The following is a 72,089-nucleotide window of genomic DNA, read 5'->3' as shown; positions in this document are numbered from 1 at the left end:
AATAATCCTGGCCACACTAATATCTGCCTTTGTGGCGTTACATCAAGGATCAAGGCACTAATTATTTGCTAAGCTTTACTTACACTCATAACAAATGTATTTTTATTCAAAGAGGCACATTCAATAGTGAGGAACCATGTATTTGAGGCATTGATCTTTAGCCACTTCATGGCCTGGAGACAAGTTCAGAGAAGCCCTGGATCCCACAGTGAGACCGCTGATATGGAAAATGCAGCCTTTGGAAGATCAAAGTTATCTTGTCTCGAAAATTGCCCATAGAGTTTCCTATTATGGTTGTGAGCCTTTTAAAACCTATTGTGAATGTTGAAATCGTGTTCTCCTTTCAGTCCTAATATGTTTTCTTTAAACTGTGGAAAGGAAATTTGACTGTCTTCCTACTACTTTCTATGTGGAAAGAATATTAAACTGAGAGAGAATAGACACACGCACACACACAAAATAATGAAAGGCAGTAAGAAGAAAGGGAAAAAAAAAACACAACATATTTTCATGTTTTCAGTCTAACCAAAGCTAACCCACCTGCATGAGTTGTCACTGATGAGCCTGTTGCATATCTAATCATTTCTCAGCTTTACAAATCCCTGGCAGTCCTTCCACTGCCTCTACAGAAGACATATTAAGCTTCTTAGTAGATAACTATATTTTGATTGCTGCTTCTCTTTTATGACAGTTTGCCATAGATCTACCTTTACCCAGGACAGTTTTCAAAGCATGGAAATAAAATCTCCAATTGCTCAGAGGAAAGCAAGACATTTGTTGGTGTTTCTCTGCCATAAGAGCTCTTCCCCACCACTCTTACAGATCTTTTTCTGGCATTCCTGGAAAGTCTGATGTGACCACAGATTATCAGATTGACCGCAGATAATCAGACTCAGCTCAGCCTGCTTGCTCTGCTCCTCCCATATGAAAAATGACACATGAGCACACCAGGGCGTATGGCAAAACAGGAAGCATCTGAGTAGCTGTCACATTGATATTAAATGTTTTCTCCATCATCAGCTGCTGGGGCCCCAGAATAAAGGCCACTGATGGGGTAAACTACACATCTGTTTGTTTATTTATTCAACGTGTTGGACTTATGTCAGCCGCTCAGAAAGCTTTCTCAAACCACTTAAGCAATGGTCAGCCTGCTTCCCGAAACTAGTCCCTGGCCAGCACCGATGCAGGCATGTATCAGAAATTTGCCTTAAAGCAGCAAGCCAAGTAAGTAATTACTGATTGGTAATAATTACAGAGAAACTCACCTTCTAAGACTTTATCATTCCTCATCTGCCTTTTTCTGGCTTTATCTGGGAAGAAACGGCATGGGAAGAAGGACAAGGAAAGCGGCTTCTATTTTGAGGGCCATGAATCAACCAGTTTTGGGCCCTCTAATAAGTGCATTTCAGGTAAAAACAGTTTCAGTGTCTTCTTTGCAGTTGGTCACTCTGCATTCCTGACAGGCACGTGGCCACTTGACATGGAAAATGGGAGACTAAAAACTAAAGATGCCAAAACACACCACAAGAAGAAATGCGATCGGAAGAAATACGTTAATATGAGTGTTTCGCTGAGGGCTCAAACCTGTTGCCCACGCTTAGATATTTAGAGGCATTTGAGGTCCCCTCCAGTCTCCTGCCTGGACGCCATCAGCTGGGCCATGCCTCCCTGCAGGCTTTGTGTTCTCAGCCCACCTGGACATCTCAGACACCACAGGGCATCTATGTTTAGGCAGCTGAATCCCGAAGCCACAAGTGTTTGATATTCAGGTCCAGACTGTAGACACCTAAATATACTTTCTAAATGTGAGTGTCTTCATGTGATCCAGGTGTCTGAGCTCCCTTTATAGCTGGTGGAGACTAGTCAATAGGGTTAGAGGAGTCTGGATGCTATTCTGATCTCCATAAAGCAGACCCCATGTCTGGCCAACTGAACAGCCCCCCTGACCGCATGGATGGAGCAGACCAGCTTGTTTGTAACGTGACAACAGCTTGGTTGACTGGTCAGTGCTTAGGCTGGAGGTCTAATTGTCTACAAGAACTGAATCCAATCCTGAAAATCCAATTGGTTACTGTAAGCAACTGTTAACTGCAAGAAACCATGTAGTCTTGGTCTTTACTGAAGTTCAGAGACATTGACTGTGAAGATTTGGGCCTTTCATTAAGTCTATGTAGCTACTGTCTGAGTGTTATATACCTGAATGGCTTTCTTACATGCCACAAAAGGAAAGACTGCCAAGATGTTCTTCTGTATGGAGGAACAAAGCGGCTGTGTTCATTTTCTACTGAAAGATCCTTAGGTCAAACCAGGCTGACAGGAAGCAAGCACCTTGAACAATGGCTGGTATAACCCCAAGGGTCTTCACTTGCCACTAACAAAAGGTGATAGACGTGGGACTGCCAATTAAAATTATTTTCTTCACAGAAATTTTAAATATCTCTGAGATGCTTTAAAAGAAATTAAACGTTATAGAGAACTCTGTCCAAGTTTTCCATTTAATGACTCCATTTTCCTCCAGTTCCTCAAAGGCACTGCTGTCTTCTGAGCTGCTGTGAAAAGCTGTGTTGAGATTCTACTAACATCACAGCTAAAGGCCTTTGGAAACATTTAATGGGTTATGAAAGCAAACTATTACTGGGTATTTTCATACAGTGCCTGTTTACACCAGGACCAGATAAGCTCCCTCTTCACTTTCCTCCCACTGCTCTGCTGTGGCTGAAAGACTTGCTTTTAAAAGTTTGAAATACATTTAAAAACCAGAAGTTGAATTATTCACCCAAAACCCAAAGTGGAAAATATCACAAACTGAAAGAAATTCAGACCATCTTCTCCTGTGCTCCCAGCTGTGGGACAAGTTCTCCATGTTAAACAAGAATAACAAGTGGCATTAACAGCACCAGAAGAGAAAAAAAATGAGGAAATAAATAAAGAGAAAATGCCCTTCCACTGCCACATAGTGTGGAGACTTGATCTTGGATCTCCCAAGATGTTCAGAGCCTGCCATTGAATGTGCACAGACAAGAAACAGAGTAAGTAGCTTGTGAAAATGTTGTTGTTTTTTTTTCATTATCCTTATTAGTTTATGTGATTCGCATATTGGTGTAGTTACTTAAAACTATTGTGAATGTTAACATTCAACACCTGCATATGGACAATAAAAATAACTCAAACAATTTTTTAAGTGAGGTACCCTAAATGGGAAGTTTGCAATTATTGTTTTCTAATAGGGAAAGGAATTTATTATTTTATTGTTCTACTTCATTTGAAAGTACCTTAATCTTTTGAAAATACAGCACTCACAGATGACAAAAGTCTTAAGAATCCCATAGAAAATATTGTGCAGACTGGACTATGGCCAATATGTTGGCCCAATAGACTCTAATAATTCTACTATTCAATGTTTGCTAACTTATGCTATGTATATATATAGAGAGAGAGAGAGAGAGAGAGAAGTGAGATGAAAAAAAGTCCCTACACCAGCTTGACAATATGATTTGCCCAGATTTTCCAGAGAACATTTGTTTAATGTGCATACACATTTCTTCAAAACTAGAGTGCCATGACCACTAGATAATTGCTTCGTCTTTTATTTCTCGTAAGAGATAATCTAGTCAATTAGAAGGGATTATTTTAAATGGTTCCTGTTTGAAGAGGACCTTTTTGCTCAAGTGGGGTGTTCCTGACAGAGATGAGTTGGGCACAGAAGAAGAACTGGCCCATACGATGCCAGTGCAGTGCTGGAGCATCTTGGTACTTGACAGCACACACATACAGCACAGAAAAATTCTGCAGAAAGACTGCAGAATTTTTTTCTTCTTTTCTCTGTTTTCCAGCAGCACAAGTAAAAGCATCAGATTTTAGGAGTATCTGTTCTACGGCACTGCTTTGGTTTTCATTTGTCAGGTTGGGACTGCAGACAGGACATGAACTTCTACCACCATTCACTGGAGGATCTGCTCTGAAGCAGGCGTGAGTAACAATTGATTTATTTTTCAACCTTTTTTTTTTTTGCCTTTTGTCCAAAGTAAAGAAAATGCCAGCCTTCCTCGGAGTCCACGAGAACATCCTGTATTCTTCAAGCTCATCCAAATTACTTGTTTGGTCAGTACTGAAGCAGCTGATTGAATGAATGAAGACACCAATGGAAAAAGAAAAAAAAAAAAAAAAAAAAAAGCTATATGACAGCATATGGCATAGAATATTTAGGCAATTAATACTTATTGTGATACAGCATTCCATCTAGCATCTGGTTTCCAGAAATGTCCATTTCAGTGTTAGTTCTGAATACCGCATGCAGCATTCAGTAAGGCAAACACTGACGCATTGGTGTTAAGCTGAGAGATGAATGTACACCCTGCATAATATTTTTCTTCTGTTTTAACACCCTACAGATGCTTATTGACTGTATGCAGAGCGTTTATGGCTCTATTTTCAAAATACCAAGTCTCGCACAAGACGTTTGCGCTGAATTTCTGATGATGGACTACATAGGTATGCATTGCCACGATCACAATTAAATCATAGTATCAATGAATCATAGAATGGCCTGGGTTGAAAAGGACCACAGTGATCATCCAGTTTCAACCCCCTGATATGTGCAAGGTTGCCAACCACCAGACCAGGCTGCCCAGAGCCACATCCAGCCTGGCCTTGAATGCCTCCAGGGATGGGGCATCCACAGCCTCCTTGGGCAACCTGTTCCAGTTCGTCACCACCCTCTGTGTGAAAAACTTCCTCCTCATATCTAACCTAAACCTCCCGTCTCAGTTTAAAACCATTTCCCCTTGCTGTGGGATACTGCCCACTGTCCTATCAACAGAGAAGCCTTTCATACATCCTTGGAAGTACTAATAATTATCTCAGTTACATAGTTTTTTAGTCATACTTAAACCTATCAGAAGAACCAAAAAATGAGAAGGAAAGGAAACAGGATTTGAGTAGTCTCAGCAAAGTTTTACACATATAGGTTAAAAATGCATCATTTAAATCTTAAAAAAAAAAAAAAATTAAAAACAAATCATACAAAGCACCTCTGCTAATAGTTTGCTGTCTGGTTTGAGACAGTTAAACCTTAAGGTGTGGTATGCTCTGGAAACTTACAGTGACTCACTGAGTAATAACCAGCTACAACATACAACATCAGCCTACACGCAATTTTCCAACCTCATTCTGTAAATCTCTCACTTGAAAAGAAAAATAAAACTATTACCTCATTTAGTTCGTTTTTAATTTTTATTACTAAAAAGTAATGTACTTAAGCAATAATACTCTTTCTGAGAACCAGATTAAAATAGTCAAAAGCCAAATAATATGAAAAAATATATTATATTCATCCATCCAGGCAGGATAAGAGTTATATTAAATCCTCATGTGAATAACATTTGTTCACAGAAATACTCTTGGTGAGTCCAAATCAAGGACCCAAATGAAGGATATTGTGAGTACTCTATGCCCCTATCACACCTGAGTTTCCTTTTTCCAGATGAAAACCCACATGTACAAGGAATGAGAATGTAGAAGAGGAAAGCCAAGATCTCACCCCAAAATGGAGTCAGAAGCTGGTTGTGTGCAGACCTGGATTTGGGAACTGCAGGATGATCCTAGAGTTCAAGACTCATCTACATGTATAGATACACACATGGCTGAGTGAGTATGGAGCTCATCTGGCCGCAGCTGCAAGTGTTTTCTGCTTACCAGAATGCAATCACACAGGTGTGACTTCCAGGATATGAGCTTTACTTCTGCACCTGCTCCAGATGCTTTTGCTGTGATAACGTTGTTCGAAAGCAACCATCAGACTTACCATAAAGCTTAAATTTGTTTTTCTCTGCAACTGCTGCAAAATACACTTATTTTTAAAGCCTTCAGCCTATAACACAGTGTGAGATTCTTTAGTCCCTTTCCTGATGCCTGAGTGAAAGCAGCCATTTCTGGTTCTCTTCTTTGTATCTCTCCTCCTTCCATCGTGCAATTCAAGGATCTCCATGAACAGGTGTGGTAAAAGACCTTCCAGATAGGGGGCATCCACCTCTTGGCTTGGTGCTCTTGTCTGACAAGACTTTGATTGCTCTGTTGGATGATTTCTTCTGCCAGATTATACCAAATGGAAGGAATTCATTAGTGGCAGAAAAAAAAGAAGAAGGAAAAAAAAAAAAAAAAGAAAAAAAAAGAAAAAAAGCAGAGTTCTCCACAAAGTTTAAGATCTTTAAAAAAATAAATAAATAAATATGAGATTTTAAAGTCCAACACCAACTGCCTAATTTTGGTAGGAAGCATGAGGTTACTCCAAAGAGAAGAGGCAATGAACCATGTATTTGTGGCATTCAGATTGGTGATACAATCATGTAACTCCAAAACAGGAATAATTCGCACTGCCAAGAGCTACAGAATTACGTGCAATCAAAACTACAGAAGGAGGTGCGCAAGCAGAACAAAATTATGATCATTTCTGGTGATTGCATCATTGTACACCCAGTATCCAGGTAAGGTGCTGTGGGTTCCTACCACTTTTTAGGAAGGGGTGTAATAACAAAGTTTGTGTACAGAAGGGTATTACACACCCTACGTTGTTACACCGATCCTTTTAGAATAAACATTGTTAGATTGTTGGGTTTTTTTTTTCTTTCTCAGAAATCACCAGGGCTTTTCCAGCTGTGTTGTTAAAAGCACAAGTGAAACGACATGCCTAATTTAACCAAATAAGCACTACCCTTAAGTGTGATCTTGGTGACTGCGTGTGCAGAACCCCTAAAGTAGCTGAGAGGCCACAGAGGCAGCCAGCCTATCCCTGTAATTACTTCCACAACACAAACACATTCTGTGCAAACGGCGTTCTGTCCTTTGATACTTACTATGTGAGTGTTTAATGATAAAAGAAACGCAAAGAAAGAAAACACGGTAGTTTTACAACCCTGTGGGATCATTTGTATGAGGGTTTGAAGATTGGGCCCCAAATGCAAGTGTTCTGTTTTGTTTTTAAATTAAAAAATAAATGAATAATCAACTCTACATTTATAGCTGGCAGAGGCTTTTGCACTCTGCAGCATCTTACACAAATTTTGCTTGTGGCCATCTTGAACGCCCACAGGGCCAGAGACACTGTAATTATCCAGCCTGCGTGATGCAGCATGCGCCTTCCTCTGCCAAGGGGTAGATGTCTCCTCCATACAGCCCTTTCTTGGCTCTGTGTTCTGCATGCAGTAAAGCCCGTGCAGTAGGAATACAACTGGCCAATCCAATAGTAAAGCAATCAATTTGGATGACTTGAATGCTCTGAATTTCCCAGGCATGTTTAATAGAAAGCTTACCAAAACACTGTCAGAAACAAAACTAATCCACTCCCATATGTACCTATAAAATCTGTCATTTGTGTTTGCTAGAGGCAAGATCACCGCATAAACTGCACGATCAGTTATGACAGTACTAAAATGAAGCTATTGTACATTAAAAATAATTTAAAATTAACCACTCAAGACTGCGTAAGATAATTAAATACACAACCAAACCAAAAACTGCTTTGACAAAACATGGTGAGCTCCAAGGATTTTACAGCAATGATCACAAGGACGGGAAACAAGCCCCCAGCAGTCCCCCTTTCTTGAGCCAAAGAAAACACAGACAACAACAGATTGCAGCTACAATACAAAATCAAGAAATATAAAGAAGCCCATGTAAATATTTACTGCTGGGTTTGAAGAACAGCCCTTAGAGATGGCTATTAAGCGGGGAAAAGTCTGCCCAAAAGTCCCTCGAGTCTGAATTCTCTAACTCAGCAGGCAAGATTTCCAGTTCAAGAACATAAACATTTTTAAGCGTAGTTAAAATACCAGTGGTTATATATTTATTTTGATAAATGACATGCAGTTATTGCTTACAACATTAATAAATGCATCGCTAAAAAGGAATGGCCATAAATAAAACTGGGCAGCAAGCCACTTGGTATCGCCTGTCGTGTAGTATTTGGGATCAGCTATGCAATCTGCACGGGGCCTCATCATCTACATGGATACATTCTACTTAAGCATTTCAAACTATTCTTTGTCCAAATGTAATGAATTTAATTTAACAAAATACTATGAAGAGCTAAACAGTGAGTAATGTTAAAGGGATATGTTTATATCACATTCATTTGTGTGGACGCAGATATGTACCAACATGTGGATGTGGCACTAAGGAACATGATTAGCGGGCATGGTGGTGATGGCTGGACTGGATGATCTTAGAGGTCTTTTCCAACCTTAATAATTCTGTGATTCTATGATAGAAAATGCCCAGCTGAGGTACATGCGCTGTTACACCTCTGCCTATATCTGCAAATAGGAGTTTTCCAAATACAGAATTGCTTTACGAAGAGTTGTAAGAAACCTTAACTTTTTATTTTCCACAATTTTTGAGATGTTTGCATTTGAGTGGTAAGCAAAAACAATTAAAAAAATTAAAAAAAAATAAAAAGAGCAAGAACAAAAGTGTCACCATTTGCCCATTTGCCCAAACTTCCTTTAGATGCACATTTATTTGTGAAATACTTGTTTTGAAAAGCTTTCCCCAAATCCCATCCAAGTGGCATTGTGGCTCGAGGGCTCAAGGGTTCCTAGAAGTAAGAGATAAGAAAACACTCCTTAGATCATCTCAATGCTAATGTCAGACAAAATAACAACAAAATGACAACCCTATTGCCAGGAAGTTTCTCTTCCCAGCTAGCAAGGGCATTTGCTTCCACTGTTACACTCTATTTCATCTGCCTTGAGCTGTATCTTCAGTTATTCTTTTCTGATATTCCACCCTCCTGGTGACATAGTAGTCATGCTACTCTCACTGTACCATGCACCAGGCTTTCCTTGGTCAAACAACGCTCCCATTAATGCCAGGCATTCAAGAATCACAACGTAGGATCCCAAAATAACAACAGCCTTAAATATATATAAATCTCTTAAAAACATATATGCATTTGAGTTCTTCTCATTCAGCTTTCCAGGCTTTTGAGATTCACAGTCTAAAACATGTTTTCTACTGGGCTTTTCTGCATGTTTGTTTTTTGCCTTTATTTAATGAAGAAAACATACATTTGAAGATCTGCAAAACACTGGTCAGTTTGGGCAGTATCTTACCTTTTTGATGCACTGTCCCCCAGTATTTCTGGTTACAAAGAGAAATAATACCCTGGTGGACAAGAGGAATGAGTTCATGACTACTTCCATAGATTTGCTCCATTCATCTGCATTTACAAGACACACAACTGTTGCAAATCTGATTTCTCTATGAGTTTCCTCATCTGAGGAGCGACAGAGGAGGTGGCTGCCGACCTGCTGTGGGAGAAACAGACCTCCTCCTTCTCTGGAAAGTTCAGATTTCTCCAAACCAGAGGGGTCATCTGTGCCCGCATCTGCACCATCCTGAGCTCTGCAGTGGCCACCAGTCTCTATACCATAACCAACCACCTCTTGTTTTGAAGAAAGACTTCTATTTTTCTGTGAGTGTGGAATGGAAACAACAATTGAAACCTCAGAGGTTGCCACACAGTGAATTTCTCTGGCAGTTTTGTTCACATGGGAGCTTTCAAAGAGCCTTTAATAGTCTTGAATCCAAAAATATTCCCAAGAATTCTGACTTTTATTCACAATGGTCAATAGTTTCCATGAACTGCAGTGCAGCGGTGAGTCTGTCCATAGTAAGATCACCGCCTGCATTCCCAAACCTTTGGAGGAAGAACCGAAGGAGCCGCCTCTGAGGAGTGTTGCCATCTCTGCTAGTTTCCAACCAATAGAAATCCTATCCTGCTCTCTCAGTTACGATGACTATTTTCTGCTTTTCTGTGAGCATTTCCAATGCCGGGGGGAAGCGCCAAGAGGAAACCATGGCTGGGTGCTGTCTTGATCCAGGAGTAGGAGCTCGGTGACAGAAAAGAGGAACAGAGAGGAGACAGGGAAGAAGCTGAGTAAGAAATGAGGAGTGGTGGGGATGTGAGAAGCAAGAAAAGTGAGAGTGCAAGGGAAAGTGTGGAACTCTGACAAGAAGCAAGAGGAACAGATTGGTAGGGACAATACAGACACAGTGGCTGAGCGGAGGAAGAGTGATGTAGGAAGAAATGATAGATTTACAGTCATAATTACTAGCCGTGAACAAGATCATCTTTCCTAGAGAGCTGATGAGATGGCCAGACCGGTGTGGATGTGTTTCCCAAGTCGTCCGTAGGAAGGCAGAACAGCAACGGGACGTTTTTAGCCATTTACTTCTAATACCCTGCTTTTTTAGCTCATGATCTGAATATCTGCAGGAGGTAACAAGGTGATAACAAGACTGAGGATGCCTAAATAGCAGTTTTGTTCTGTTTAAAATACCTGTATGCTCACTGCTCTTCAGGAGAGCCCTCAAGTGTCGCTGCTGGAAATGTTTCTGAGCCAGGAAAGACAGAAGGAAAACACATTTCCCTTAGACGGGGTAAAAATATGTATCCCAGACTCTTACAACTACCACATAAATCCTTGGATGGGATGCTACGGGACCCTAGGGTCCAGAAAAGCTCTGTCATAAAATACAACGTTCTGCTATAAGAGGCTAATCTGGATACAATGAAGGATCATACTGCGCTGATTGAAGAAAACTTTCATCGTAACCAAAATGTGAGTATTGATCAGATACTACCGGGCACAGGAAAAGCCTGATGTGATTGGTTTTTCACCTGGGAATTTCTTTAAGTCAAGAGAGTGACCACCGAGGCTTGTGTAATGATTCTTTGCGATTCCCCACCTTCTGTTAGAAGGGATTAATTCAAGCTAGGAAATTGCACTTCCTTGCATCAGAAAACCTCACATACCGAGATGTCAGAGCGCAACAGAAAACCCTGAATTGCACAAATTGCACAAAGCCACAAGTGGCCCTACTGCGTTTTGTGTTTTTACTACAATGAATTAATACATATTTATTTCCTGTTCTGCGTTGTCTTAAGAAAAAGTACTAGCTTGCTCATCACTTATATTGCTGGAGGAAATGATCTTGATTCCACTCTTGACAAAATTTGAAGGGAAATAGTAGCATAGGGCATGAAGTCAAGCAGCAATATCTTTCTCACACATCTCCTTTTATTCACCTGTAGTTGAAGAAGTGCAAGAGCCTTAATTTTCCCTGTTTTTTTCTGTAACTTGCCCTTTGTGCATTCTCAGGATCTAATAACTCAAGGCAGTGCAGGGCGATCACTGGAATACTCTCAGCAAAGGTGACTAACTGTGTGTAACTGATGGTGTGCTCAAAGCTTTTAGAAACAATGCAGTGTGACTCATCGGTAGGAGATGTGAGACTTCTCCCCTCTTGGTATATTGGTTGTTATTCTGCAATTTGATTTATGTTCCTATGTTTCTAACACTAGGAATTGCTGAAGCAATGGAAGAAGATGCCATTCTGTTTTTTAAACATCATTTTTCAGAGAAGAATCACACTTTAAGTGTGATGAATTCCCTTGATTTTTTAATATATTTTTTTCCCCTGAATAATTGGGGAAAAAAAGAAAAAAACAGAAAAAAAAAGAAAAAAAATAGAAAAAAAAATAGAAAAAAAAAAAAAAAAAGAGATGGGAGGAGGAAAATTAATAAAAACCATCCTGAAGTTAAGATACCGAGTGGTGCGTGTTCATCTTTATGTGCCAAAAAACCTATTCTTAGCACTCTTAAGTAGACTGGGAACACATCTCAGCAACCAAGTTCAGATTTATCAGCCAACCCTATAAAATCATGGTCATGAGACGAGGCTGTTTCTGACAAATGTGGAAGAACTGTGATGAGTCCCAGCTGAGTGGTAGATAGCACACCTCAGTGTCACAAGTGTAGGTCTGGGCTTTTTAAAGCAGTGTTGAGTCCCACAGTTCCTGACTCAGATCCCACTGATCAACCAGGGTGCTTCTGGAAACCCCACCCAAAGCCTCCACCCTAAGTTCCTTTCAATAGGATGTTGTTGTTTTAAATCCTAAAAGTGCAGAGGTCACTTCAGACTACTCCTTCATGTATGTAGAACTCAGAAGTGCATCAGACAATGTTTTCAAGTGTGGTGACAGCCACGGCCAGTCGTTAGGATACAGTTACATCCTTCAGCTGTAAATCAGATCTGGTACTACCAGATCACTCGGCCATTGGAAAGTAGAAACGCAGCCAGCAAACTGTTCCACATACACACTCAGCATTCATAATCATGCTCTTCTTGCTATTATTCGTGTAACATCTAATCCACCCATGACCAATTGGCTCATCCACATAGCACATCTTACTGTTAGCAAAGTTTATAGGGCAAGGGCTGCTTCTGCTTCCCACATGTACTGCACACACAATAAAATGAGGTCCTGTTTTGATAGCTGCTGCTGAATGTTACAAATAATAGCAAAAAAATAACTGCTGCTACTATTTGACATGACCTATTTCCAGATAGGAAATGGTCTATCATAGTGTAATTGGGAAGATAACCCATTATTAACTCCTGTCTCCTAAACTTCCAAGAAGACTGATTATATGGTTCACCCTCGAAACACTGCAATTTCACTAACATATTTGTTGGAGGCAATTATAATCTATACAGTAATTCATAGATCCTGGACTACAATAGCTTTAAGTGGAGGAAATGGCTCGTATGCCCCGATTTCAAATGAAATGTGACACTATTATATCTTCAGAGGTTACCAACAAATCTCTTTCTCCTGGGTAAACAAAGAAAATCATGAGGAGGAGAGAAAAAGAAAATATTTTGAGAACTTGTGAGCCCAGATCCTCTCTGTCAACAGCTGTGCAGACACTGGGGCTGACTTGCTGCCAGAGTCAGCACTCTTGCTAAGAGTCTCACGTTCTGCAGGCAGCAGCTTCAAAATAAGAAAAGGAAAAAAAAATGCTTTTCTTCTATGCCTCCTTCAGCAGATGACCCCAGCCTGCAAGGCAGCCAACCCAAGTGTTTGCAACAGCAATCTGTAAAGCTTTCACTCATTAAGGACTTTGCCAGAGCTTTATTCCATGACCTGAGTGAACTGTCTGACTGACTGCCTCTTCCCGGACTGGGAAGGTTGAGATGGAGAGGTGACGCTCTTTCTGTTATACTGATGGCAAAATGAGTGTTGCTCACTTCTTAACCAGACAGGGATGCAATGAGAACTGCTACATGACACCCATCAGTGAGCCAGAGTTGACATCCCACTGACGCAGCAGGCAGTGCACCTCACCACAGTGAGCAGTGAACTCCCGCTACTGCATTCAAGACGCACTTCACTGAAGGTAATGCCCAAGGAAGCCAAGTGTATTGACTTTTAGCTTTAGACACAACAGCAGGCTAGGAATCTGAGAGCAGGAGTGGCAGTAGTGTCCTACCCATTCCTTACTCTGAACTGTGCACTCTGCTGCATGGGGGCAGCTTCTATACCCTGGGATGCTGCATGAGCTGTTTTGCATGAACTCTCACCAGGCCATATGGTTATATTTCTGTTCTCTCCCACCTCAGTATTTCTGTCCTTGGCTTTCATGGCCCTAGATGTTCAACAGCATTGATGAGGAGTGCTGGGAGGGCAGCAGTGCAACTCTAAGTGGCAGCAGGCCAAAAGAAAGAAGCCTGCCTAGCAGGAGAGGTGCTGACCCTCAGAAAAGGATTTAAGGCTCTGGACTCCAAGCAGGTGGAACAGACAGTGCAACCAGTTGATATGTGCTTGTTGAGATAACCAGGGCTTGAGTGTTATTACTCCATGTAGCTCATTGTCACCACTGATGGATGATCTGCTGGCTTAGCCATTCATTCATCCCACCCTCTTCTGTTCGTGTAATTGGAAAGAAGAGTTGTTTATAAATAAAACATAACTAGGAGTGGAACAGGTCTAAGATACTCTCAACCTTTCCTCCTAACTGGGTGGCAGTGGTTACCCAATTATTATGCTTTTTACCAGACCCCAGGTAGCCCCATAACACAGAATGTTCACAATGTCCATCTCAGGGCCTGGGCCAAAAGCTTACAGGCATCTAAATCCCTTACTGCTTCCAGCTTTTATAATGCATCCCCAGTGAGGAGGCCTCCTCCTTTCCAAGGTTTAATCTCCAGGTGATGGGAAACTAACAGTCTCTGCTAGTGAGCCACAGAGGCAGAGGAGGGAGCACATAAAGAGATGATGGCTGTTGCCTGGTGGAAAGAGATAGAAAATGCTCTTCTTTCTCCACAGGGTAGACAAATAAATAAAAGCCAAGCAAAGCCATTTGTCATGCCTCTTTCTGCCTGTACGCAGAAAGGCAAACCGTGTGAGCACTGTGGGGCAGAGCCTGCTTAGAGGAAGCAGGGGAGGATGTGATGCACCGCAGAGAGGCCAGCCGTTTGGGGTTGTTAAGATACACACCTCTGACATCAGTTCCTTGCAGAGAATGACAGCCAAAAGACCGAAGTGCCTATGAAGTAATTGAGAGAAAGTCCTCAAAATAACATAAGCTCTGCCTCTAATAATACTATACTGAGGAAATCCATTATCGTATTTGCAGTTTGTTTTTCAGGGTCAGAGGGGACATGGTACTATATATTGTGAAATACAGGTTTTAATGTAGTAACAGCGTGGGTCGCCACTGGGGATTTGTCAACTGTCCCTTCTGGATTATTTTAACTGGAGTGTACTCACCAAATATAAGAAATTGTTGGTAGTTCTATGAAAGCTTCAGCTTACAAGCAAATCAGCTCTGCCCGAGAGACAAGTAGGTGTTTATGGCACCACAAAAGTCACTATACCCTGCTTTCTCGCTTGCTTTCAGGGATGGAGAAATGGACACTGAGAGTGCCCTGCATCTCATCTAACTTTAGGTTACTGCCATGTAGCAGTCAGTACTGAGCTAGCCTCCTAACACAGCCACCCACCCTGCCTTTCTGACCTACTTTGCACATCACCAAGATGAATATCTCCATGCTTCTTCATTGACCATAAAAGGAATCAGTGGTGATGAAGGCGCCTAAGATCTGCTAATAGGAAATTTACCTTGAGAGACCAAGCCTTAACTGCTCAAAAGTTTGATGGTATCTGTTCCCAGTTACACAACTTGTAGATGATAAAGACTGAGATATTTCATTGGCGGTGCTATAAATTCACTCTGGCTACACACAGTGGTTGAAGAGGGAAGCTCACGGTGAAGGTAAACCATGCTGGTAGAAGGGAAACACACTTATAAGGGAGAGCCAGAATGACGCAGTATTGCTGCCTGGAAGAGGCAGAGAAAGCATGGCGGAGATGGATTTTCTCCATCATAGAGACATAGAATTATTCGAGTCAGAAGAGACCTTTAAAGTTCATCTAGTCCAACTCCCCTGCTGTGAACAGGGACACCTATAGCTTGATCAGGTGCTCAGGCACTGTACAGTGTAATCATCTTGAACATCTCCAGATAGATCTTTCACCTCTCTGGGCAACCTGTGCCAGTGCCTCATTATCTTTACTGCAAACAACTTTTTCCTTATATACAATATAAATTTCCCCTCTTTTCATTTGAAATCATTTTCCCTTGTCCTTTCAAAACAGATCCTGTTAAAGGATCTGTCCCCTTCCTTCTTATAGCCCCCCTTTAGGTACTGAAATGTCGCTTTCAGGTCTCCCAGAGCCTTCTCTTCACCAGGCTGAACAGCCCCAGCTCTTTCAGACCATCCCTGTAGGAGAGGTGTTTCATCCTTGGATCACTTTCATGGCTCTCCTCTGGATGCTCTCCAACAGCTTCATGTCTCTCCTGCACTGAGGACTCCACATCTGGACGCAGCTCTCCAGGTGAGGTCTCACCAGCTCAGAGCAGAGGGACACCTCTTTCTGTCCATCGGTTTTGGAAGGACTGAATCCAAGGAACTGCTTTTCAAGAAAAGTATCTCTCTGTCATCTTGGCTGTAAAAGATGCAGAGAAACTTTATCTTGTTTCCACATAGGTCTTCCCATCTCCCTGGGCAAATGTCTAAGTCGCTTGCCAGTAAGCAGTCAGCAAAAAATAAGGCAAGAGAGGGGAGCAGAAAGATGTAGATAAACTCTAGCTGTGGAATAACAAGGAAAGAAATTTGTGAGATGACTGATCAGTGATGCCCTTCAAAACTGTGAAGTGTTTTGACAGCTCAAGCTGTCTTCTGAACAGCGTACTGCTGAATAACAACAACAGCTGTATAGCTATTTACTTCTTAAAACACACGCAGCACACACTTCTGATTTTACTCTTGAGAAAACTGATGCAGAGTAAACTCAAACTCCATTATGTTTGCCTGGTAGAAATGTCCATGCTGGGTCTGCCACCTGCAGCCTGAATTAAAGGGGAGGCAGAGAGGTTTTAGAGGCACAGGTATGCAAAAATAAAATGAAGTAATACAAAGAAGAGCCCATATATTCAGTCCAAACACTGACTTAAGAAGTTACAGGCCCAGAGGCAAGCTCTAAAGAGAGCATCCTGCTGAGCATTAGGCCAAAGAGTCTCTGTCACTGCCCTCTGACAATTTGCAAACGATCTCCCAAATGATTGCTCTCCCAAATGGCTGCTGAAGTGCTGCCAGCATCTGTGGTTTGATGGTTGGATCTAAACATAGTTGGCTTGTTTTCTTCAAGTCCTTGTCCTTAGAATCAGGTTACTACCTGAGAATTTCACCTCCTTTCATTTGAAAGACCTTCCAACTGCAGTGAGGATAGGAACTGAGATACCTAGAAATTAAGTGTGATATTAGCTTCTGTCAAAGAAGCCTCACGCAGTCCAGCTTTGGGATGCAGCATTGCACTCCTCTGAACCCCCTGGTGCCTGCCTGTAGCTGTTTTGGAATGAAGGCAACTTGGCATGGGTGGGATATGTTGCAATGTGAGAAAACAGCAGCAGTGTGTTTAATGGTTACCTAAGCAACCTGTTCTTCCATCCATCTGGTTTACTGATAGCTGCCTCCAAGCTTATAAATCCCTTGTTTGCCATTCAAAGCCTCAAGGAAAATAATAACCCAGCACTCTCTCCCGCAGTCCTTGTCGCTTTATGCTCTGAATGGACATCAGTGTCTCAAATGGGCTATCTGTCTTCACAACTGTGTTTCAGTGGCAGCTCTACCTGATGCACAAGGACTAGGAGTTCATGCCTTGCCTTAAAAATCCCTACTTGAAAGTTTCTGAGTAACGTTAAAAACTCTTCCTGGCTGGTGGCTTGAATTCCTGCTCTTCTAACAGCAACTTTGCACTTTCCATGCTACTAGACGCTTACATTTGTTAGTCCAAAGGTGCTGTTTCTTGTTTGGAACGTCCCTATCCTCCCCATCTTCGACTGCCTATATGGAAGTAAACTGCAGCCCAGTTACATGAGGGCATTTGGCCAACACAAAATGCTGCCCATTTAATTTAAAACAGTCTGCAAGCATGCTTTGCTGAGGCAAATTGGGTTCTTTTCAATTATTTTTCCTAGATGAATTTCCCAGCTGCTAGTCAAAGCAGCCAAGGGTCTGCAAGAACTAGTGCCAGTGTAAGACAGTGTGCAGGGATGCCAAGGTGGGACTTGCAGAAAGGGCAGTGGGGTGCTGGGTGCCAATCCTGACCACGAGACACCAGCTTCTCAATTAAACAAGCACTCCCCATCCACATGCACCAGCTGTGCACATCAGCCATCCTTTTGCCCCAACTGCTGCCTGGGAATTCCTCTCAGGTGCTTTGCACAGGGGGATCTCAGTCCCCTCCTTCCATCCTACTCCTCACAGTCTCAGTCTTTCTCTGCGACCCACATCCCTTCCGGTCAGCCATCATGCCAAATGTGAATGGAATATTCCTTCAAATTCCAAATGCTTCACAAGGGCTGTGATAGGAAACATTTGCTGCCTGTGATACTGAAGAAATCTCTCCTCCTGACAATTTATCTGCACTACTGTACCCCCAGGTACACCTCTGATTGTAAATAGGGTGCGTCCGAGGTTGCTCTGTCAGCATGAAGACAAGAGGCACAGCACGGTTAGTGCATGAATCTCTCTTCCATCCCACAACAACACATATTTTTTTTGGCATCTGTTAGGAACAGACCGCTGGCCAGACCATCCTGCAAACAGTGCCAGGGCAGAATGAGTTACGTGGTACAGTAGTAGCAAGTAGGAAGAACCCAGGTGATATTGTACAGCTTTTTTTCTTTTAATTTCTACTTTGCCAATAGCTGTTGATGAAAATGAATGCCTAGAATGGTTAGATGGTTGGACTAGATGATCTTAGTGGTCTTCTCCAACCTTAATGATTCTATGGTTCTATGAAGTAGTAAAAAGCTCCAGACAAAAGCAGTAGATTTTTCCCAGTGGGTTTGTTAATTTCTGTAACTAAATGCATGTGGTAATCAGTGACAACAAACTTGTTAATGTCATTACTCTTTGGTTCAGTAAAGGTGTGAAACTCACTAATGTGTTTTCCGTTCACAGAATCACAGAAAGAGAGACCTCAAGGGAAGGGAACCTTCAAGGATCAGGGAACCTTCCCTGGAAGGGACCTCAAGGATCATGAAGTTCCAACGCGCCTGCCTGGCAGGGCCACCAAACTTCCAGATTCACTAGATCAGGTTGCCCAGGGCTCCATCCAACCTGGCCTTGAACACCTCCAAGGACGGGGCATCCACAACCTCCCTGGGCAGCCTGTTTCGGGACCTCACCACTCTCCTAGTAAAGAGCATGCACTGGGGAAGTAGGGCAAATGTATATCTAGGCTCACCTAAGAGCATGAACTCAGTCACAGGCTGAGCAGTTGAAAGCTGAAGCTGAGACTGAAGCAAGGTCTTCCACTCTTGGTCAAGGAGGCAGAAGTATAGCAAAGCTCTCTTGTGGTGTGTGGTAGCACATGTCATAGAATTGTGAAGGCTGGAAAAGACCAAAACTCCAACTGTGTGCATGCAGTGCAAGATGAGACAGGTCAATGTATGCTGTGATGATTGCTCATAGGAGGCAAAGGTTGGGATACAGCTGGTAGTCCTGGGCACCTGTTTGCCTGTTATCATCTTAATCTTGTGATAAAATGCATATTTATGAAGATTCCCTGGTTGTCTGAGTGAAAAGTATGTATCAAGGCTTCAATATGACATTCAACTACTGCTGCTAATGTTATTAACTAAGTTGGTGAAGAGCCCAGAGCTGAACTGGAGAAGATAGTAGGAACGTTGCTATTTGGCTACTGTAATTATTCCCAATAGCTGTAAATCTATGCAGTATTTTGTGGACCCCACCATATACTTGGTGACGTTCTATAAGATAAAACTTGAAAGGCAATGAATATTCCCATGAGTCACAAAATCTAGGAAGAAAATGGAAAAATGAAACAACAAGAAATAAAAGAGAATAGTTTGAAATCACAGAGGCTCTGCAGGGAATGGAAAGGAGAAAGGAGGGGAGGAGAAATGAGGGGATTCTTTCTTCAGACCTAGACAAAGCACTGGCCACCCCAAGTGTTAATTCTGTGCAAGAGCAAGATGTTGTGTTTCCTTTGTGGTGGAAAAAGAAAGAGAAACATCAGCTGTAGTTCTGTAGTCCCGTTTTAATTCTCACCTGGATGAGATCCATGTACTTATCTCTTCCTGTATAAAAAAAGCCCCAAAAACCCTCATATTGTTGAAAGCCTAGAAATGCATCGTAAGTAAGACATGGCTCACAGCTTCTATTTAATGTGCTGAATAACCTTTTCATCACCTCTCAGTTTAGTGAGTTTAAAAAGCATGTTATATTGAGCTCTGGCATTAGCAGGTGTCTGCCTGCATCACAGATTTGATTTGTTGGAGTCAAAACGCACCAAGAAGTAACTGACTTTCATTGTCCACTCTTCAAAGTAACAGGGTTTGTTCATATTTAGAAAACATCCTTATATAGCATAAAATTTTTTGAGAGTTTAAGAAAGAAAAAATCATTTATATATAAACCATGAACCAAATGGTCTCTGAAAGAAAACAAAGAGTCCAATGGACAGCTGGCCTGAGTAAAGAGATGAGCTGCAAGCAACTGCCTGTCCTGATAACGTGCCAGAACTTACTGTGCATTGAGGGTCAGAAAACAGGAGACACGGGGAGGATGTCATGTACCGCAGACAGGGCACAGGGTTTTTAGTGGTTAAGATGACAACAAACGTGCACCTCTGTCATCAGTCCCTTGTAGAAAGCTATATCCATGGAGAAATTTAGAGAAACCAAAAAGGTCCTCACAAACTACTGAGGTTTTGTTTTTTGAATAATGATAATGTACTGAGGAAATCCATTATCCTATTTATGGTTAGTTGTTCAGACTCCCAGCCAACAGTGCACCATACCCTGTGAATATATGCATTCTAATGACATGACAGGGCAGGACGCAGATGTTACTTAGGGGTTTGTCACACAGGCCTGCATGGTTTGGCTTAACCAGCATATAATCACCGAGTATAAGAAGCATTTGCAACTTTAATGACTGCCAGGCCGGCATCTCCTAATTGCTGCAACATAACTGTGAAGGACAACTAGAGAGGGGAGTAAGAAGGAAAAGATGACTGAATTTAAAAATAAATAAATAAAAAATCAAGTTGAAATCATGTAGCAATTTCATGTAGAACTGCAACTCATTTGGCTGATTTAAGAGTTTAAGAACCGTCTTAGCTCAAATGATGCCAAAGAGTCCACCACACTTCCCTAGGGCTGGTCAGTCAACAAGAAACCTGACAGATTAGGTTTATCACTTCATCTCTTCCCAAAAGATCTTCTGAGGTGCAGATGAGTTCATAAATGACTGTTCTCATCCTTATTTCCTTGTTTGCTTTTGCAGCCAACTTGTTGGTATAGTACAAGCAGAGATTTGTTTGTGTTTGGGGAAGAGTTCTGCAACATTTCAGTGTTGGATTCACAGCTCTTCTGTGAAGTTTACTGTCTTATTGAGTAAATGAAGTAAGGCCAGGTGCCTACATGGAGATTTGAGATCCAGATGGCTTGTATCCTCCTCTACCAATCTATGGCCCTTTTAGGCAAGATTTGCCCTGGAGACAGGCTCTAATTGAAGTCCAAACCAGTTCTGGAGAGCAAACCTACTCTTCAGCATTGTGGATGAGTGGTTCTCAGTGCTTAAGCTCATTCCCCGGCCCTTTTTTATTTGGCAGCATAGATGTACACTTAGATTCCTTCCATGATCCATGGAAACGGTCAGGAAGAACCAGCAACTGATTCCAGCTTTGAGTAAGTTGCCTTGTCCTCTTACATAGGTACGTCTTTCCATTGGGAACAGAGAAGACAAAATCCTCTTGCAGACCTGGACATTTATGACAAAAGGGAACATATTGAGACTGCTGCTGGATTGCAAAATTCTTTTCTCACAAATACATGAAGAGCCGTTGCATATTTATGAAGATGTTAAAAAGTCAACAACATTTCAAGCTTCAACATTCAACATTTAAGCTCTGGCACATATTAGCTGATCTGAAATTTCCACCAGAATACATATATTATTTGTCATTATTATCATCTAGTTCTAAGCATCTCTAATCAGGAAAGGAATTATTTTTGTGTGATTTCGGTGGCAAAGCACATACTGTCAGTAGGAAAAATAATCAGTTTTCAACGGTGGCGCAGTGGTATAAGTTGCTGCTTGCAACACCAGAGGCCCGGGGTTCGAACCCCCCCTGTGGCGTAAGTGGCAGAAATGCTGCTCTGCTACACAGAGGGCTCGAATCCCGGGAGTTGGACTCGATCTCTAAGGTCCCTTCCAACTCACACAATACTGTGATACTGTGATACTGTGAAAATACAAGCAAGAAATGTCTTTATACATACAGTTTCAGTAGAATTTCTGTCTAGTGAGAAAACTATGTATGTCCAAATCTCAGCACTTTCAACTGGGGTAAGAACTGAGAAAACTGTGTCCTAATGAAGTTACAGCGCAGGCACCCATCCATATTATCAGATTAGCTTGTAGCCACAGACATCCGTCACATATCTCACAGGGAAGACAAACTGTGATGTGTCATGAGCCTCGAATGGCAGCTGGAAAGCTTGTTGAAAACAAGGAACAAAAATAATTCTCTTAGCATTTCAGAGGTCTGATGGATGAACACTACCATTAATTTAATCAAATTGCTTTCCTTTGGGTTCTGTCAAGCAGCCTACCAAATATCCTGATTTTTTCCTAATCTGAATCAACAAATGTTAAGTCCTGATGGAAAAGCTTCTGAAAATAAAAAAGGGGGAGAAAAAAAAAAAAATCAACCATTTTCCTGTGGTAAATTTTGATTTCTACGAGAACCACATTTTCCATTTGGAAGGTAGAATTTCCAAGCAACTCTCAACTATGGCTAACAAACAAATCCGTAATCACCAGGAACTGCTGGTTAGCAAATGGAAAGAAATCTCATGTTCAAAACAAACACCACGGGTTTGCAACCTTTTGCAGTTTCATTATAGGTATCACGATAAATAACCTTCTTCCCCAGCACCAAACAGCATGAATTCATTCACTGTCTCAAATTCTTACAAAGAAAACAAAAAATGTGAGCTCAACCACCAGCAAGCGAATAAAACCAACACAAAATACATTATTTGTACGTCTCTTGGTTTTGACTGGTTGGGGTCCTGACTCATGAGTGTTGAAAGTCTGGGGTTGCCAAAACTGCTTTTGTTTGTCACTAATAATCACTCATTCCAAGGAACATGTGGTTTACTGCTTCATGCCAGGCCTCCAGTGCTTAGGAGCTGAGGTTCCTTGGTGAGACAACCTCTCATAGCTCCAAGACGTGTTCTTCCGCATTATCGGAATACTTTATTATTTTTTTAAGCATAAATTGTAAAATAAATAGGTCTTTCCCTTGACAGATACTATGGTTTTTGTATTACTTTTTTTTTACGAATGACTTTGTTAGCCACAGAAGTTTTGCAATATTTCAAGACCGCTGATAACTGACCAGGATGGAAAAGAACACACGTACATCCAGTCTGCTGGTTGTTTGTTTTTAATTACTTTCTCTGCTATGGCTAGAGACTTCTGTAATTGTCCTCTTGGTGGAAATAAAGTGAAGCAGTTGGCCTTTTCCATCAAAATACTTAGCTGAGTCATAAGGGTTGGGGAAAAAGCAACACAGGATGAGCTGACAGTTGTATTGAATCGAGCTGTTGACCACAACTCTGAGTGCAAGAATCCAGGCAATTCCTTATCCATTGAGTTCCATTATCCATCCTTCAAATCCATGTCTCCAATTTGGAGACAAGCATGTCATATGGAACAGCATTCAATATGTTGACCATAATCATTGACCATTCCCTCCTGATTTCTTTCAGGAATATGGTCATCTCATAACTGGCTCCAAAACCACTCCTAAAAGCAGGTAATATAGACAGAACATCACTGCAAATCTCCTACAAGGCTGAGCACTAGAGCCAAAGGGACAGATTTCCTTTAGACATGGGGATTCATCCCTACTAAAGTAATATTACTACTTTGTAAACATCAACGTTTACAAAGTAGTAATATTACTTTAGTAGGAATGAATCATCCCTACTAACATTTGATGTTTGTAAACATCAACGTTTACAAAGTGATCCAGACTTCTTTAAAGTCAAAAGAAAGGAATAACTTTGCCCAATTCCCAATTCATTTGATCTATTTTCAAATGTCTACATTTGAATGAGGCAGACTCTTCTCCTGCACTGACTAGTTTATGGAATTTATGGATGATAATTCATTCCAACTGCCACATTCCTCCAGCAAGGTGAATCTCTCTTTCCATGCCTATATTCAGCATTTCATCTTTGGTAAGACCTTGGTTTGAAGCTAGGAATCTCCAATCAGAGTGCCCAAACCTCTGCTGTAGTTCTGTGTCAGAGAGGGAAGGGCTCCAAAACCAAATTCACCAGGGAGGCTGGATCCTGCTTTTCAAACACTCACTGCCTGATATGCCTACCAACTACTGGTCCTGTCTCATCTGAATGGGCTTTAAACCTCCAAGATCCTGCTGTCTCAGGTGGTTCTTATTAGCACACTGTAAGGTAAAAGTAGACTTTCCATTTTTAACCAAGGCTCATCTACTTGTACAATATCCCAAAATTCATGGAGTGAGCCCTAACAATAACAAGTAAAACAATCTGACTCTTAACTCCATAAAGTGGAAACTTCCCTAAAGACAAGGACTGTCTTTGCTTCTCTTCTAGGCATGCCTAAGCAATTTTTCACTTCTATTTACTCTGCCTTGGAAAAATATATGTATATATAAACGGCTGTAATATGGGCTGCCAAAAGGGGGTCTCCATCCTACTTCTGAAAAAGTAACTTAAACATTATGGAAAATGTTGACTGTCCCTTCTTGCAAAAATAACTTGGCCCGACTACTCATCTGGCTGGAGCTTTACTGTTTCCAGCTATGCCAATGTGGAATTTTCATGAGGAAAAGAAATCTATCAGCACATCACGAGTTTCAGGCTTTCTTCCCTTCAGAAGTTCAATGCAGCAGTTTTTGATGGGGATGTTTGTCTGAAGGGCAGAACTTCATCTTGCTCATCAACATCTCAGGTTGTCTTCATTCATGAGGATAAATGCTAAACTGACAGAGGTAGTCAGCAGAGTACGTTTGACTTGGATAATGGGATAATGCCATCTTTAGGAGTGACTAGTGCATGCCTCTATATTGTCAAATACTGATACTTATACACATAGTAAGGACATCGTTCTTGACGTTCTTGAAAAGCAATAACGAAGTGCTGTAAAAGTAGCCTCAAGCAGAAGAAAAAGATTCTTTCTACACAAGTGCACTGCTTCAAAATTCTGCCTATGAATTTCTCAACCCCATAAAATAAATCTAATGGTACCTCTGCATGGTTATTTCTGACTAAGAACTTCAGAAGAGACAACAATCCAGTAAATAAATATCACTTTTTTCCCTCAGGGTTCTTACCCACTAATGTAATGAAGTGGCCATTTTCTAAACATGCTTTCATGTTGAGAAACACACCAGTATTTCACTTTTCTCTCTTACGGGTGTGAAATATTGGAGGATATGTCAAATATTTCCAAAACTTCTGTAGAAAATTACCTCACTATTAATTAGTAAATATTAGTAAGATAATTAGTAAGGTGCATCTCCATGTCAAACATACACGAGCTATCTTGTCAGGTGCACTGACATTAAAAGAAGTCTGGGATAAAAATACCAAGATACTGAGCTGAATATAAGAATGCTGACTTATGATTCAGTGAATGACAAGCTGTGTCAGTTTCATTCTGCTCTTGGCAGCAGTCAGTAAGAGAGGCATCATCTTCCCATAGGATTTCAGTACTTCCAAAAATCTTCCTTTATTTATGTAATGCCATTAATCTTCAAAGATTTTCCAACAGCTAAGAATCATGTGACAGCTTAAATCATTGCCTAACTGAAAATCAGTACTAAAACGTTCGGTATCCAATTTTGGCTTTGATATATGTAGACTACAACCATTTGTGACATCTACTCAAACGCATCTCCTCAAGTAACTCTAAAGCTCTGTGCAAGCTTGAAAATTCTCTGTGTCTTCTCTCTATCTAAAAAAAATCTATTAGAATCTGAAAGTGGTGACCCTGCACACATTCCCTACAGAGCTGAAAACTGTGGGATCCCAATCTCCCAGCTCTAGAGTTCATATCCTAATGCTAATTTTGCACAACCGTGTTTACACCACGCACATCTTCAGCTAGGCTTAAGCTCATGTATTTACACTCTCATAGCAATTCTGCATAAGCCTATGCTAACGACCAGTTTGAAGAACAAACAGAACAGATGAACATAAGGAAGATGATGCTAAGTTTGATGACAATACTATTTGTCATAGCACGGTTTATATGTTCTTCTCCAAAAGTCCATTACTACTATGGTGTTTCACCTGGCCTGTAGTTTTATCTTTAAGTCTGTGTCCTGGCTTTTGTTTCTGGTTCTGCAAACAGTAACATTTATTTTGTTAGTTGCCCACTGGCAACGTGCATGTACACGTTAAAAGATCCATGTTTTTCAATGAAGATTCATTATCTAATGCAACAACTTACAGCAGAACTATCTGGTTAGGTTTTTTTGTGTTACATCTGGCCTACTGTTTGCAGTCACTTAGATTTCCACAGCTCCAACACCTTTTTGTCGTTCCAGTAATCTCTGCCTTTCTGGTGACCCATATCCCTGCAATTTGGCAACTGAAAGCCATATTGGGTGCGTCACTGGTGCCTGTGGGTAACCTCATCCCCCTCACAGCAAACTGTTCTTCTCACCCCTTGCAACACAAACCAAACAGGAAAATCCCCTTTGCACTAACCCACCTGTGTCATCTTCACAGCTGGGTAAACCTGTGTTTTCTTTTAAGGCTGGCATTGAGATCACCTCAGCCATAGCATTCATAGTAATTTCCTACAATCTGAAGTTGCTGCTGTTACTGTGGTGAAGAAAAGGAAGGCAGGATTTTAAAGCGCAGCAAGGACCGTAAACTTTATAATCAGTGGCGACTCAAGGCTTTACTGTCACTTAGTGAGCAGAGTGATTAAGGGAACATGCAGAAGCAAGGGAAGAACTAAAAGGGGGTCAGTATTAAGAAAATATATGGCCCCTGAATATTGCATAAGAGATCTTGCTGAGGCTGAGTCTCTCCGATGCTGCTTCTGCACAAAAATTTCCTTTGAGTTCTAGCAGGCTGTTTATAGCAAGGAGTGGGAGGCAGCCAGAAAACAGAGAAGATCACTTAAGGCTGCCCAGGTACTGAAAGTAAAGATGGTTCTTTCTCAGAGATAAGACTTTATTTGGATTCGATAGGAAAGGTTTGCTTCTTTAGATGTCAAAAAGCATAATGCCCAGGGCTGTATATTCATCCTTAATGTAAGAGATATGTACGTTTGAAACTTTCTACCTATTAAGCAATCACAGTTCTGAGGAAAAATCTGGGTACAGATAATCTTTCTGTAGGTTTTGGTGTCTTAATTGTGTGCAGTTCTACTCCTGAGATGGTTTTTGTAATGGTCAGTGAATGGGACAAAACTTAAAAGCTGAAGCACAAGGATTGCTATAAAACCATCATACAAGCTACGGAGGTACAGAAAAAGAAAGTAATTAAAAAAATAGGATAGTAGACCGGACGTACTCACTCATCACTAGACATGCTACATGATTAATCACTTGTCCTCATCGTAACAACGAAGCCAGGAAATCCACAAAACCTCAGTATGTGTGTAATAGTGCATTGCTAGTTAACAAATTACAGCTATGAGGCTACAGAAAGAAGCATTTACTACATTTACTATAATTTAACATACTGGCCTTCCCTGAAAACCTGGCAAGGTTTGCAAAGATGCAAGCCTGTAGCATCGAGCTATATATTTCAATGAGGGCAAATATTCTAGTGTATGGCATTTGCATGAGATTCAGCCAGAAGACCAAGATGGCTCTGGGCAATTTGAGCAAAGTAGTTAACTGCAAAGGTGCTCATGATGGTCCAGCTAAGCCAACACATCCATCAGTAACCATAAAAACAGAGCAAATATTATAAACAGGTTGTGGTGGCGTTACCTGGAGCCAAAGCACAAGCCTGGCTGTGTTTCATCTTAAACCACTGACCAGTCCTCGTGCTGTTTGGAAAGTATGGCTGACATCCGACTGCAGGCTGCCCTGTGAGGTTCACCAAACCACCAGCACTAAAGTGGTTACGTTGCTTTCTTCATGACATTTTTGTGGCTTACTTGGGAGCACAGTGCTTGCCAGGTGAGTAGCTTAGCTGGGATGGTTTTATCTCTTTGCCACCGTTACTTGTGCTTCAGTACCATTTCAGGGCCCCTTTTCCTCTCAAACCTGTATAAAGTACATGAAGAACCATTCTCTAAAGGGGCTGCAAGCATCAAAATAAATTTTCAGCCTAACAAAGAGCGTTTTTAGTCTGAACTCCCTTACAACATGCAGGAAATATCGCCTTGTTATTTATATCAATCTGCTTACAGTATCTTTTATTTGAAACATAACTACCATTTCCACCATTCAAGGTGCAATTCTGTGGCAATCCATAACAAATAACATCTTAATAGGAGGAGACCATAATCCTGAAATTCTTTTTTCTGCTCTTCCCGAGAAGCAGTTAATTAGCTATTGAATTAACTACGCACACCTTAATTAATCCACGACCAGCTCCTAACATGCCTATTAACAACCATCTGCTGTGCATCATCTTCTTCTGCTAACGTGTTCCCTTGGCACTTTGTCAGTCAAATTCAGCTTGGGAAGGCTCCTTCATGTGAAGAAGGGAAGGAGACTATTCCCACCAGCTCCCTGCACAAAGGGCTGTAGGTAATGGTCAGTTTCCCAGAAAGCAAACTAAGAAGTGTTGAGACAAGAGACTTCTCAAAAGATCATTCAAGGCCCCGTGTCAGAGCCATGTAGGGAAATCCCTCATTCTGAACAAAGCATAGCATTACAGACATCATTCCTTATGGCTTAGTAATCTTTAATGCCCTAGTTTTTATGCCAGTGTTATGTCCTTGGAAGAGCTACTCAAAGAAGGATAATGTATGAAGCCTCACATCCTTGCATTTCTTGTGTTGTCTGTGGAAATTCCTAGACTTCCTGGCCATGCAGTCAGCACTTGTGCTACCTTGGAGGTAATTCATCATCTAGGACAGTGAGAGACATGTCCCATTCTTATCAACCACCACAGAAATATTTCAAAGAACGAGTCAGATACTTGTCCTGACAATGATACCAGCTTCAAAATTCAGAGGGTTTTTCCATCCATTGCATGTTTGGGGTTCCTTTGACTGATTTATGTGTTTGCCAAAAAAAGAGGCACGATCTTCAAGCTTTATTAAAGAAAGAGAATTGACTGCAATTGTAAAATACTCATTGGTTGGGGGGGACCCTTTAGAAGCTGCATTTAAGCCAAGTTGGAGAAGAGTGAATTGCAGAAGACAAGTTCCAGGGTACCTTGTGTGGTCACAGCAATCAATGCACAACCTCCAACAAAGGTTTTACTTTGGGAAGAAGGACTGGAGAAGGGCACACCCAGCAATGAAATCACAAACAAGAAATAAGGAAAACTTTGAAACCTTTACTCTTCCCAACATCCCAAGATTGTTGAAATTGCCATTACAGAAACTGACGTTGCATTTATGACATGACTGTGCTTGAACACTGGACTTGCAAACAGAAGCAAGTTGGTAGGAAGTTTAAATTTATGTCCAGATCAACTGAGATGTGCCAGAGAATGATCACAGATCACAGATCATTCTCTCTTTGTTAATTAGATACAATTAAATGAGCTTTAGCTACAGTGCACTTCCAGTCTAGTCGTCTGAATAAGGTTTTCATTTTAAGAAAGAAGATTAAATATGAATGGTGGTAACAAACAACTTTATCACTGCTGATGTATAATCGGATTCAGGGTTCTAGCCCTAATTAATCCCGAATGCTCACCCCATGTAATCTAGATGACTGCAGCAATGAGGATTTTTCTTTTCTTCATACTTAGATTTTCTCTGTAGCAGTAATGGAAGCTAAAACACAAAGAAAAACAAAATAAGGCCAGTTTTAAAGGCAAGATGGGTATACACCATAAACAGCTGCATTCCAATACTGCAGGAAGAAAAAAAATCTCACAGAATAATTTAAAACAGAAATTACCATTAATCCTTCTCTAAAACCATGTCTCTAAGAGCCTCTCAGAAGCACTTTGATCATACTGATGAGGGCCCTTCAGACTCCTTGGGGAATTTCCAACACCCACCTCTTTTATTTTCTCAGGCAGTCACAGGAAAAGAGGTTTTGGTCGAAGATGCCAGCATGTACGAGGCGAGTCAGGATGTCTCAGGCATAACCCCTTCATGACTCTGACCGCTCTGCTGAAGATCTTCACATGGTACTTTATGGCATTAACTTGGCTCGTGTTCCAAAGCTCCTAAGCTAACAGCATCAGAAAATGTGTATTTCCCCATTGCTACAGAAATATTACCTAAGCAGACTCACAACTGATAAGTAGGGACTTCTGTCATGACCTGGCCTTCCAACTCCAGTACACTCAGCAAGCCACCAATCTTTTCTGATATATGCATATATATATATATATATATATACACATATATATTCACTTCACATACTACACAGAGTTCTGTTTAACAGGACACTCAAGTACTGCCATTTCTCTGGAAACAGTTTCTCTAAACAATTATGTTGTGATGAGCTTCTTCCACAGTTTGTTTTCCCATAGACTCATGTTCACGTTTCCAAAAGAAACACCATTCATCTCTTCTAAATTCTAAATCCGGGATACAAAGGTGGTTCCTTGTTCCATTGCTGTTCGCATCACGCTAGCACTGCTGTAGCAATACAAGTAGTATGTCTGATTTTGTGTGGTTAATTAGTCCAGTTGCAACATCTGCACATAGTACAGAATTAGGGGGCAGTAATTATAAAGATACATTCTTCCCAAAACCAGACACACCAAGAATCATATCCACTGTTTGTAATTAAATGCTATCACTTAAATTTGAGACCTGATGTAGGTGGGAGACAACTGGGATTTTGTCAGCTCTCAAAAAGAAATCATTTTGCCATGTGTCCGGAAGCTGTTGTTATGCAGCAAACTAAATACGCATCCATACCCATAATGTAATACACTAGATTTACACTAAATTATGCTCGAATATCAGCTTAAAAGTTACTTTCAGCATAAAATCTAAGAGTTTTGCAAGCAACAAGTTAGGTTCCAAACCAAAGCAACCACAGATTACTTTCCTACAGGAGTGAAAAACTCAGCCAAAAGCAAGTTTAGTTCTTCTTCATTGCTTGATGATTTCTGGTAGGCAGCCTTATTCCATAACCTCCCAGCTAAGACTTCCCTTGCTTGTTTTTAACCACTTCCGCCAGCCAAGAATAAGAAGGCCAGAAGTCACATCAGGACAGCTGAGCAGGGTCAGGAAAAAATCTGAACAGCCATACTACTGGACTGGATAAGGGTCAGAAAACAGTAGAAACCAGCTACAACCACAAGGAAAGTGTGGGAGGAGACTTAAGAGCAATAAGAGGAGAAAAGTGCACAAAATAAGAGACCAGCAATAAGCGGGCTACTGGGGTAGATGGCAGAAAAAAAATACATTACCTTGCCTTTTCCTTCTGGATATTTGTCTTATTTCTGTCCAAAGCATTGAACTTGTGTTTCCCTTTTGACCATTCTCAAATAAAAACAAAAACCCATAGTAACTCACATAAACACACACACAGCTCCTTACAGGCCTAGAAGCAGCTGCAGTCACTTTTGGAGGACTGGAGGCGAGATAGGTTACATGTTTTTGACTATGCAAAGGCCTCCATTTCAGTCACTGTAGTTCTTGTGGAAGGGCGCTGCATGGCCATGAAGCAGAGAGCCAGCACCTAATCTACAGACGTGGCCCTTGTGCTCATCACTGTTAGTTCCCCTACCTCAAGCAGAAACACATCTGTTGGTTGGCCTTAACACCAACAAAAGACATTTGATTAATCTGGAGTTCAATAACTAGTCTGGTTAGTGGCGAGTGCACATTTCTTTGGCATCGCTCGCTTTCCATAGGCACCTTCCAATCAGAGGCTTGGGGCAGTAACCAGCAAGGAATTAATCTAGGAATTCAGTCACATCAAAAGCTCAAGTCATGGAGTTAGAAGAAAGCAGAAGCAAAGGAGAAGAAGATGGGAGTAGCACACGTTGGGCAAAAACTACAGAATAGCTGGAGATGCAATGCTCTATTTAATACATCAAGGTTAAACAAAGTGCACGGATACTGTTCTGTGGTTGAATCAAGCCAGCCAGAGCGAGACTGATGAAGGAAAGCAAAATAAAGTCTAGGCAGGAAGAAAAAGAGCAGAATGATCTTCAACACAATTCTCTCCCCTCACAAAAAACGCCTCTTTTTATTCCCAAATTTGCCACCCACCTTTTTCTTTTTCCAGATGAAATCACCTCTAAAAAAAAACCTTGCAATAATACAAAATCCTGTAAAGCTGGGCATGCTTACTTTACTTTAGGTTATATATATATATATATATATATATACATATTTTCGAAATGAAATGCTGCTGAAATTATTAGATCTGTAACATACAGAATACAAAACAAACTACCGTCATCTATTTGCAATAACAGCATCTTTAGAACTTTGAAACCGTATCAGCGCACAAGTTTGGCCAGCATTTTTATTTTAGGGTATTTGATAATCTGCTCTTTGACAAAGTTTCACAAGCTATCAAAATGTTTGAGGGCTTTGAATAAGCCCATGAAAATTTGTGTTCCTATCCCTAATTCTTGCATTTATTAAGACTCTAAAACTGGCTGTTAGTCTGGTTCCCCAAAAACTGAACAATGTGCCAAGACCATCCTCAGCCCACATGGAATTATGAGTCCACCCCCTCCCTGACCTAGCTTTCAGGTTAGATGAAATAGATTGGATATTCATTCTGCATACACTGAGATATTACAGTTCATTTCTTGCTTAATATCTCCTATCAGAATTCATGCAACAATGTACTTTATGTGACTGGAACTTTGGGCTTACCTTCCAGCCCAAAGTCAGTATAAAACGGTTCTCTTATTCTTCACAGACAGCAATTTAATCCTGTAAGAGCGATGCCATCTCTTGATGCACAGTGATGTTTACTATGCCATTCAAGTGCCCTCACACAACGCTGAGTAGGACCAATCTTAGCTGCATTAACTGAAAAGTAACGTTGAATGAACTTACAAGAAATGACAGCTCTCTCAAAGCCAGTGAAACGTGATTTATTTTTAAGCCACTGCTAAAACAAGGACAAATTTAGTACAACCTGGAGTTTATAATCTGAAAACTGAATATAGTTAAATTATTAAAATGGCAAAACTCATCACCATTATACGAGACCTTCATATTCATTGAGTACAGTTACATAAACATTTATAGTTATTCAAACTGCTTTTGGTATACAATTGCATCACTAACTGGGCTGTGAGTTATCTTAGCACTGCACAAATAAGCAGCAGTTCCAGCAAATTATTATAATTTTCAGTATTAAATACTATTCAGACATTACAACTGAACAAAGACCCTCTAAAACTACAACTCCAGCTATACAACAGGAATGTACAAAGATGGTATAAAATAAAGTGACTACAGTGGCTGGGCTCTGTACTTCTCTCTTCAGAGCTAAAGTATCTGACAGTCAAATGCTTGACAGTAGTGGCTCTCGTTGAAAAGCCACTAATTCTTACACTAAGATCAGTCCCAAATCTTGTCGCTTTCTTTGCAAATCACCTCTGTAAAGCTATTATTTTTTTCATTGGACACTGTTGGGTATTTACTGTGTTCCCATCTCCAACAGGATGTGTTTCTTAATAGAAACGGCCCCAGATAAAGTAACATTAAACAATGCAACATTTAAAATCCAGTACCATTTTGGGGAGACCTAATTAGTCTCGGAATGTGGGTTGTTAGGTTCACGTTTTTGTTCTTTTTAAATTGTTTTGATGTTGTTGTTTTTTAAAGCTTACACGGTCGTTTTAAACTCAAAAACAAAAATACTATGCAAATCGCTTTCAAGTACGTGGCATTGACTCATGTTTCACATCCTCATTTTGAAGCAGTAGATCTTCTTTAATTTTAGCACACGGGTTTGGTTTTTATGCGTACTTATGCATTATTTACCTACCCCGCTCTACACGTTTACATTTGTTTTAAATACGGCCACTTCTAATTGTTAATTTATAGAGGGATTGTTTTCAAAGCACTTGTATCTTACGAAACATCACTTCTATTTTTCAGCACACCAAATGTATTTATGTAGTGTTTAAGAGAAGGTGCTTTCTGGAATGGTGACATCACTGTATATCTTCAATTAAAAAAAAAAGTCACATTACCAAGTCGAGTTTCCCATGCAGAAAAATCTGCAAAATGAAACGAACTATTTCACTGCACGTTTAGAAACAGATTTGTCTGCTTTAAATGGATCAAAATGCAGTCCTCCATATTATTTTCACTTGCACTTCTGCATTTTGTGGTCAGCAGTTCTAAATAAATTCAGTAATAGCATTATACAAGGCTCACTGCAGAAAAGAGCAGCTATGTCCCTAATAGACAGCACCAATTAGATAGAATCAAAGGAAGAATTCTGCAACAGCTATTAAAATGGTTAAATAATGATGATTTTGTAAGGCTGGTTTGATTCAAATTTCAGTAAAAAAAAAAAAAAAAAGGAGCATCCAGAACAGACGTTCAGAACAATTTGTGTAGAAAAATGTGGTTTTTTGTTTGTTTTTTTAATAAAAATGAAGTATTTTGTAACTTTTCTTGTGTTAATTTGGAAATTGTTCCTTTCCTTGCAGACTAATAAAGCAACGTCATCCTTAACGTCAGTCAATGGAGTAATGCAACGTATCTGATCCACTGTGAAACAAAGACTTAATAGCACAACTACTGGTCACTTAACTTCTTGAATAGTTGGAAGCTTTGGGAGTTGCACAGACTAATTTTTCATTAAAATAACTTAGAAACCATCAATTTTCTAAAGTCCAGCATACCAAATAGATGAGTTTCCTGTTTTCCTGGATTTTTTTTTTTTCCTCTGCTTTGTGTGTTGAAGTCTACCGACAGGTCAACACATGTACAACATCTTCAATGTCGTTTTCAGCCTGGTTTTAGATGTGCTGAAACACCGTACTGGCATTATTGTATTCTCAGTCCTGAAAATTCACTTCAGTGGGAATACCAAAAGCCAGAGCAATAGTTAGTTCCCAGGCATTGGTTTTTGTGTTTTATTTTCTTGATATTTTGATTATGCAGTTAAATTTATGCAAGTTCATTACTGATGTTAAAGATGTTACCAACAGAGAACGGTTCAAAAGAAGCTGAAAGTCAACTTTCTCAAAGACTGAAAAAAAAAAGAACAAGAAGAAAGGAAAATGGGGGGAGAAGTTGGAAAAAAATAGAAAAAAAAACTGTATATCCCTTTACATTTACTCATTACTAGACCCATCTTCCACATGTAGAAATAATAATAGATTTTCTCCTCTCTTTGCACTCCAGAGAAAGCTGATTCCTGTAACTTCGCATTGTATCACCTATAATGGAGCAAAAGAGCCTGTAGTGTTTTTTTGGTCTTTGTCATGCGATCTTTCAATCAGCAAAATGATAAGTCACGTGAGGTAATAAACTATGAGAATGACACAATTTTAAGTTAGCAATAAGAATTCATGTTGTAAATTCATATAGGTGAGAACTAATACATAATACAGATACATCAACATACGTACTTGTGTGTGCATGCACATGTGTGAACACACATTTGCATATATAAGCCTAACTCAGTTGGACAGGTAAACTCTGAGATCCAAGACAGGGTCCCTTTAAAAAAACAGATGACAAATGAAAACTAAAATAAACCAGGTCTCTGTAAGAAGACTTACACTGACTAATGGAATGCCTTCCTGACACACAAAGACATTGCAAGAAAAGTGCTCTTACCAGTGTGACACTTTATAGTAATTCAGGACACAAGGAATCAGAATTGTATATATTGCACTATAACTCGTGAACAGATTTAAAGACATCAGTTTCTTTCCAATTGGGATCATACCCTGAAATGCACAACATACCGACAATGTGCTTTTCCATAACAAAGCCATTAAGATTCTTTTGTTTGCACAAACTAAGTGAAACATCACGATTCGCTTTCAAGTGATATGAAGCTGAAGGTGGCAGCCTTGTAATTACTAGCAAGTGCCTTTTTCTAAAAAAAGAATGCATAAAAACAAAAAAGCAAACCCCAAAAGCATTCTCAAAGGATAGGATATGTAAAGATCCAGATATTCCTTCAGACAGAAAGGCAAGTCAGCAGTACTGGTAAGAAACATGACTAGATTGCTAAAAAGACTTGATTAAAAGTGCCTTTAAAAATATTCAGCAAAGGTAGTTAAGAAAAATGAAAAATCAATTTGCAATAAATTTCTCCTTTATATTTTAATTAGCTTTCCTTGCTAACACTTAAGTGCTCAGCAAGTAACAAAATTCACTTTATTACTGAAATGAAAACTCATGTATGGAAGGTAAGAAGTAAAGAATTAGACTGCTCAAAAAGATGGCCACAATTCTTGGAGAAAAAATATTCCATCTGCTACTTTGTATGTGAGACTCTCCCAGCTTTCGCTTGGGTTAATTTTCTTCACAAAGGTTTGTATGGTGCTATGTTTTGGACTTGTGATGGAAATGATATTGATAACACATTGATATTTTAGTTGCTGCAGGTCTGTGCTAACGGAGCTGCGGCCCTTTCAGCTTCTCAAGATGACCTATCAGTGAGGAGCTGAGGGACACAAGATGCTGACCAGGGACACAGCCAGGACAGCTGATAAAGGTTAACCAAAGAGATATTCCACACTATGTGGTGTTGTGTACAGCAATAAAAGATGGAATGTCAGGGAGGGTGGTATTTGGAGTCATGGTGGTTGTCTTCCTAAGCACCCATTACATATGAGGGAGTCCTGATTTTGCTTTGCTCGCAAGCGCAGCTTATTCTGCACCTGTCTTTATCTCAAGCCATGAGTTCTCACACTTTGACTTTTCCAGTTCTGTTTGTCATCACGCTGTGAGGGGCAGTGAACAAGTAGCCACGTGTGCTGAGCTGCTGCTGGGATTAAACCATAACAAAGACTAACATACAAATTCTTCAGACATAAAATCAATACTACACGAGTATTTTGGTACAAGAAACTTCAGTAAGAAATTTAGCAATTTAAACTTGACTGGCAAACTTCAGGAAACTTTGCTTAAGTTTTTAAGAAGTTGTGCTCAGCTGCCCAGTCTGTCCTTCCAGAACTTACCAGCTCTACAATCAACAAAAGGGAACAAAGTATTTGCACTTCAATTTCAGAGCAGACTCTCACATCTTCAAAAAGTCAAATTGAGAAAGGCAGCTATGAAGGCAGACTTCACTAAGGGTCTGCCTGGGCAAGTCTATTTTATCCACTCCTGATATTTCTGCCCTTGTGCACCTAACACCTGGCCAGAATTGATAATTCTTCTGGAAAACCCTGCTGCAGACTATGAGAAGAGGGTTTTCCAGAACCTAAGTGTTCATAGTTGCACCATGAATACAGAACAGGCACAAATGGGAAAGAGCAATCCTGGTGCAGTAGGAATCCTCACTATCCTGACCGAGACTGCCTCCTCTGAACTACAATCACAGACAAGGTACTTTTTCATAACTATCTCAACGGTCTGAACACAGCAGTAAATACAAGTTATGCATGGGTGGGCAATGTTGATTATGGACTGAATAAACATACCATGTGCACAGTATCACAAAGCACAGCACAGATACTTAGACTTTCACCTCAGTCTTTTAAATGCTGACGATTACTTGAACATTCATTAATCGAATTTTACATTATATATCTATGTTCTTCCCATCTCCTTTTGAAAGAGGAATGAAGCGAAGAGTGGTGCATCTTTGGACTATTTCAGACGTTATCCAGAAGCCACCCAACCAAAGACTTATTAAGGGCTTGTTCTCCATCGGATGCCTTCTCTAGCATTTCACAGTACTTCAACACTGCTTGCAAGAGATCTCCCACTTTCCAATCTCTTTCTCGCAGTCTTCTGGAAAGCTAAAGGGGATACGGGGGAAACACAAAACAAAATATTTTGACCAGCACATCCTGATTAACAGTTACAGAAGTTATTCTTGAAACATTAGCTCATAAGAGATCAGTTGTAACAAGTTAATCATGATTCCCACATCTACAAAAACAAAAACTTCCTCAAGGATCAAGCGCTTTTCACAACAGTTTCTTCTGGAGGGAGTGACATTTTCAAATGATCTGGTGCCATAGGTATGAAGGCTGTGGTTCATCAAGACTGCAGAAAACAGGAAATTCCGAACACAAGGTTAAGACATTTGCCACCCCTCCCATGCCAATAACGCACATATAAAAAGACAAAACTCAGTCTTAATAAAAGGATGTGGATTTTCCTTTCACAACATATAGTGTGGTTTGGGTGGCACAGATGCTGCCCTCAACGGAAACGGTGCCTTCAGAGTTAGGAAATTATAGCATCTCGGAGAAGAGGAAAAGGTGAAGGTTACGTTAAACTACCATTTGTGAATAGGGATCGGTGGAGCTGAAAACATTATTTTTTTTTTCATTCAGGAGCCCAAGCAAGAAATTTTCTTTGCCTGTATGTCAAGATTAGCTATATATACAAGAAGGCCTACCCTAAGACACAATGAATTTGTCACTTTGCCCAGGACTAAAATATATTTAGTTTAAAATAAATATATTCTTGGTAGCTTTCAGTATAACCATTTAACAACAATTTCGGCACGCACTTTACTTGTGCCTCTTGGAACTGTCGAATTTCATTGCTCTCTATTAATTAAGTTTTACAAATTGTTTCAGCAAAATATCTTCACAGCTAACAAATTAAAAAATTATGGAGGTGTTTTGGGCTTTTTTTTTCCCTGAAACCTGTCAAAGTGAAATATAAAAATTCTAGGGGGAGAAAAAAAAAAAAAGAAAAGTAAGACAACTTTTCCCTACTTCTTCACTTAAGTGTGATGTTCAGACTGCAGGGAGACAGGTGATAGAACTGTCAGGCAGAGTGTGAATACTGAACATTTCAGTCTGTGTTTTCAGTTGTAATCAACCCAGTCCAAAAAAAAAACCACGTAGAAAACAGTTAACTTCTGAGTACAGGTTATCTTGAATGAGCAGAACCTCTGATGTTGAGCAGAATATATACTGAACGCTGACATTTCTTTAGTTAATAAAAATAAACAAACACATTCTACATAAGAGGAAAACAGAACCCTGCAGTTATTCCGATGAATTATTTGTAAATTTTAAAATACAGCACAGCAAACAAGAGTTTTATGGGCTACAAGAGGCAATTTTGTAAATGGTTCATAAAAGAAAGGTAATTTTTTTTTATGCCAGAGAGAAGTTTGGCTGAAGTCCAAAGATGTACTTAGGCAAATACAGTTTAAAGCTTCCGTCTAAAGAAAAATGTATCATCATACTAAATATGAGAGAGCTGTCACCTGGCTTTGCTTATCTTTGTGTTGTAATTGAGTTCAAAGTTCAATCCCATATTTTCTTTATGACTGATGCTTCCTACTGTAACACAATAGGAATCAACTGAGTTTACTCAAAACAAGCACCAGAAATCCTAGAACAGTTAGATATGCTCTGATTAAAAATTATATGCATGTGCACATATTTTTTTTTAATAGAGGCACTTGCATATCCATGCAGTCAGATCCTCTGGAATTTTTTTCTCAAGACTTGTCTAATTGATTAGCTTCTCGTTCTAACAGCTAACCAACATATTTTGCTTCTTATACAGGTAATGAACTTTTTTCTACTTTGCTGAGTATAGTGTGAACTCTCAAGAGCTTATATCCAGTTTCAGCTAGTAACTACCAGCATATAGCAGGCAGGATATATTTTTATCTTTTATTCAGCCACAAAACATCAGTGGCTTATTATCCTGCTCTGATCAGCTAACATTTGCCTCTCCTCCCTTCCTGAAACTTCCAACTGTTTAAAGTGATAATTACTGTTTTCAGTGTGATTTTAAAAGTCCAGGTTTACTCCTTATGTAACTGTGGTACCTTACCCAAGTAGCTCTGAGATTATCAAGCCCACAAAGCTGACTTCGAGATTATATATAAGGTCAATTTAGTTGGGGAAGACATCAGAATGCAGAAGTCAGTTTAGTTTTCCGCTGGGCTACAGTGCCCTCTGGAGGTGCATCTAGTTTAGCGGCAAAACAGAGAGTGACTTTCCAATTTAAGAACCTCAGTTTGGGCCAGATCATCAAAAATTATCCTGAGACTAACTACAAGACTTCTTGTATTGTACTTCTAAATATCTCGTTTCTATTAAATATAATCTCGAAAGAACATTGGGGCCTTTCAGAAGAACATTCTTACTACAAGCATCCTTCCAGAAAGTTTTCATTCTCTGAACTTCAAACTGACAATTAAAAAGCAATTAATTTCAGTCTTTCCCATACTGGATAATTCAAACAGGGACAATGCTCAGTTCTATATTTTCATTCAAAACCACAGAAACAGAGAAGGACACTGAGTCTGACTAACACAACAGGTGATATTCAGATACACCACACATTTGTCCCTCCCCAAAGAGGCGTGCTTTATTGAAGACTCTCCTATCAATTTCAGCTTTCTCTGTGGTCACATCAATCTCTAAAAGTAAGAGTCTCATTCGGTGCTTTTTCTTAACAGCTTTGGTTGCAGTTGCTTCCAGAAAAAATAAATTAAATAAAATAAAAAACTAAACTTTATAACTTAATTCTGATATGAAAATGTGCATTTGCTGGCATAAAAACTTGAGGATGAACATCACGCTATAATGTTAGAAAACTATTCGCATAAGCAAGTTCTCAAAAATGAGATTTAATTTGTATGCAATTAAACACCGCGTTAAAAAATGCTTTAAAAAGTACATTTTTCACCGAACAAATATGTTGTAGCTGCAGCTTTCCTTGGAATAGGTCAAGTAAAACAACTTGCGAGACAAGGTAACACAGCTTTGATTAATGCACTGTTATTTACTGTACATGCAGTTCCACCTTGAGCAATCAGGATTTAAATAATGATTTTTCTCGCCAGCTAATATCTCTTTATTAGCGAGTGGAAAAGTCGAAACGGCTGATATAGCGAATAAAAATAAAGCAAACCCCACGAATCTCATCACACTCTTCCCTCCCCAAAAGTCCATCAAACTCAAGAACTTACTAAGACAAATTCCCTTGTAGCAGCATCGTGAAAGTGCAGATCAGACACCTCTGTTTCAGAAGCTGCTAGCCACTGGAGTGCTGCTCTGAGCTGGGGGTCCACTAGATTTGGTTCCAGGTCTATATTTAATATGGCTAAAGTCTTTTTTACATGCTCCAAACCTAACATTAAAAAAAATAATAATAAAGACATTAAATCATTGTATTTATTTATTTTTTTCTTCACCTTCAAGTTGAGTACAGAAAAAGAATAATGGTAACTTATTTTCAGCTTTATAGTGAAAGACTAGAACAGAGAAGGTAATGAGTGAACAACCTCTCTCAGACTGGAACAAGTTCAGAGTTCTCTAAGAAGCAGACAGTTTTAACAAGATTTGGTACAGACCTTAATTTATACCTCACTAATTCACACATTCAAGAAGCTGCTCACAGTTCACTGTCTTTCATCATTAATTATATATGTTTTCTAAAAATCAGAAACTAACATATATTAACATATATATTTTGGTGCATTCTCTTAACGCACTCTCTCAAAATATTAATCTGAGAATATATTCAGACACTTTAATGACACCAATGTCATGGTGACCAACAGGGATAACAGGGTTATTTTGAAGGTTACAAAAGCAAAGAATAACATAAAATAAACTGTGTCAAGTACACAGGTCAAGAACACCAATACATGCTGGAACTGACATTACCTTCTACAGCATCCTTGGAGTCCTCATCTTTATCTTCTGTTCCATCACTGTATTTTAAAAATATAACAAAAATGTTAAAACAATATACATAAAAGAAATATAGTCAACCCTAAGACTGTAGTGAAGATCCAACAGTAAAGACAGGAAGATCATAGAAGATTTAAGAATAGAGAATGAAAAGCTTTGCTTCTCACACCATTTCATGTTGGAAATGTATTTGTCATCAAGTTCATGAGATTTACTCTTAGGGGAAAAGAGAAAAGGCAAGAAACTTGTAAAGAGATGTCTTAAAAGAGGACAAAAACTTGTTAATATTAAAGATGAAAGGTTTGCTTCATGTGCAAAAAAGGCTGAGATATCTTATATCACATGTATGAACAGCTATCGATTATCAGAGCTGCATGTTTAATGTTCTACAAATAGCATTTACCAAGAAATTTTGAGAGTTTCCACAAACTAAATGAGAAACAGAAATCCTGTAGGAAGCAAGCTCCAGTTTGCATGAAAAAAATAAATCTAAGGACTCGTAAACTGCAAGCAAGAACATGCATAAGTGGGACCTTTCATTTTGCAAGCAGAACACATTCACCAGTATAGCACAGCAAAGTTTAACCATTCAGTATGGATTAATTAATGAAAGAAATCATACTGTGATTAGGTGTGAAGAGAGTGAATAACAAAAGCGTTAATAAGTGCCAAATCCTTATTTTCCAAAATGATGATCACATGCATTAATTATAAGGATCCCATCTGGTTTATATTCTCAACTCAACCAACCTGTCTGATGTTGGAAAGGATAAATTCTCCTCATACATATCCCCTTCTAAACCAAGACTGCTCCAGCTACTGCTGTTACCATTACTGCCAGGAGAAGAAGAGAACACAGCTGAACTAGAAAAGAACAATAGCTCAAACTTGAACCTTGGTTTTCCTCAGAGCTGTTTTGTCAAGACATTTAACACAAGAACACTGAAACTTTCTAAACAAGCTTACTGGAATAGAGTACTAACAAGACTGTCAGAGTCATTCAGTGCAACAATCTGTGTTATAATGCAGAACTGGCAAGCTTCTGTATACAGGTAAAAGCATTAATTTGTACTCATTAATTTCCCAGATCAATGCTAACAATAATTCTGTCCTCAAGCCAAACCAGATTATTTGTCACTTATGCAAGCTCAAAAATTTCAGTGATTGCATGCTAGAATCTGGTCTACAAGTACAATGGTTGCTTAAAGGCTAACTAAAAGTTCATAAAATTATATGTTGTGGAGACAACTGCATAAATTAATTCATTTCCTCTCCTTCTAAAAGTACAGCAGTGAACTCCAACAGCTGGGTGAAAAAGAATTCTTGGGGGGGAAATTAAAAAAAAAAGAGAAACTTTTTTAAAATGACTTTTGAATACTGATCTCCAAGTTGTTTTTTAGTTTACAAGAGAAAATAAGACAAAAAAGATTATCTCACAGTTCACAAACACACTGTATTTATTCCATGACCATATTCAGCGCAAAGAACTGAAACAAGCGAGGGTGTCCTTACACTGATATGTTTTAGGTGCTACTGTCGGCAGTTTGTTAGCTTTGTGCTTGCATATAAGATTGAGCTACTCATTAAACCTCCTGCTTTCCAATTTCACACCTTTCCCAGAGCATGTCTGGAAGTCTTCTAAGAATAGAATTTCAAGACAACCAGTACTCTGAGAAGCCTAAATCACTTACCACAGATGGTAGGACAAGCCATGAGGTATTTCAGAGAAATACTACTGCAAGAAAATGCCTACTGCAGCTCTTCAGCTAAGTTTTGTGTGGCTGCTAAAGCTCTTTTTCACAAGTTCTGCTGATGGCAAATAGTAAAATTTAAAACAATAAATGGTAAAAGGGAACATTTCAAGAGGCAGATATTGATCTTTTTCAAGAAGCAGTCAGTAACAGTACCACCTATCAGTGTCCTTTGCTTCCCAGCGCGGGTGCATTTAAGCACATGAAAGTACTTAACTTCCACACGGTGATGGCAGGTTAGCAAGCTTGCAATATGAACACACACTAACTGAAGGGGAAAAAAATAAAATTAAAGAGCAGAAGCTTTCAAATAAATCAAAGTGGCCCTAGAATTGCAAATAAACCTATTAAAATGCACAAGTCAAAAAATAAAAGCACTAAAGGCAGTTACCAAGATGTTGCAATTACCTGTTAGATTTACATAAGAGATGCAAATCTGGTCAAGAACATTTTTCAAGCTACTGTTTGAGGCCATCACTCAATAAGTATAATATTAACCTCTGTTCTGAATCATATATAGAGAAAAGAGATTTTAAACACGTTCTATTGTTATCAACACTCTGTGCTCAAGCAGTCTCTTTCTTTGAGAACTGTAGCTGATTAACATAAGTGGAAGTTAAAGCTGCCCCAATTCTCAGACTAAAGGAGAAAGTATTAACAAACCAATTTAATGACCTCATGCATAGTACTTTTCTGGGGAGATACACTCATAGATTTTACAGGTCAGTCTGGGTCTGAAAACACAGTATACTAAACATAATTAACAATGCGATTACAATGTAATAGCAACATAACAGATGGTTTTCTTTGTTTGTTTTGGTAATGTGACCTTTAGTTCAGCATCTTAAAGTCAGTCTCAAAAATAAAGATCTGCAATGACAGAACAAGCAGTGAACAAAAAAAGGTATTATAAATGCTTCTGTAAGGCTTCATGCTGCTCCTCAACACAAATCACCATAAGAATTATCAGAAAGAAAAGCTGTTTATACATATATATATATATATAATATATAGGAACTGTATCATCTGCTTCAAAATTCTGTAATATATACATAATATAGTCAAAGGCAAGAGGCTTCTGTTCTGAAGTATAACTGGATGCTCCGACCCATACTCTGGAAGACTCTATGCCTATACCTACAAATGAACTAGAGAAAAAGTCTAATGCTACTGTATTTCTAAACTTAAGCTGCCAGCATTAGAAAACGTAAAGCAAACAATATGAACATTCCCCTGAGTAACTAACCTTAGCAAGGCCAAAAAGAACTTTAAATGGCATTTCCATTCAAATAAAACTACACATATCACGCCTTGATAATTCTTTCCAGCATGTGTTGCTCCCCGGCTTACAGCTAGCTTAACTCTCTGTAAGTACTGAAGCACAGTTTTTATACTGACCTGAGATCATGCAGGAAGAGAGAGAGAGAGAGAGAGAAGGAATATACCTCATCAAAAGAGCTTCTATGAACAAAAAAACTTGTTTCCCCCTGAAACAAGTTACAAACTGCCTTCTGTTGTTTTCTAAGGAGTCTGATCCTGTGTTCTTCAAATTTAAGCCCTTATTAATGGAATTTCTAGGCTTACTACCAATATAATTTCCAAACTGTTGGCTATAGGAGTCTCAAAAACCAGTATCCATTAAATACTGCCAGCAGCCTGGAAAGGGCTGGTCCTCTGTGCAAGAAAAGCTTGCTTACCTGTATTACCCAACTGTAAGGTACTGGCACTACAAATGGCCTACTAATGTCTTCTACTTCAAGGATGGCACAAACAAGACTGAATGGAGCTTCTCAGATACATGAAAGCCAAGCATATTAAGAAATGTTCCCCTTGCTAAGGGAGCAAAGCTACTTGGAAGTATGTCATAGAATCACAGAATCCTTAGAGTTGGAAGGGACCTCTGACGGCCATCTAGTCCAACTCCCCTGCAGTGAACAGGAACGTACACAGATCAGGTTACCCAGTGCCCCTAGGTATTTATTCATGTGTTCCAGATTGGTATTGACATATTACATATAAGTAGTGCAACATTTTTAAAACAGCCACAAAAAAAGAAAGAAAAAAAAATCCTGCATCTTCTGCTGTCATAGAGAATCATCATGCAATTAAGATTGAATATCATTTTCTTGTTATATTACACAGTTTATGCTAAATATATGTGTGTGTGCATGTGTAAAAGCAATAAATCCTCTGCACCACATAATTCCTTATTTCCTAGGATTAAGATACCACTTATATACTACTGTTACTGAAGCTTGTGCTATGATAGAACCCTCCTCCCCACAATGTCTGTTTGCTCAGAACCACAACCCCCGATCCTCTCACATCCACCTGTTAGAACTCAGCAACACAAACACACACAGGTGATCTTAACAATCCACAGCTGGTCCTGCAAAGCCAGCTGAGCCATTTGTGCATGCCAGTTTCTTCTGCCAACACCTTGCTATCTAAATTATATCTCCCTTCCCGAGTTATATGCCAATTTAGGTCATTCCTCCTCTAATTAACAAAGTGCCTTTAAAATTGCACGAAGTAACATTCTTTCCATTTAAAGCTGTCTTGGGAATGACAGTAAAAACACCGTGGGAACAACAGGTCCAGACTTTACATCTTTTTTTTTTCCCTGGCATCAATTAGCTCATATTTTATTCACTGTTTGTAACTGTCAATATGCTAATTCCTCTTTCCTTACACTCTGAATTCCACCAGTAAGTCAAATTTATTTCCACTCATCCAACAGATGATGCATTATTAAAATATCTTTAAGGCAATATTTACTTTTATAGAAGTATTTCACTGTATGAGTGAGAAATTGTAGCATTGGTTTGATTAAAATATTTGCTTAAGCCAGACATGAAAAAAAAAAAAAACAAACCTACAGCCGTTCGATCAGTTTCAATTTGATACGAAATAATTTATGTGTACATTACATGGGTGTAAAATAAAAAGAAAACAACAGGTCCTCATTTCTGCTGCTCTTCACCAGAAGTGCTGAACATTCTACTGAAGTGATATATCCTTCATGCAAAACTAAGCTCACTCATTCCTCATATCTTGCCTATAAAGAAGTTAGGGCCATGACTCACTATAATTATCTCTGGCTACAGAAACGTTGCAGATGTTTAAAATCCCTGTATTAATTTAGCTGGTTATCTATCAGCAACTGGAACTGCAGCAAGAAGCTGTAGAAAAAGTTACTATCCTAAACAGGCAAGTTCCAGTACTGCACACCTGTAAGTTTCTGGTTAGTAACACATGAATACACAAGCAGTTAACAGTAAGAATAGCTGATAAATTCAACCCCTAAAAACAGCTGTTCAAAGCTCCTTGTGCAAACAGAGCACATTTGTTCTCCTCAAGAACAGATTAATTTACATAAAACATATCAATTTTTAATTGCAGAGTTAAATAAACACTACTTCCAAACTGTATTTTACATATGCTGTTTTTAAATATCTGCATCTTTTACAAATATTTAAGTTATACATATACTGTGTTACTTGATGCAACCCTAACACAAGTGACAATGTAAACTATCCATTTTACACTTAAGATATTGTAGATATTTGTGAACAAAATATTTGGTAGGAAAACATCCATTCAAAATACAACATTAGAGCCACTTCAATATAAAACTCATTGCTTGTTGAAGACAAAATAACCCCCCCCTTCCCTCATCTCCCCAGAGAAAACACACACTTGATACCACATTTCTTCATGTCAAAGTAACTGCTGCAACTGTACTAACATATTTATAGTTACCTGTCACTGAGATGAAGAAAACTGCTGCTTTCATCAGGATGTTCATCTTCGAAACTTAGATTTGACCAGCTGCCAGTGCTATCATCACCAATACTAAGGCTCATCTGCTGGCTAACAACAGATTCAACAGAGTGAAATCCTTCTCTTCCAACAGCGCTAAACAAAAAATTAAGACAAAAAACATCACTGCATTTCATGTCAAATCTGTTTAAATTCATTTATAACAATTTAGCACTTATTTCAAGGATGTTAATTTCCGATTTATCAAAATAAATAAATAAATAAATAAATGGAGCAACCAAATGAATATGACAGGAGGAATGGCACAAATAATTCTCTCATTCAGAAGACTGTTCGCTATAAAGCACAGAACAGTTTGAGCACCTATGCATTTTAGTCTACAGACTATACATCAAGGTACCCTTTTCAAGCAGAATCAGTGTTTTGACACTGTTCAACAAAGGACAGTTTGGCTATTTCCCTCCTTGCTTTCATTACTGACAGCACTTCAGAAAGCACGAGTTTTTTCAGGCAAAGATATAGCTTAGAATAAATTTGAATCATAATCCACACCAATAAGAATAAAAGGTGAATTTCCCCCCCAGTTCTATTTAGCTTCACCAGTGCTAGCAGCCGTTCCTTTCACCACACAAGGCAGATCTCAAGAAACATACATCAGATGATGCTGTAAGCAGCACTTGTACATTTTTTTGCCACATTAAAATTTTAATATCTCTACGCTATCATCAACATCAAATAGCAAAACCCTTAATTTTGCACTTCTAACCAGAAATTTCAACTGAATTTTTTATTTTTTTTTATAAGTGATTAAAAAAGCCCCAGCTCTGATGCTTTAGGCATTACAGAATCACACAGAATGGCCCAGGTTGGAAGAGACCTCAAGGATCATAAATCTCCAACCCCCCCGCCACAGGCAAGGCCACAAACCTCCACATTTAATACCAGACCAGTAAAAACGTTAGAAGAATATAACCACGTTACTTTTTTGTTTGTTACATACAGATTAAGGATCCAACCCCACTGTACAGAGATACAATATGCAAGTTACTACAGTTTCCACACAGCTGGAATTTTTAGTTACATGCCTTCATTGAAAGGCTGTACAAATTAAAATGGAGCTTATTGTTTTCTGCAAATGTCCTCCCCAACCACCATCTCCAAAACCAAAAAACTTCCACTGATGTTTACGGGGCAGAAGCTCATCTGCATGTGACATCAAACCCTGAAAAAAAGATGTGGCCTTAAGCCACATTAAGGTCTGTTTTGTTATTTGCCGTGATGCCCTTCTAGAAACCAGGAGAATAAATGATTTGGCACTGCCAACAGTTGTTCCTTGTCCTGAAGTTACTGTGACACTATTCCCCATCTACAGGCCTACTAAAAAGAAACAGTAAAGTAGCCTTTGGTAAGTATTCAAGAATCTGAATGTCTGTTCTTTGCCTACTGTATTACTTTTTTACAGAATAACTGCTTTCTTGTCATGTAAAGAGATTCTTTTCTTCCGATAATAAGGATGCTATCGCAACATCCATAAGTAAAACATACCCTTCATACAATCAAGTAATGGCCCAGTCTGGATGCTACCATATGTTCCTACTGACAATCAAAAATAAGTTACTTATATTTTTCAGAACCAAAGAGGAAATACAAGATGGGAACAAATTAGAATTATTTCATGGGTCAAGTATGAATAAAACCTGAAAGGTCTCCTGTAGGTCAAAATAATAGTACTTCAAGTTGAAAAAGTAAGCTCCGAATATTAAGCCACCCACTGGAACAACATGCATGCTGAAATATGCAGAAATCTTTGTTTCAAGCTCCCACAGGTGGAAAAATGTGTTTGTTTTTTTTCCTTCTGTTAAGAATCATTTGTCTACCAGTATAAGAATAAAATGAAGTACTCAGAACATGAAATTTGTATTCCTAAAAGAAAACAACAACAACGAGAAACTTCTAAATACATTAATGTTTGTATTAACAGTCCTTCTTCTTCTGGCACAGACTGCAACAAAAGAAAATTATTACCTTATATTAACTGCCTGACTGATATTAGTCATAGCTGATGTCATTATTTCAGTAGTAAGGCTTTCAGCAAAACTGACTCCATCTTGCCCAATACCACTGTCAGCAGCCACACTTGCATAACTCAGCTCTCCCTCTGCTTTTTCGACAGGCGCAGCAACCACCTTATCAGAGGGCACTGTCTTCTGTTCTACATCAACGTGAATTTTAGGAATTTCAAGCTGAAAGACTCTTGGCTTTTGGCAGACACTGTCCAACCTGGAATGAAGAAAATGCCTCACTGGAATAGAGGAATCTTGCAGAGGTAAATGATGAGATACACTTTCTGTACAGTACTGATGTTCCTTCATACTGCAGCATCTACAGACAGTTCCAGAAAAAGGAGACAGTTTCTCAGCATACGAAAGCTTATCCCCATTTTTTCTGTTTTCAGCAACCTGGAGACCAGCAGATTCTAAACCCATTTCCAGAGTATCATCTGCTACTTTTCTAGCATACTGTTCTATAGCTTGAATTATACTTTCACTGTAACCATTTTCATTCAAACTGCCCGTGCTGTGATACAGTTTATGATTTGGAGAGAAAGGTAGAAGTGTCCTAGGAAATCTTGTTTTAATAAGATCCCCAGCAATTTCCTCAAATTCAGTCTTTTTATATAGACAGGAATCTGTCAGAGATTTTGGTAAACACGCTCCTGATAGTTTCAATTTCTTCTTGACATCACGCGTTATGCTGCAAGCAAGAGATTCTGAAAAGTGCAACAATTCCATGCATTCTGTTCTCTGCATGCTGTTACTTCTTTCGTGAGTTTGGTCTGCACAGTGATGAACGCTGCTTTTCACTTGCTGTACTGCATCTTTATTCACCGTTTTGACCAGTTCTAGTTTACCATTCACCAGTGTGCTCTGCCCAGGAAATACCTTTCTGTTGCATCTCAATTTGGTTTTCCTAGCAGCCTGCCGTAGGCCTGATTTGATAGACCTGTAAGCAAGCCTGCTGGCGTACTGATCCATTAACAGTTCGGCGCTACCACCTTCTCTTTTCAAAACATGAATAATATGATCCGCATATTCATCAGTCACACTTTCACAGCTAGGGTACTTGGAAGTCAAACCTATCAAGCCTGAACCTTGTGGTACAGAAAGTACAGACAAATCTCTTTCACTAGGACACTGGTACTGCACTGGGCCACGTTCTTCCTTTGAACTATGATCTTTATCACCTTTTCTCAGATAAAGGCAATCCACTTGGCAGTTAACACGTTTCAACTTCAACAGTTTACAATGCCTTGATTTCATCATTTTTTTGGCTTCACTGATGACTTTTCCTGCCACGTCACCCGCATAATTCCATAAAGAACTGCATGTCTCTTCTGGAGTATTTACAGATGCAGCGTACCCACAATTTTTGTTTGGCATACTCAACCAAACCTGTCTATCAGCTTCTCTTTCATTTGTTTTAGCATGTAAATGGGAAGCCGCCATTTCAGTTGCCATTGAAATTATATGACTAGATAAGTAATCTGCATACTGAACAGTTTTTTCTGAACGTTCCTCCTTCTCAGCGATCTTTTCAGCATGATCTTCATCTTCGCTACTTTCAACTTCTTCAGAAAGCGATCGCATGAGTTTCAGCATAAATTCCTCATTATCCAAAGAGTCACATTCAGTTTCAGATGAACCTGTAGCAGATGGATTGTAAGGTGTAGAGGGTGGTGTTGCAGGTGCAAATTCCTTTGCTAATTCTCCCTTGAGTTTTTTAGACAGTTTTCTTAGGTTTCTTTCAGAACTAGCTTGACAGGGTACTAAAGGAGTTGGTGGGGGTGTGTCAGGTGTTATGCTGTTATTTCCATCTTTGATACTTGATTTATCAGCCATCTGCAAAGCATCTTCACTGCCAGACATCACTGAAGAAAAGCTATTTGCGTGCAGGAAACCATCAGCTTGCCTGTAAGTCAAAGGTCCTGCTGATGCTTTTTGATTATCAAGTTTTTTTGAGGGCTTGTTTAAGTACGTCATTGAGCAGCTTCCTGTGTCAGTCACGTCCTCTAGAACACGCCTAGCTAAAGTCACAGTGGAGCAAGGTGGTGGTGATTTTGAAGAAAATCTGTATCCTTTTTGCTCCTGCCAACAATCCCTAGATTCTGAAAAACACTGAACGGAATTAGTTGGAGTAAGCAATTTACATGGATTATTCAAAGGCATCTGTTGTTCAACAATTACGGAAACACTACTTTGTTTCTCAGCCTCTTGCTTCTTTATTACACATTGCTCTCTTCCACTGATATCTGCATGAGTCTGTGACCCCACATTACATGATACATTTTCACTGGTGTTGCGTAACACAGTTTTACTTTCATCCACAGATTGTTTGATGATATACTTGGCCAGGTGATCCGCAAACATATTCTTGGGGAAATCTTCACAGCTATATTGCACATAAGGTTTCTTATCAACTACTTTTCTTGTTAAAAGGTCCGTATACTCTTCCACTGCTTTTGTTAGTCTAGATGAGGATATGGCTTCATAAGCTTCATTTACTATCATATCCACCATAGTTCCAGAGAAACTATTAATGTTTTTTGACCCATTTGTTAATTCTGAGTTACTGCTCATTCCAGATCTGGTAATTGTTTGTTTGGTATCATTCTGATTATGTAAGAGTGATGGATTATTTTCTACACTTTGACTGTGATCCGAAGTTAGGTATATATTCCTGAAAGAAGAGACTTCCTCCTCTCCTTTTCTGCTTGTGAAAAACGGATGATTGCAGTCTTTGTATACTTTCATACTTTCATCAGAATTTGGAGCAGTGCATACTTTCGTTTTACAAGCATCAGAAGAAGCCTGATATTGACAAAGAGCTTTTCCAGCTAAAGGAACAGGTATTGAACTTACAACACCAGAGGTACAAAATAGAGCTTGATGTACTGTATATTCCTTCTTGCAATCTTGGATTGGATTCTGTCCTACCCTATCATTAAAATTAGGAAAAACTGTGGAAGTCTGCGTTGATTCTAGCATGCTTTCTGCACTCACATACTTAACGTTGTCCATAGAAACACTAATGGCTGCTTGTGTTGTGAAGGTGACATCAACCTGAGACAGTTCAATAAAAGCCTCTTGAATGACAGACTCAGACAGATCTCTGGCATAGGATTTTACCACATTGTCTTCATAATAAAATGGAGAAAGCTGTGCAGCTGTAGGTGTTGATGGATACGAGAACTGGCATACTTCCATGATTCCTTCAAACACAAGTTCTTCAGCAAGATCTGCTGCAAATCTAGCAACAGTATTGTTAAATATTTGTTTCTTTACATGTCGCAGTTCTTTCAAAGCACCAGTAATAGCTTCACTCACCAATAAGTTTGCTAGTCCATTAATAGCACGCTCCTTCAGGGAGATTGCTCTGCGTCTTCCGATTTCATAGAAAGCCATCTGAAAGACTGAAGATGTCAACCTAGCAGCCAAATGACAAAGTGCATTGGTACATGAAGAAACACCTTTCTGCAGGTCCTTAAAAGCACTGCCCAAACTTCTTTCAACCAAGTCAGTTGCAAATTTTTGAATGCTATCCCTAATCATTGATGACTTATGTTGAGATTTTGCTCGTTTGTCTGGCTCCTCGCCAGTTTTCTTTCTGAGATCTGCAGCTTGGTCTTTTTCTTCTTTCAAAGCAATCCTCTTGCATTTGGAACCATTTCCTCCAAGTTCTGATGAAGAGTCAGATTGAAAAACAGAACCCAGTATTTCAAATGAAACACTATCAGCATATTCTGAGTAAGTATTATAAAGTGCATCATGGTGATTTTGACTTGTCTCATCTCCACCAAGACTGATACGACATAAACATTCAGAACTACAGCCCCCTAGTGGACTGAATGCTGATGATCTAATAGGGCTGAACAAGCCTCCATTCTCTTCCCCTGATGTGTTAACTGGGCGAGGGGAATCTGGAACATCAAAGACACTGCTATATGGTGATTCTGGTTTACGAGGAGTTGGTTTCTTTACATTGGCCGGAAGAGTAGGACGATCAAATTTGAATTTCTGAGGATTCATTGTAACGCTTGCAGAACACAAATGTTCATGAGCAGTTCTTCTTTTCTGGCTGGGATTCCCTAAGATGGGATCCCTAATAACTTTAACTGATTTTTCTAGGGTTTGTTCTAGTTCATCAAACTGATCAAAACTATCAAAAAATTCACTAACTTCTGAGTCTGAATCCTCAATACCGTCTTTCACTACTGGAATTTTTGGCAGCTGGAGCTTTGCCTTTAAGCTTTTCTGATACCCTTCTTCATCTAAGAAGATAATGGGGCTTGGGCTGGAACAATTTGATTCAGAAGATTCAGCTGGAGAGGAAGAAAACAGCGTTTTACATAAAAAATTAACACCTTGATCAGAAGGATTATATGGCTTATAGAAACTCCTTTGTATCCAAGGATCAGAAATTGAGGTTGTAACTGAATTTTTTACTGAGGACAGTTCCTTAAGTCTCAAAACATCAAACAAAGCAGAAGATCTAGCAGATGATGACTTTTGACATCCAGAACCCAAACGGATCTTTGAGTCCACAGCTTCTGAACACTGGCCAGGGATGGTCTGTGAAGCAGCATCTCGATGGCTTCGAGAAGTAGAGCTGCATGTCCCTGAGGAGGAAAAAAACATTAACTGCTTCAAAAACAAGAACTTATAAAGAAACCACACTAGGGACAGACTTTAACAGCAATGACTGGACTTGCTATTGTTGCAATACAATAGCTTACCTTTCTTAATTAAAGCAATGTTACATTTTTTCCCAAAACCTTATTATACAACTCACTGAAATTCATGAACCTGTGTACTTTTTAAGCACACAAAGCAGAAGATTCTATTTCATTTGCATCCAACATGAAGATTAGAATCTTTGGTTTATGACTTAATAAACTGTTGTGAAAAGAACAGCAACAAATTTCATTTGGAATTGTTTAATATCACTTCATTAAACACAAACATTAAAAAAAAAAAAAACACTACTGATTGTTCACACTTATTTTCTTATGAAATCCCGACAGCCTAAATATCAATTAACAATTTCTACAAGTCTGCAAGTACTTACCAACACTTTGCACCTTTGAAGGCTCATCTTCATCTAACTGCTCAAAAGCAGTGACAAAATCATCTTCAATTGAAGAAACTGACTGATTAGTGTCATCATCCTCTGCCCGGGATGTCTCTGTTCGATGTTTTTGCAGTGAGTTTATTTCGACCGTGTGTCTTACACCCATGGTATACTTGCTCAGCAAGGTAAATACATAATCTGCTTTAATCTTTGGGAATGAAGGAGTCAGTCTTATCACACAAAGCACTTCAGGAAGCTGGTTCTTGAAAAAGAGAAAAAAGAAAACAAAAGAATTGGAACAATCTCAACTTGCAACAATCTTAACTGTCAGGAATGACAAAGGATTCAGAGAATCACAGAATGACCCAGGTTGGAAGGGACCTCAAGGAGCACGAAGCTCCAATCCCCTTGCCTGGCAGGGCCACCAAACTTCCATGTTTACTAGATCAGGTTGCCAGGGCCCATCCAACCTGGCCTTGAACACCTCCAGGGACAGGGCAGCCTGTTCCATGACCTCACCACTCTCCTAGTGGAGAACATTCCCCCTGACATCTAACCTAAATCTTCCCTCTTTCAAATTAAAACCATTTCCCCTTGTTCTGCTATTATCGGCCCTTTCAAAGAGTTTACTCCCCTCCTGATTATAGGTTCCCTTCAGGTACTGAAAGGATGCAATGAGGTCACCCCACAGCCTTGTTTTCTCCAGGCTGAACAAGCCCAGCTCATTCCTTCAATGTATTGTTGTATTTTAATCTGGCAGATGGCTAAGCACCACAGAGTTGCTTGCTCACTACCCCTACTTCCCAGTGGGACAGAGAACCAGGAGAAAAAAAGTAGAACTCATGGATTGAAATAAAGCTATTTACAAAGATAGAGAAAAAGAAACAGATGTTATGAATATATATATATAAAAGTATATATACATATAAATATACATATATAAATGCATATAACAAGTGATATGCAAGCAATTGCTCACCACCCCCTGCCTTATGCTCACCATGCCCAAGCAGCAGAAGTGCACAAAATAAACTGCTCCCTTCAAAGCTCCTTCTGCTTGATTTTATATGGTATGGAATATCCTTTTGGCCAGTTTAAGTCAGCTGTCCTAATTCTGTTCCCTCACAGCTCTTTGGACTGTGAATGGCCTTAGCTCTGTACAACACTGCTTAGCAGCAACTATAAATATCATTGTGTTATCAACACTACTCTTCTCCTAGAACCAAAACAGAGCATCATACCAGGCACTCTGAAGAAAACAGTTCTGTCCCAGATGAAACTGACACACGTTTTAATCAACAGTAAACAATTCAAAATTTTTAAAAGAAAATAAATGTATAAAGCGATAGTTAAAATTACTTACCCATTTTAACAACTTCTTCATTTGAATAAATTCTTGCAATAAACCAAAAAAGGCTGTATGGCACAATTCTGACAATATGTACCCATGAAACAATTTTAAAAACACAATTTCAAAGCCTGTTTATATTGAACAGTATTTCAGTTTATAGGATACTTGTTTCTTCAAGATTTTATAATGCCATTTGATTTAATGCGCAAGTCAATGTAACTGAAAGTTTTTTGCTTTGACAACACTGGTAACTGGAAAAGAACTGACTGACTTTTATGAGGACCCAATATTCTCATAATTTCTTGGCAGCTTTGTTTCAATGAAGACAGTCTGCAGAAGATAGAAGCCATATTTGAGCAGAGCTGAGATGGGCAATTTGACAGGTTTCATCTTCTTTCCAAATTGGCAGTGAAAGGGACAACAGTTGAGCAGAAGGATGCAATCAGCATCAAAGAATCTGCACTACTAGTATAGCTTTTAACTTGAAATCAAGAAGCTTAGGGATTTTCTAATATTCATTTTTAACAAAAAATGCATAAATACAGAACATTAATACTAGTGTGACCACAAAATACAATCAAATCAAGCTGCAGTATTACCAAACTATTTAAGAGGCCAAATATAAAGGTTTTGTGCATCAGACACGCAACACACCAAAACAATTACCTCGTTTTTCATGACACAGGGTTTTGTCAAGGTTTTCTTTACATCTTTTAGAAAAATAACTTCATTTTCTTTTAGTTTGCACAACTGAAGAGATTTCAGAACATCTGGAAGTTCTACAGAAACAGCTGACAGCTCCTGGTTTTAACATAGGAACAGATTGAGAATACAAAGTGAGAAAAACAAAAGTGAATGAAAACGAACAGTTGCAGTTTGTTGTTTCATTTTACATCTCATATCCCCTCCAAAAGCTGCTAATTTTGATAAAGTTTCTCTTTTATCCCTTATTAATTAACCCATCCACCACTTACTCTCTCAAACTCTACTATAAGGCTCATTTCCACTATCAATCCACACATCTAACCTGCTCTTCCACCCAAAGAAGAATTTCCAATGTTTCTCATGAAACGGAAGAGGCTTAAAGGTCACAAAGGAGAATCTTGGATTCTAATGCTACAGATCTACACTGTACGGAGCAAGTCTTGATAAACCTGCTCAGCCTAATTTCACCTAACCATATGATCAAACAGTTACCCATACTTAAAAGAACTTTTAATACTATTACCATTTTCTTTAATAGCAACACTGATACAATGATGAACACAAAGGGACAAAGTCTCCATTTCTTAATTTTTAAACATCAGTAATGTCTACCAAGATTGTGACTACAAAGTGTTAAGTAGCACTGTAAACACATGAGTTACATGTAAACCTCACAAGAGAATTACAACCTTAACTTCTTTACGTTATTTGACAACCCCATTAATGGGCTATGCTTCCCTTTTTAAATACTGCCTCATCCAACTCTTCAGAATGACAGCAATTTCACAGCTAGTAGCAGCAAACGCAGCACTCTATTAATAAGTACAACTATTAAGAAGGTAATGAAGAAAAAATATTGATACGTTTTAAGAAAATGGAGAAACAAAAAATAAACCAAATAGGTTAAGTATGTAATTAGTACAAAAATAAATCTATGAAATACTTACAAGCAATAACTAGTGCTTAAGACTACTATTTTCCAATCTATGTAGATATACTATACCTGCAGACGAGCAGTACCCATCTCTTCAGCAAAACCTATGAATGTAACCTGTAGAATAAAAACATGAACATACTGAAACTCAGAAAAGAATTTTGTAGTTTTACAGAAAACTTTTAGCTCATAACATTTCTACCATAAATCTTCATTCTGCCACGCAAAACTCACACATTAAGGTAGCACAGCTTTCCCAATAAATACTGCATACACATATAGTGACTCTACGGTATTTGACTTTTGAAAGACCAGACCAGACATACATACACCACTTATAAAACCCACTACGTTCGTTTATTTTCTAGGGAACTATTTGCTTGCTAAAATTTAGCAACACATATACATCCCATTAAGTCTGTTAAAATAAACATGATTTTGCAAGGATCAATGCTTCAAGCTGGACATGCATAAACCAGTTCCCATCTGAAATCTGTCCGTGCTAACTAACTATGACACGTTTGGATATACCGAAGAGATCGCAACGCTAACACAGACAATTTACCAAGTAAACTGATTAGCCTTAGGCCAAAACACAGCAGATGACTTAAACTGCATGTCTACATGCCATATCCAAGTAGACAGACCCCTAAAGTAAAAGGATTAGAGTATTCAGGCTCTAAGAAGGTCTTGACAGGCTCAAGAACCTGCTATATGTTTGAAATGCAACTATATTATGGGCTTGGGGACTTGTGGACAGGGTGGTATTTTATTGCTTACCGCTATTCTACTTACAGGCATCTCATTTCATTCAACACTAACAGATTAAAGGCATTAAGTATTTTGTCTTATCACCATTCTTTGGCATCAGCTTATGATCTGTTTTACATTCAACTATTAGAACTTTGTTTCAGATGTCAGATCTTCTCATTTTCATTTAATATTCCCCTAATGACTAATCAGTTGGTTAACTGCATGCTGCTAAAAATACACAGCTTTTATTTTCAAAACAAGGTTGTAAGAACTGGAGCACAAATATTAAAACATCCATTGATGTGAGAAGAGTATAAGGAAGCTTCTAGGCTAAGTAAGGATGGGGTCAAGAAAGCCAAGGCTCATCAAGAAGAGAAGGTTGCAGCCTTTCAATATCTGAAGGGAACTTACTCCCAGGAGGGGAGTAAACTCTTCGAAAATTCTGACTTATTTCAGGTGGTACCATACAACTACTTTGGCCTCCACAAAATGTTTTCCTGTTTGCATCCACTTTATTTCAATTACAACAAAAATTCTAAATTAAACAACATTTTCGCAGTAGCATTCTAATTAGCTCTTAGCAAATCACAGTTCTCCAGCATCATGTTCACCATTCTATTAAGTGATCCTTTTTCAGTGACATATCCTTAGGCTCCTACATCTTTTATGCATACAGTATCTGAAGATGCCTTTCAATTCCAAAACCTCATCTGTACAATACCTACTGTATGAAGAGAAGAGGCCTAACAGTTTAAAAGACTTGGAGGAAAAACATTTCTCTAAAGAACATTTCAGGAGGTTTTAGGGTTTGTTGATGTTAGGATGTGTTTTTAGTGGGTGTATGCTCTTTTGTCTTCCTACAGGTCCTTTCCTCTTCCTCAAACTAACGATTATGATCCTTTACCTCTCCCAAAGAATACTTTGCCATCAAAGAAACTGATGAGGCTACTCATTTCAGTCTCAATTACAACATCTAGATTTCACAATCTCCAGTTTTCACAAAAATAAATAAAATACCTTTAAGACCTGAAACTAGTACAGACATTTAAATTGTTGGTGGTTAGGCTGGAAATCCCTCCAGAAGGACTGACAATCAGTAACAGAAGTCTTTCCTTTAATATATGTGACACTGTATTTGAAGCTTACCAGAATCCATGGACAAATAAAACTTCAATTGAAATGGCATAGGAAACCTAAGTACAATTTTTGTAAGTTTAAACAACTGTCTTCACAGACCTAGTAACTTGTTTTAACACTATTCTGTATATAGATGTCTTACCCTATACTCTTGGATGAAGAAAAAATACCAAACACCTGTTTTGTGTTTCTTCAATCAACTCTTACATTTCAACTAGAAATCTTTCAATTGCCTGAGCTAATAAGGTAACTACATATGATAATAAGCTATCTTTCTCCCTAGGAACCACCATCCTAATTGAAAGTCTCCAAACCCTTGGGGATGTCCAAGTGATTCTACCTCATTCTCTTCTGGCCCTACAACCTGCTTCTTTCCCTCCTCCTCCTCCTTATCCAAGACTTTTTTTTTTTGTTTCATTTTCCCTTCTTTCAGCTTTTCTTCCTGACCAGTTCAGGTCATGCTCCCCTCCTGTAAGGCTCCTTGTCAGGCCTGTCAACTACTCAGTAGTCTTCTACAGCTCTTAAGAGACACACACTATGTAGTGCTCCTTACTTTTTTGATTTTTATTTGGAGAAACTGCTCTTAAATTTTGTAATTCAAACAGATTTAGTCATCTTCACAGTTCAAGATTGCTCAAGATACCCCTGAATTCTTTCTGAGTCTACTTTTCTTTTTCCCTCAACAGATTTTGTTCAGCTTTTCGCCCATATGTATTCATGTCATAGAAGCCCTGATCTGCAATGCTGGAGCTCTACCTTTAAGTGCTGAGCACAAGGAAATACAAGCAGTCCATTAGCTTTCACATTCAGACTTGAGACCAAAATGTTCTGCTAGTTAAGGTACTATCCATACAACTTGAACACAGGAGTGCACACAAATGCTGAGCATCCAATTACACAATTCCTACAAAATCATTTATCTACACATCTTGTTATTTAGTTTCACAATTCCTACTAAGCAGAGAAACTTCATCTTGAAATGTTATGGGTTTTTTTTCAGGACTTCAAGGACTGAATGCAGGAATGGCAACGCAGGGCAATGAATTAATTGTCAGTAAGTTGCAACAGTGTTCACATTTACTACCCTGCGTGCTACAAGCTAAATCATATTGCATCATAACCAAAAAACTTATATAAAAAGTCAGGTTATGCCAAACCTCAATAAAATTATCTTGTTCTTCCTGACTTAAACATTCTTCTGCAGATACATGGCATAACTCTTTTCTGCTGTGCAGCAGTGACTTCATAGAGTGTAGTACGCCTTCACCAAAGCTCTGAAAAACAATGGGGAAAAAAAGACAAAAAGTTACTTTCAGTTTTGAATAATGAGTCTATTCTAAACCCCTCCTTGATTTCCTTATTCTATGTACTGTTTCAAAGAACTCTGTGTATCAGTCACCAGGTTTAAAGACTAAATTCGGTGCTCTGAAGTAAATGTAAACACGTAAGCTATTTTCTTCAAGAAATAATTTTATTCCAAAGCAAGCTGACCATTCTGTACTTAAAGAGAGAAAAAATAAAAAAAAAAAAAATAAAATAAAAAAAAAAAAAAAAAAAAAAGAGAGATCACAGAATCGCCTGGATTGAAGAGGACCACAATGATCATTAGGTTTCAACTCCCCTGCTATGTGCAGGGTCAACAACCACCAGACCAGGCTGCCCAGAGCCACATCCAGCCTGGTCTTGAATGCCTCCAGGGATGGGGCATCCACAGCCTCCTTGGGCAACCTGTTCCAGTGTGTCATCACCTCTGAGTGAAAAACTTCCTCCTAAAAGATCCTAAGTTCTAAGAAAGTGCAGAATTGGGGAAAAAAAGATGAATCCAAGAAGAAATTTAAAGGCCCACCCACTCTGTGCATCAGAGCCTGCATATGGAATTTTTCCATTAGGTTTTCCTTAAAAAGCATGAAAAGCTAATTTAGCCATGAAATGTTATTGAGGTGGCTTCAGCAATCATAGGCAAAGAAAACAAATCAAGGTGAAAAAAGAAATAAAAAAGAATCAAACAAAAAACCCTTTACATATCTTCTTTAACCATTCTATATACAAAATAAAATAATACAGAATTTAATTCCTTGTAATTATTTCCTGTAACATTTTCTCCTTTTGGTTTTTGAAACTGCTGTCTTCTACCAAGTGAAAAGGTTAAGAAGTAAAAATGAAATTATGATTTGGTTACGCATTGTTAACCCAGTTATTTATTCTCCATCTGAATGCCCTGTAAAAAGTGAGAAATGTATCAAATCTACAGAGCTTCTTATACAACAGCAGAAGCACCAGAAAACCAAATTTAGTCAGGGAAAGCTTTGCATTTCTCACAATCCCACAGCAAAAGTAATCCCTTTATGGTAAAAGCAGACAAAACAGCCATATTTACAGACAAGAACGAACCAGTAACTGAAGTAACTTGATGTACATTTAGGGCACCTTGGAGGTCATTCAAATACCTACCTTTGTCTATAACTTTCTCCCCCATATTTAATTGCAGTTACTATGTTACATATGCATCTTTATACTTCCCAAGGTATGCAAACAATGTTTCTGATCCTCCAGATCATCCAGACTTACAGGTGGCTGCAATGCTGCTATTGCTGACAGGCCCTCCCCCAGGAAATTTAGAAGCAGAGTCTCACCCATCCATCTCAAATTAAAACTCACTCAAGCAGTCAAATCAGCTTGCTGAAATATCTCATTTTCAGTTTATACAATAATTTAACCAGTCTCAGCACTAAGTAATAAAGAAGTCGAACAATACAACCTGGAAATTCCCTGCAACCCAACAGTGACCCAGTTTGATAAGCACTGAAATTATTCTCTACTTCTTAGAGTAGATAATTATTACACACTTCACATCTTTTTCTTTAGCTTAATACCCTGAAAGAAAAGGCATGATGGACAATGAGAAAAGAAGTATGATGTTAGGAGTTATTATAGTTCAAGTTAGAAAATCCAGGATTTTGGAGAATACAGGATGCAAGAGGGCAAGGAAGAAACATACAACAATAAGAAAAAGATCTCCCTCAGGTGTGGCAGAACTGTCATAAAAGTCTATATGAGGCCTGGCAGTGCACGTTTTTGGTTTTTTTGGAGATAATAAGTGTGGGCTAGTGACCCAATATCCAATGTCCTCATAACTTATCTTGAGACTGAGGTTCAAGTATCATCAACATTAATAATTATTATTTAAAAAAAAAAAAAAGAGTAAAGGTACAGATGAAATCTGATCATACAAAGCAAGCAGGTACCATCGATTAAAAGGAGAGCAGCATATGCAGGAAGCTCAAGGTGAGAGCAGTTTAAAATGTGAACACACGAACTGCAAGGTTACAGCCTTAAAAACTAATATTGGAAACAGAACTGTGAAGTCGCATCTGGGAAACAAGAGATGTGACTTTGCCTATTCATCATGATAGTGGAGCAAACGTTCAGTACGATGCAGCACCGAAAATAGCAAACGTGACCCCAGTAAGCATCCTTTAGCAGGATAACTGACATAACTGGAGTCGCTGAGTGCATGCTCTGTAATTGCACATACCATATCATCCACATGTGAAAAGAGGATTAACTTGCAACAAGCACAAAAAGGAGGACTATGAAGGATAATCACTGAACACAGAGGCTTTCATACAAAAGCAGACTAAACCTTTAGCTTACCGTTTCCAAAAAATCAAGACTAACAGAGAACAGATCTACAACTGTAAATACAACATGAAGGTGAACATCAGCAAAAGGGAAAAGAGCAAGCTGAAGAATAACAACACATGTCAATTAATTGGTGTAAATGTGGTGTGAGTAGTGGAATTCCTAAGATTCTTAATCATCAAAGCAGTGTGCTTCAAAAAGACTTAAAAATCTGCAGTAGGGCCTTTTGTTCTGTTTTTTTTTGTGGGGTTCTGTTCTCATTTCCTTTCATTAATGTGAGGCTATATTCAGTAACCTTATTAGTATTATCAAAATGATGCTTTCGACAGCGACTTCAGAGAAAACTTCCTATCCAACAGGCAATGAAAGCAAGCTTTCTCAACCACACTGAATTATACTGAAAACCAAAAAGCAGCCAGCCCTGAAGATCAGCAGCTCAGTGTAGGTAAGGACAAGAGGTCACCTTCTACAGAAGGATGTTTGCTTTTGTGAACAGTACAACCACTAACAACATTCTATGTATGGACAATAGAAACACAAGACAACTACTTGATAGGTCTGTGTGCTCCTTCCTCGGATATGCCTGACAGGAAACTCTGCTTTAAGAGCATGTTTGGAATCTGTGTCGACTGAGCCAAAGTAGTGAAAAAAGAGAACTACCCTAAAAAGCACGCAGAGCAAAACTGACCTGAACAATGAAAATCCTCATCACACTTCCTCCTCAAAAGAATCATTTGAACTTCTGCATTGCTCCGTTTGCAGCCAGAAAATCAAGAATCATTAGTTATAGATCCTGCACTGTAGAAGAAACTGCATACTACTCAGTCTAATGAACTAAACAACTGCTTTCTAACACTTCAAACAACCCACAGACCTGTAAGATGTTTACAACACCGGAGAAAACTGCTTTGGCAAAGGTAGCAGGAGACTTCCATGTTCGCTAACAGTATCTGAAAAACTCCCACTTCTTCCACTGCCTACTGAAAAATCAAGTCCAATGCAGGCAAATCACGTTTACTTTGCACTTATGTATCAGGAGACCTCTTTCTGATTTCAATTGTATCCCTCAGGAAAAATCAAGAGGAAGCAGCTACAGAGAAATCATCAGAGTCCACCTATATGGGAATGTGGAATTCTGCAAGGCACCTAAGAACTCATGTTGCTAGAATCACACAGTTCAGAATGTTTAATGACAATTAAAAGAGCAAAAACTAGTGCTTTTAGGCAACAATTCCAATCAACGAAGAATCACTGTAATTATTAGAAAGATGTTTCTACAATGCAAAGACCAAAAAACCTACAGGATTTATGACTGACTTTGGTTTTGTTTAATCATGTGTGGGCTTTTTTCTAATTGAAGGGGGAAATGGTGAGGTTGGATGTTAGGAAAAACCTATATGAAAGAGTGGTCAGGCAGTGGAATGGGCTGCACAGGGAGGTGGTGGAGTCACTGTCCTTGGAGGTCTTCAAGAAACATTTAAATGCTGTGCTTATGAATGTGGTTTAGTGGGGAAATATTGGTGATAGCTGGATGGTTGGACTGAATGATCTTAGAGGGCCTTTTCCAACCTTGGTGATTCTATGATAAAAACAAACAGGAGATTAATAACATCCTCTAAAATGCACTTTATGACAAAGCTAAGGATGTATGTTGTCAAACAACTACTTTAATTTTACATAAATCAATAAATAATTGTATACATCGTGTCTTAAAGCTAAAAGATAGTCCATAATTATAAACTGCCTAATGCAAAGCAATTATCATTCTGAATTTGAAACTGATGAACTGCCTGGCCCTCCTATAACGCTCATCCTTACTCTCATGCTGTTTCTACAGGAATAATGCATATACCATCTCCATAAGAAAGAAAAAGTGTTTTATGGAATAAAAGTAATGCAATTTCTAGGCAACAAAATTATTCCTTGCACAGTTTCTCCTCTTCAGTGCTGCACACACTTGTAAGTCAGGCAAGAACCAGAGAAGATCCAGAAAAACACCCATCTGCATTTGACTACTCTGAGAAATACAGAATAATGGAATAGTTTGGGTTGGAAGTGACCTTTAAGATCACGTAGTTCCAACCCCCTGCTATAGGCAGGGACACCTTCCTAAAGAGCAGGTTGCTCACAGCCCCTTCCAGTCTGGCCTTGAGTGCTTCCAGGCATGGGGCATCCACAGCCTCTCTGGTAATTGGATAGATCAATTTCTTACTTCAGGGTAAACTGCAATGTAATACTTCCACTGAGGAAGCTGTAGTTTATTCCTCCAAACCGAGGGGATAAAATTGAAAGGAACAAATAAACACATTTGGAAAAGAAAAATGATCTTTCACAAGTGCTTCAACAGACTATTTTTCAGCAAAGCGCTGCCCAGAAATTCATGTAAACCTAAGAATAAGCTAGATTGAGAAAAAAGATCTAGAAGTATTACAGTAAAGCCTCACTGACCGCTATGTATTTCATATATGTAAGTTTGAATGTGTGCTCAAAATAAAAAAGTTATTCTCCACAAACAAGGCCAAATATAACATTCAAGTACATTGCTTTCATTGTATCCACCTAGAAACAGAAAAGAAAGAGAGGAGGAAAAAGCATACACAACCCTTCTCTACAGTATTTTGTCTCTCAGGTTGTACTTCACTAGGCTAAATAAGCCAATGTATAAAGCAAGGGCAGTTTTATACGTCCTTGAAACATTAGCCTGCCAAAATTAAAACTTAAAAAAAGAAGGGAGTGGAGAAAATCATAGAGTTATAGAATCATAGAATTACCCTGGTTGGAAAAGACCTTGAAGATCATCAAGTCCAATCGCAGCCTAACCAGTAGCCTAACTCTAACAACCCTCTGCTAAATCATATCCCTGAGTACCACAACCAAATGGCTCTTAAACACATCCAGAGATGGTGATTCAACCACCTCCTTGGGGAGCCCATTCCAGTACCTAACCACCCTTTCTGTAAAGAAGTTCTTCCTAATATCCAACCTAAACTTGCCCTGGTGCAACTTGAGGCCATTTCCCCTCATCCTGTCACATGTCACTAGTGAGAAGAGACCTGCCCCACTCTCACTGTAAGAGAGAACCCACCATCTAAACCTAAAAGTTTGCTTAGTTTTATTATCAGACTTGCTGCAGTAGGGATTCAAAAATCTATCAAATTATTATTTTTTTAATATAATTACCTTCTTCATGGATATTCTCGGTTTCGTTCGACTGCTCTGAGCCCTTGTGTAGACATCCATGACTTTATCAATCTCAGTGTTCGATGAAACAAATCAGCTCAAGAATACCTACAAAAACATCCATAGATTAATTTTTCTTTCCTCGATTTGTTAGCATGCATTCCAAAAACACACACACACACTAAAACACAAAGCAAGAACTGATAAAAATGAAACATTTTCAAACTAAGATTTAAGCAGCACACTGCCCAGATTGTTGTTGAAAGCAAAAAAAAAAAAACCCCACAACCACACCAAGCCATCAGAGCACAGGTTTTCTTTGCAGAGCTGATCAGCTTGGTTTTCTTCATCTCATCTCAAGCACATCTTTAGTCTTTATACAGAAACAAGCACAGGTTTGTCCTTAAGGACATGTAATTTCAATAAGAGCAGTAGTAATGACGTGTGGCCATTATATTTTCCATCTTCTCTCCCCTGTCAACAACTGTAAGAACAAAGCCTCCGCAAGCATATAACAATGAGGAGCATGTGTATATATTCACATTTCACCTCAACTTCTGCTTTCCTTCATAAGGATGAACTTGCTAGAACCCTCAAAAAAAAAGAAGCTACACTCAAACTGCAACACAATAACAAGAAAGAAGAAGGAAAAATACAAACAAACAAATCACCTCACTTGTTCCTGCTGCTTCATCTTAACTGGCTAATCTGTCTGGTTAATCTAATCACATCAGGGAAATACCCTTATAGACATCCTCGTCCTCAGAACAGCCATCTGTGGAAAAGCTGGTTATACACTGGGCTGAATACAAGCGCCCCAGCTCTGCCATGCGAGGACTGATGCTTACAACAGTTTTAACAAAGCCCAATAAAAAAATAATGAGGATCAGTCTATAACCATGCAGGTTTCAGCAGTACCTACTCACGTAGAGCAGCTTACAGGTACACTATCTTTGGGCAACAGGCTAAGTATTTTCCTATGGCATCAGCTCGCAAATGCTGGAGATCCTAGCACACTAAGGCACCTGCAGCGTCATCCACCTCATGGAAGCAACAGCCTTGTAAATCACAGCACTAAGATGCGGAAAGATAATGAGGACCAACTGTAGCACTTGACCCCTGACTCAACACCACAGCCATTTCATCTTGTCTGCATCCTGTCCTTCAGTATATGTACCATACAGGTTCTCCCCACCACATGGCGTACATCACAGCTCGGTGTGACTCATTTCCATTTGTCCAGCAATACAACACAGAAGAGAACTGAAGATGTATAATATTATTTTGTTGGCTAAAATACCCAAACTTAAGAATTAACCGGAAAGGAAGTGAAAGCACTGACAATCAAAACAGCCTGGAAATAGTATCTTGAGAAAACAAAACGCTACTTTCTTTTCTTCTAATGATTTATCACTTTCACTAACCGGGTTGGCAGTCTTGAAAAAGTCCATAAGAACAACAAGCTGGCTCAACCACAGCTACGTTCACACTAAGCAGAGGGGGGTAAATGAGACCATCAGGTCTCAAAATTGGGAAAAAGTCCAGCTCATAAAGGGTGGTTCTGCAGTGGCACAGGCTGCCCAGGGAGGTGCTGCAGTCACTGTCCGTGGAGGTGTTCAAGACGCAGGCAGATGCAGCACTGAGGGACAGGGTTAGCGGGCATGGTGGGGATGGGTGATGGTTGGACTAGATGACCTTAGAGGTCTTTTGCAACCTTAATGACTTTATGATACTACGTTACTCCCCAAGCACTAGTATCTTCTCAGAGAACAGCTAGTTCAAGAGGTATTGTTTTCAGATTATCATCATGCCAAATGAGGGAATAATCAGATTTAATTGTTATTCTAGATCGAGTAACATGTTCCATCACTACACTTTTTCCACTAAAGAATCCGTGGATAATAAGATATACGAGGGATCAATCAAGATGGAAAAATTCAATCACCAAGCCTCAAGAAAATCACCTGCCAATCAAGAAATTCACCCAAATGGAACCAATTCTCAATATACTTAATGCATGACCAGCAGGTCAAGAGAGGAGATTCTCTACTACTCTACTCTGTGACTCCGCCTGGAGTACTGCATCCAGTTCTGGAGCCTCCAACACAAGAAGGACATGAAAGTGTCAGACCAGGTCCATAGGAGGGCCATAAAGATGATCAGAGGGCTGAAGCACCTCAGCAATGAGGACAGGCTGAGAGAGATTGGGCTGTTCAGCCTGGAGAAAGAGAAGGGTCTAGAGGAACCCTGGAATGGTCTTCCAGTACCTGAAGGGTCCCTACAGGAAAGCAGGGGAGGGACTTTTAATAAGGGCAGGTAGCAAAAAGACAAGGGGAAACAGTTTTAAACTGGAAAAGGGTAGATTTAGACTAAATAGTAGGAAGAAATTCTTCACTGTGAGGATGGTGAGACACTGGAACAGGCTGCTCAGAGAGGTTGTGGATGCCCCTTTCCTGCAAGCATTCAAGGCCAGGCTGGATGGGGCTGTGAGCAACCTGGTGTAGAGGGAGGTGTCCCTGCCTACAGCAGGGGGTTGGAACTGGATAATCTTAAAGGTCCCTTCCAACCTAAACCATTCTATGATTTCTCTCCCCTAACTGACTCTGACAACATCTCAGAGCTTCCATAAGAACGTCGCAACACCAAAGCTACCGTTCATAACTGCATGATTCACATCGAGGGAAAGCAGAGAGACCTACAAAAACAAAAACAAAAGGGGGAGGCGGGGTGGGGGGGGGGAGAACTGGAGAACTGACCTTTCTTATAAAGCCTCTCAAAAGAGCCAGGGAAGTAAACAAGCCGCGTTCCTCCTAACACTCAGGGCTATGAAGAGGAGATTGGGGGGCCACTTTGTGAAAGCCTATAGCGCAATCCCCCTCGAGAGGCAGCGCTGCCGCCGGGCCCCGGACCACCCCCCACCGCAGGCCTCCCCCTGTTAGCGGGCTCTCCCCAGCCGCCGTGCCCGCCGCGCCGCCCCAGGCCACGCAGAGAGGCTCCAGCTCTCCCCACCTCCCTCAGGGCAGGGCCGGAGCATCCTCCGGGAGCGAAGGAACGAGCCACCTGTGGCGGCTGCCAAGCCGGGAGGCGGCGCCTGGGACTCAACGCTGACCCGCCGGAAGCGACAGGCCCCCGCTCTCCACAGCGGTAAGAGAATCAAAGTGGGCGGCCCAATACCTGAACGCTTCACTCAGCGTCCGCCGCCCGCCGCCATTTCTCTCCTCTTGGAGCAGCGGAGCAGCCGCCTCCAGCCCCGCCGCCGCCGCCGCCGCCGCCACGCCACGCCCCCGGCGCGCGCCGCTCTCGCGACGCTTCCCCCTCCGCCTCCGGGAGGGGTCACGTGGTACCGCCCGCCCCGCCTCCCGCGGGCGGGATTTGAGGTAGGGTTGTGTGCCGCCCCACAGGGTGGGAGGGCGTAGGCTCCTCAAAACACTTCAGTTTTCATTTTAAAAAGTCTTAAAATGGCTGTAAGGAGGGTTTTGTTGTTACGTACCGACTTGCCGAAACGAAGTAGATCTGGAAGCAAATGTAAACATGACAAAGCGTGCTTCAAGAACAAATCTGAGCCTTTTTTTTTTTTTTTTTTTTCCCTTTGTTCTGTAATTCCCTGTAGGCCATTCAGAATAATGAGTTCCTATGGCTTCCTGCCAAAGCCATGAAAAAAAAAAAATATATATATATCAGATTTTAGCCTTGTCAGGAAACTGCGTAACGCAGCCCACAGCGCGTCACTGCTTGTCAATAAACATGTTTGTACATTGACAAAGATGGCTTTGAGATCCTGAGGTGTTTTACATATCATTTCTTTCACAACTCTTAAGTACTGTGTATGCGCATGAAACTCGTCTGGTCAGCCAACACAGCTTAAAATGTGTATTAATGATGGAGAAACAGCATATCGGTTTTGGGGCTCTAGTGTTTTGTGTTGTGTATGATATGCTTTACACTGTGCAGTTCTGTATTTTTCAGGGCTATGTCTCTCTCTCTGTGCCACTGGCCCAGCTGAGAAGAAGAGAAGGATTGTGGCCTTCCAATACCTGAAGGGAGTGCATAAACAGGAGGGGAAACAGCTCTTTACGAGGTTAGATAGTGATAGGACAAGGGGGGGTGGTTTTAAACTGAGACAGGGGAGGTTTAGGTTAGATATTAGGAGGAAGTTTTTCACACAGAGAGCGGTGACGCACTGGAACAGGTTGCCCAAGGAGGCTGTGGATGCCCCATCCCTGGAGACATTCAAGGCCAGGCTGGATGTGGCTCTGGGCAGCCTGGTCTGGTGGCAGGGATGTCTGTATGTGGGGTCAGGTGAGCAGAGCCAGGGCCAGTCAGGACTTCAGCCCTCAGGTTAGGATCAGACCCCATCGAAACATCAGATGGAGTTGGCTGGAGATGGCTGTGCACTCACAATGCGCTTGGTGTTATTTTTTCTCAAACAAAGTTACAAAAAAAACCACCAAAAACTAAAGCTTATGTAATGAGAACTCGTGATATAATTTCAGGAATGATTTTTGGTGCCTCGTTCATTTATAACATCAGCTTTTGCCCCCCAGCTCTGCTACCTGCTTTTACATCTGCACTGTTTCTGATCCGTGCCAGCGTGAACATTTGTGAAATCAAGCAGTAAATGAGATTGAACTGGGAAGAGCAGAAAACAGCCTGCTTTCCTTCCCGTTTGCTGATCCAGTTCACTAACATAATACGTGTGTCACTGTGGCACTGGGGATAGCACAGAGACAACTGAGAACAGCTCAAATTGGCTTGCTCTGCCACCAACCCTGTACCCATGCGTTGGCTTATGTTGCCATTTAAACCCTGCTCACTGTCTCCTTGAAAACACATTTGTCGCACCTACCCACAACAAAACTGGAACTCTTCATCTGAGTGCATTCTTTCATTAGTCATCCTGACAGGAATCTTACACCTATGCTGAACCATGGCATTTGTCTCTGACAAGTGGCCTCAGCTTATGGCATTATGGTATAATGATTTCTTTGGACTGTTTCTCTAACCTGCTGTTTCCAGTGGTATGCCTGAGCATCAATTTTCATTTGTGTGCTCGTGGATATTTTAAGGCTTTTTTTTTTTTCTTTTTTCCTCTTTTTTCTTTTTTTAAACACTGAAACTAATTATCTTTGTACATATATAAAACTGTGCTGCTCTATTATTATTCTTCATTTCCCAAGAGTTTTATCTATAACCTACATAGATCGTCTTCCAAAACAATATACTTAAAAGGAGTCATCTGCAGCCTATGTTCAGAATTGAACGCTCAGTTCCTCAGTTATGTCCTGCTGACAGATGTGTTCCCACAGGCAACTTACTGGGCCTTTTGATACAAGGTGGGAAGCATCACAAAATAAGTCTATAGAAAGGAGCTCTGTGCTGCACAGAGACTGTTTCAGATGCTCTGAGATTCTTATCCAACACCTTGGAACATGTTCTGGGGTCACATCCTTTCCGTGCATTGTGTTTACTTTAAAGGATGCGATAACACCGTCATTATGTTACACAAGAGAGTATGAATAATAACTAGAGCTAGCTAGGGAGTCAAATTTTTATTCTACAGGAAATTCCAACTTGTCAATATTTTGTTTCATCAAGCACAGGAACAAAATGCATTGGCTCTGCAGCCTTGCTGGCAAAAAAATGGAACAATCTATTTCTTTGCCAGCTGTCGTGCCTTGGGGAGCCAAGAAACCAACTGAGCTGCCGGCAGATTGCCAGGGAAAGGGAGGGAAGAGAGGGGGGATCAGCTCCGCCAGTCAGCTGAGCTAAAGTAAACAGCCAGCTTGGTTGGATTGCTGGCCAGCTGCCACAGCCATATCACGGCTTCAGCTTCTGTCAAAAGTTTTGATGGAACCACTACTAGCCAACAATTCCGCTGCCAATCTGCTCAATTGGAAACTGCTCAAACAGCCTCCAGATAACTGACTACTGTCAGGAAGGAGCGTGACTGTCCTTCACTTTGGATTACTTATGGATTTCTTCAGCTTTGTCTTGTGATTTATGCACCTTTTCCCCCTCTCCGCCAATGAATGAAAATGAGCAATGAGTTTTTCCTTAGAGAAGTGATGGCGCTTAGGCCTGTGAGGGATTTATTCAGGGTGTTCATTGTTGCTAATCTTGTGGCTACAATTAGAATAATATTGCATGCTAGGAGTACCTATTAAGATCTGTTCTTGTATGCTTGCTAACCGGAAGATTTTGCTACTGTGGACAGCTCACAATGAGATTGAAATGAACTCTTACGACTGTTGTCAGATATGCACTGACTCATTGTCTTCCATCTGCTTTTATGGATGAAACTAAGTTAGGATAAACTT

The 72,089-nt window shown here is 39.6% G+C and overlaps 1 protein-coding gene across 3 annotated transcripts; it reads right to left on the bottom strand.

The window, feature by feature from the left end:
• Positions 1-32,657: 32,657 nt before the first annotated feature.
• On the bottom strand, positions 32,658-69,077 carry AKAP11 (A-kinase anchoring protein 11). Of its 3 annotated transcripts, XM_072358575.1 has the most exons (13): positions 68,782-68,800; positions 68,529-68,595; positions 65,773-65,880; positions 60,108-60,224; positions 57,130-57,177; positions 56,088-56,222; positions 54,068-54,332; positions 48,968-53,618; positions 46,922-47,077; positions 42,159-42,242; positions 41,382-41,428; positions 40,682-40,842; positions 32,658-37,526 (listed from the first exon to the last, which is right to left on the bottom strand). In XM_072358575.1, the coding sequence occupies exons 3-13, from the start codon at positions 65,830-65,832 to the stop codon at positions 37,380-37,382; spliced, it is 5,871 nt and encodes a 1,956-aa protein (XP_072214676.1). In that variant the 5' UTR covers positions 65,833-65,880; positions 68,529-68,595; positions 68,782-68,800; the 3' UTR covers positions 32,658-37,379. The 3 variants fall into 3 exon arrangements, with proteins under 3 accessions (XP_072214676.1, XP_072214665.1, XP_072214685.1); XM_072358564.1 differs by lacking the exons at positions 68,529-68,595; positions 68,782-68,800 and adding an exon at positions 68,947-69,077; XM_072358584.1 differs by lacking the exons at positions 42,159-42,242; positions 68,529-68,595; positions 68,782-68,800 and adding an exon at positions 68,947-69,077.
• Positions 69,078-72,089: the final 3,012 nt, after the last annotated feature.

The sequence above is a fragment of the Excalfactoria chinensis genome, chromosome 1, assembly GCF_039878825.1.
Source record: "Excalfactoria chinensis isolate bCotChi1 chromosome 1, bCotChi1.hap2, whole genome shotgun sequence".
In the NCBI taxonomy this organism is placed as follows: Eukaryota; Metazoa; Chordata; class Aves; order Galliformes; family Phasianidae; genus Excalfactoria; species Excalfactoria chinensis.
The sequence above is the reverse complement of the archived record's forward strand: the minus strand, read 5'-3'. Positions and strand labels throughout refer to the sequence as shown.

Bases quoted from the DNA above. Each gene is read 5' to 3' on its own strand.
- AKAP11 (XM_072358564.1), bottom strand. From the start codon at position 65,832: ATGGATGTCTACACAAGGGCTCAGAGCAGTCGAACGAAACCGAGAATA. The intron at 53,619-54,067 runs GTAAGTACTTGC...TTTCCTCCTCAG, and splicing joins TTCAAAGGTGCAAAGTGTTG to GGACATGCAGCTCTACTTCT. The intron at 41,429-42,158 runs GTTGGTTGAGTT...TTTAAAATACAG, and splicing joins TCCTTTCCAACATCAGACAG to TGATGGAACAGAAGATAAAG.